General features: G+C 39.0%; 3 protein-coding genes and 1 long non-coding RNA gene across 5 annotated transcripts; 1 reads left to right on the top strand and 3 right to left on the bottom strand.

Annotated features, from left to right (window-relative positions):
- Positions 1-312: 312 nt before the first annotated feature.
- On the top strand, positions 313-22,399 carry RBL2 (RB transcriptional corepressor like 2). The gene is made up of 22 exons (XM_082770134.1): positions 313-576; positions 704-834; positions 2,090-2,290; positions 3,716-3,780; positions 8,449-8,577; positions 9,151-9,311; positions 9,414-9,478; positions 10,181-10,367; positions 11,288-11,454; positions 12,138-12,247; positions 13,224-13,327; positions 13,684-13,821; positions 14,359-14,523; positions 14,779-14,890; positions 15,464-15,736; positions 16,206-16,480; positions 17,022-17,198; positions 17,361-17,432; positions 17,818-17,932; positions 18,973-19,175; positions 19,606-19,770; positions 20,446-22,399. The coding sequence occupies exons 1-22, from the start codon at positions 337-339 to the stop codon at positions 20,614-20,616; spliced, it is 3,426 nt and encodes a 1,141-aa protein (XP_082626260.1). The 5' UTR covers positions 313-336; the 3' UTR covers positions 20,617-22,399.
- On the bottom strand, positions 16,414-17,044 carry LOC309882757. Its single transcript, XR_014318355.1, has 3 exons — positions 16,919-17,044; positions 16,627-16,813; positions 16,414-16,538 (listed from the first exon to the last, which is right to left on the bottom strand). It is a non-coding gene; the product is annotated as an uncharacterized lncRNA (long non-coding RNA).
- Positions 22,334-25,710, bottom strand: LOC309882756 (uncharacterized protein; the record flags this gene model as incomplete). Its single annotated transcript, XM_082770137.1, has 4 exons — positions 25,580-25,710; positions 23,551-23,625; positions 22,636-22,889; positions 22,334-22,550 (listed from the first exon to the last, which is right to left on the bottom strand). Exons 2-4 carry the CDS (start codon positions 23,587-23,589, stop codon positions 22,334-22,336), a joined length of 510 nt encoding a protein of 169 aa, XP_082626263.1. The 5' UTR covers positions 23,590-23,625; positions 25,580-25,710.
- A 1,251-nt stretch (positions 25,711-26,961) lies between these two features.
- On the bottom strand, positions 26,962-39,173 carry AKTIP (AKT interacting protein). Of its 2 annotated transcripts, none has more exons than XM_082770136.1 (10): positions 39,129-39,173; positions 35,560-35,673; positions 34,127-34,332; positions 32,109-32,173; positions 31,921-32,021; positions 30,513-30,601; positions 30,341-30,439; positions 30,018-30,125; positions 29,561-29,621; positions 26,962-27,890 (listed from the first exon to the last, which is right to left on the bottom strand). In XM_082770136.1, exons 2-10 carry the CDS (start codon positions 35,599-35,601, stop codon positions 27,783-27,785), a joined length of 879 nt encoding a protein of 292 aa, XP_082626262.1. In that variant the 5' UTR covers positions 35,602-35,673; positions 39,129-39,173; the 3' UTR covers positions 26,962-27,782. The 2 variants fall into 2 exon arrangements, with proteins under 2 accessions (XP_082626262.1, XP_082626261.1); XM_082770135.1 differs by having other exon boundaries at positions 26,962-27,893.
- Between the last annotated feature and the right edge of the window lie 32,916 nt (positions 39,174-72,089).

Raw genomic sequence — 72,089 nt, forward strand, 5'->3', positions numbered from 1 at the left:
TCGTGGAGGAGTCCTTTCTCCCTCAAGGCGTTGGAAAAGGGGCAGGGTCCCCATAGGCAGCACCGCCCTGCCCTCACTACCAGCCCCCGGGCCCCTCCCTGCGCCATGGCAGCGCCACCGCCTGATGACGCCACAGGGCCCGCGCTGCCCGCCGGGAGCCATTCCCCCCCTCCCTCCCTCCCCACCGCGCCTGCGCACGGCCCCTCCTCGCCGCCAGCCAATGAGCGGCGGGGCTGGTGGCGGCGGCGGCCCGTCGGGAGCGGGCGGCGCTGAGGGGCGGCGGCGCGTGCGCGGGGCGGGGCGGGGCGGCGCTGCCCCCTAGCGCCGGGGCGCGGCATGGCGGGCGGCGGGGGGGAGCCCGAGGGACGGGCGGCGGCGGCGGCGGCCGGGGGGGGCGGCGGCCCCGGGCCCTGCCCCTGCCCCCCCGGCGGGCCCCGCGGGCCGTCCCCGCCGGCCGAGGAGGGCGAGACGCGGCAGCGCTACGAGGAGCTGTGCAGCAGCCTCAACATGGACGAGAGAGCCCGCTCCGAGGCCTGGCTCAGCTTCCAGAGCATGAGGCGCAACTACACGCTGGAGGTGGGGCCGCGGCCGCGGGGCGCCTCAGGGGGCTGAGGGGGGGCCGGGCCCGGGCCGTGCTCGCCCGCGGCCCTCGGCAGGTTCCCTTCCCCTGACAGCCGCTACACCGCCGCCTTTTGCTTGGCAGGGGAACGACCTGCACTGGCTGGCCTGCGCCCTGTACGTGGCTTGCCGAAAGGCGATCCCGACCATGGGCAGGGGGACGGTGGAGGGAAACTTCGTGTCCTTAACCAGGATTTTGCGCTGCTCGGAGCAAAGGTAACTCTTCTTCTGGCCAGGTGCAAAACACGAAGTCTCAAGGGCTGCTTGTCAGCTTGAAAAACTTAGAAACTGTGGATAAATGATAGATGTCATTCTTGCTTCCTGCTGTCACAGATCAAATTTATACAGTGGGAAACTGTGCGCTGGAGCTCGTTGCCCCACGAGTAGGACAGTTCCATTTGGGTCATCAGTGTGTCATAAGAACGCTGCTTTTTAAAATTAGCGATTAACTTCCTCTGCTCAAAAGGGGAAGAAACCAACCTGTGAGGAGCAGTTTTTTGAACACTGAACGAAGTGCGAGCTTCCCACAAGAGTAACCGTTTTCATTGCTTGTGACAACATCAATACCTTTTCACTTTTTTTTCTTTTTGTCAAGACTTTCACTTTTCATCTGTTCTTGCTTTCCGATGCGAAAGCAATGTCAGGTTCTGACAAACTTTGCTCGGGTGTTTTTGTCTATAGCGTAACGAAGAACTTCCTGAAACAAATGATGTTATTTATCAGCAATGGGGTTGTTTTGTAGCAATTTAGTAGATTGGCAAAAAAAGAAAGCTTATATGACTGTTCATTATGCATTTTTTCTCCCTGTGTCCTTTACTGTTGGAGCACTATTATTTGTTTAAACAATACAGAAGAGTTCCTTCAAAAGCGTTTTTTTCCAAATTAGCCATTCAAGGAACTGAATACAGACAAAAAGTTCCTGTGATTTGGACTATGCAAGACTAATAACGTTGAAAAAGCGTGCTTAGAAAAAGGAGTGAAAGTGAATGGAAGCCAAATTCATGAATTGAAATGTACCTATGTAAAAGTGGTACACTGTATTTTTTCCTACTTTGTAGAGCTTTTTAGTGTTCAGTAGAGGTCAGATTTTATTTTATTTCATTAGACAGATTATTCAGAAAAAATGACAGCAATATGCTTTTATAGTAAGCTGTCTGCTGGAGCTGATGGTATCTTTGTGAGGAAAAGCCAAGAACCTTGAACATGTAATTAACAGGGTCATCAGCAGAGGGTATCAACAACATGCCACGAGCTACCCAAAAGCCCGTCCGTGTGTGTAGGTGAAGGACTGGCTCTGAACACTTTGCACTACAGCTGTCATATTTGCAATACTGCTATTTTATCAGTAGTTAGGAAAGTAGCAATTGCTCTTTTGTTGTAAATAAATAAAAATGTATGGTATATTTCTGGGAAAACAAAACAAAACAAAACCACAACAACCTCCGAGATCTAACCTGTTCCATATTTTCAGCCTGATTGAGTTTTTTAACAAGATGAAAAAATGGGAAGACATGGCAAATCTACCCCCCCAGTTCAGAGAACGAACCGAGAGACTGGAGAGAAACTTCACAGTTTCTGCAGTAATTTTTAAGAAGTATGAGCCCATTTTTCAGGACATCTTCAGATATCCTCAAGAAGATCAACCTCGTCAACAGAGAGGAAGAAAACAGAGGTACCTTTCTGTAATTTCCAGACTGACTTTTGAGCATCACTGTCACAACAATATCCTGAAATTGCTTGGTGGTCGTAAATGTGCTTTAACTGTGTTTTTGTAGTAGTTCTTTCCGATATCACAGGTGGTCTGTTTGTCCTCGCTTCCCGAAGTTTTAGAATCTTTTTTTCCAGCTTGTCAGATCTGACAGGATGCGTGAAGTCCCAAAGCTGTTAAGTTTCTGTGATTTAGGGGTAGGGAAAAAGATGAAAAATGAAAACCAGCCTGTAGGCAAGAAAGTACTGGTATTTGTAAGGTGAGGAAGGCTGGAAGAATTTGATCATTTTATGGTCCGACAGCCTCAGTAGCTCACAGAACGACTCAGTCTGTTTCACTTCACATTAATTCCTGTAGTTTTCTCCATAGAGGCAGATCTTCTGCATGTTTTAATTTATAGTGGAAGCTTTGGTTCTTTGTTACTGTTGATATTATAAGAGCAGTAAAGTTATGCACTAGCCTTCTTCTCTGGTTATTTTGATCTTATCAAGATTTTATTGGTTTATGCTAGCACTTAAGCACAGCTTGTGCTACATAAACTGTAAATGTTAGGAAAAAATCAATTTCTTTGCTTTCTTCTTTTTTTCCTTTATAATTTTTGTGAGAATAACTTATTGTTATTTCTAACCAATAGTGAGTTACAAATGTATTGAGATGTATTAAGATGACACAAAATGTTGAACCTACAATATGCTGTGTGTATAATTCTACAGTTAGAGGAGGAGCCCTGCTAGTTGGCTAGCTTGGGTGGTGAGGTGTGAACTAATTTTGAAAATCAAGTCAGAAGATGATACTTCTGATTTTTGTGTGAAATACATAGTTCTGACATTCCTTATGTAACCTGATGTAACCAAATAAATTATTTAAGGCTGACCAGACAACTGCAAAAATGGAGAATATGGCCTCACCCTGAATTAATTTACCCTGTATTTTGTATACCCTGTAAAGTTACATACAAAAATGCTTTACCTAAGTACATAGGTGACACTTGTGAACAAACAGTATGTTAACATCAACACTCTGCGTAATGCATTCCTCCAAGAACACGTAGGTATACGTGGTTATATCGCTTAGAATACTCCTGAAGAAGGCATTTCAGCTCCAGCTCTCAATTCATGTTGGACTGCCATGGTGACATTCAAATCATTGTGTGCAGACTGAGACCAGGGTTCCAGTTGCGTCTGCAGTAAAGCACCGTGCAGCCTTTTTATTACCTCTGTCAGGTTTTTGTGTGTTTTGTTTGGTTTGGGGGGAGAGGGCATAGTTAAGGCTTTGGCTACTCCATGGTAAAGCCTAATTTTCTTTCATAATGATTGACTGTTGTGTGATGTTCTGTCAGCCTCAATTCACTGAGCTTACTCTGTGTCTTGCTCTATTTTTCCCCAAAAGACGACAACCGTGCACAGTGACCGAAGTGTTCCACTTTTGTTGGGTGCTCTTTGTTCATGCAAAAGGTAAGAGATTTGAATGGGATTAAACGCTGCAGACCTGGCTTTGTTGTCTTTGTCTCATATCAATCCCCAAACATTGGGCAGTTACAGGCCTTTTGCAGAAGGGCTCATCTGGTCTTAATTTCCCCAGCTGTATGTTTTACTGCACTTCTGAGGTAAGCTGTATGTCAACAGTAGCTTTTATGTGAAATATCGCTGTGATGTTTCCAACGTTTTGGCAATTTAAGCTGTAATTGCAAGGTAAAATTAGCTGAGAGTTTTAGTGAATTCGTATTTAGAGACGGTTATAATTAATATGAAATATAGATATATATTCACTAGGAATAAAGAATAATTTAAATTCCTCGTAAATTTCCAACAATGGTTATAATATTTAATGGATTTTTTTTTCTGTAAAGCAGTAAGAATGTATCATAAAACTCTAGGTGTAATTACTTTCATGCTGTTATCACAGATAGCGTTCTAATTCTTCTGATAACCTGTCCCTCACACTTTTTAAAAAGTGTGCACACAGTAACTATATCAAATGATAACGTGCATTACTAAGTAGGTCTGCATATGTTTTTCACACAAGGGTGATTTGTCCCTTGCTTTTTGGACATAACAGTGTATATGCAACTGTCTGGTTGCCTTAAAGATTCCTTTGAAAGACACAAGGGGAAATCCTCTGTTAATAGGCTTCTATGGAAATGGTGCAGTGAAGAGGCAGTGTATTGCAATGTATGTGTAATTGTTGCAACGTATGTATACTTGCTATTGTAAAAGCACCCTTAAAGCCAGTATGAATAGCAGAGAATTGCAGCATTTTTTTCTTGATAATGACTGATGGACCATAGAAGGGAACAGGAGTAAATCCTTTTGCACAAAGGATAGTGAAGCTCCCCAAAATTTTAGCCTTAAATTGTTCAGTTATCATATAACGTATAGTCTGTTTTCATCAAATCTGGTTGTTGTTACAGTGTTTCTGCTTACCTGGGACTTCAGGTATGGCTTGGGTGAAAGTTCTCTGGGAATTCCATATAAGTCAGACACTTGGTATTAGGCAAATAAAAACAAACTTTATGCTCTGAATTGAGGGAACTTTTGAAGATTCTTATCCATTAATAATTTCCAGAGAGTTTTTATATTTTTCGTGACAACTTCTTGAAAAAAGCTAGTAGTCTCATTTCTACAAGGAAAGGGAGAAAAGAAAGACTGTGGGGTGTTTGCTTTGAATTTAAAAGTAGAATAGTGTTAAGGTTTGTGCAGTGTGCTGTGATTTCCTTAATTGGTTGCTTTTGAGGATAGGACAGAGTAGGTTGTTACAGTATTGAATTATCTGGCACTCATTTTGTCCAATACAGATTAACCTTTCCTGCTACACTGTACCACAGAGCAGGGGGTTGTCAGCAAGCTCTTTTTGGAAGAGTTACCAGCAATATCACTGGACCATCATCATCATCTCTTTGCGCAAAGATCAGGAAGGCTGTGGAATTGCACGGGTGCTGTACCAAACACCTGTGTCTGATGTAGAAGCTGCCTTTTCCAATAGGGTGCAAATTCCATGTTTCAGGGAAAGAGATTTCTCCTAAACAAGCATGTTACTTGCATCCTTGAAACACAGTGTTATTTTACATCTTTTATTTATTTATTTATTTCCCTGCACTCCAGAGTAGTGCTCTCAAGCAGTATGAAATGTCTCTGTGCACTCCCCTGAGACAAGAGCAGTCAGTACCGTACATCTTTCCAGTAGTCAGGACTTCACCTTGTTAGCATGCTTGGGCAGCTGAGAGAGTAAGTGGGTCAGTCTGAAACATCTCAGGTTTTTCTTTTCCTTGCTATGGAAACCCCACTTCTGTGGGTAGAGCGGCAAAAGCGCAAAGGGACTAATACGAGTCTTGTTCTTGCTGGATTCTTGGTTGGTATGTTTGAGTAGCTGCATCGTCAGTTAACTACGTGCTCACTGGTGAGCAGTTTCAGACATGTGGAGTAAATTTGTAGACTGGAATATTGTGCTGATAACACTGCCAGTTAAGCTGAAAAAAAAAAAAAAATTACACTATTGATGAACTATGAAATTACAAAGTGACTAGTGGTAACTTTATTAAAGTGCGGCAGTACAAAGATGTAAACTGAATGTTTACCATTTGAGGAATTAAAAATTCCTGTAAAGTTTTGTTCATTGTGTTTTGAGGGTTGGCAGTAACCCTTATCATGGCAACCACACAGCAGCGGCAAGTTGAGGCTTGTCACTGTGATATTTCTGCACACCTCAAGATCGGTGCGTTCAGTTCCACCAGTGCACAAAGTGCAGGTCTTGCTCGCACCTCCGGTACACGCTGCACATAAGATACTGACTGTTCAGCGATAGTGCTGTTCTCGCCTACTATTTTTAAGAATTTATTTTTAAACTCTATAACTTACTTACTTAAAATGTCAATTCAAAAAAGATCTTGTTTTGCTGCACCGAGATAACTGAGATTTTATCTCAGATAACTGAGATAACTGAGATTTTATTAGTTCATGCTTGGTTGTTGTGGTTTAAGCTGGCCGGCAGCTACGCACCACACAGCTCTTCGCTCACCTCCCCCCTGTCTCTGGGATGAGGGAAAGAAACAGGAAAATTAAGCCTGTGGGTTGAGGTAGAGACTTTTTATTAAGACAGGAAAATAATAATAAAATATTAATAATAGTACTACTACTAATAATGTGTATGAAACAAGTGATGCACAATGCAGTTGCTCACCACCCACTGACCGATGCCCAGCCTAACCCCGAGCAGCCGGCTTCCCCACCCCAGCTAGCCACCCTTGCTCAGCAGGATGCAATATGGTACGGAATATCCCTTTGGCCAGTTTGGGTCAGCTGTCCTGGGTCTGTCCCCTCCCAGCTCCTGCTGCACCCCCAGCCTGCCTGCTGGCAGGACAGAGAGAGGAGCTGGAAAGTCTTCCGGAGTGTAAGCACTGCTCTGCAACAATTAAAACATCAGCATGTTATCAGCACTCTTCTCATCCTAATCCAAAACATAGCACCCTACCAGCTACTAGGAGGAAAATTAACTCTATCCTAGCTAAAACCAGGACAGCTGTGAAAGAGAGTGGTGAATTATTATCTGAAATGTCACTGATTTAACAAATCACTTGTATGAACATACTGGTAACGTAAAATTAGATTTATTTTTGACTGCTGGCAGTAGCTATTGCCATGCTAGACTTTATGCTTCTGAAATTGATCCTGTCATGAAAGTTACTTTAAGATACTGATTAAAATTTTGCTTTTATATTTAGGAGTTTGATTTCTCTCTTGTGAACGTGTTCATGATTTGGAAATAACTCTGATGAAAGTGTACAGTTAACACAGATTTCATGTAGACTTTATTATTTTAAATAGTTCCAATTATCTACATTCAAAATATTTTTATCAAACATAGAATCAGAAAACTGGATATAAATTTGAACAAACTGGTACGTTACTGGTAGAAGAGTGACAATATGTGTAGGAAAATGCTTTAATCATATATATATTTTGATGTGTCCTACATGAGTTTATTACTATATGGTAGATCTCTTTTGGGAGCTGCCCCTGTTTTTCATTGTGGATTCAGCTAACTGGTTAGGACCTTACCTGAAAAAAAGAGTAAAAGACTTAATAATATTGAAAAAATGATAGAAAATCATGCTGTATATATAATTTCATGGAACTGTGATTTATGATATGAATTAACAGCACAGTTGATTTTAGAACTGTTTTTAGCTCTGACCATTCCTCTCAAGGAATATCATAAAACTAAATGAGTTTAGTAAAGAGTTAGGAATCTGAATATAACCTCTGTGAAAGGTGATAAAAGAATATAAGTATTCTTTTCTAAAGAAAGATGATGAACAAAAATTATATTAGAGGTATGTAAAAGAAAAGTACATTGTAAACCAGATTAAAGATGCACATTTGTAAAGCTAGACTTTTGTAAAGCATAAGAGAAATAAAGTTCAATGTATGTTTGTAATGAGCATGCCCCTAACAGAATTAGATTTGTTTTGAGGAATGGGGGGCTGTTGGACGGGTGGGGGGCTGCTGTTCCCAGGACATCTGAACACTTGACTCTATCCTAGCAGAAGTTAAAGTTTTTTGCAACATTCCATAGCAATGCAAAATTGGGGAAAAGGATAGTCTCAGTCAAAACCCATTCTTCCCCTTACACGACTTCAGAACAACATTCCGCCTCAGAGAGGTGGAGGAAGACTCTGTTGAAGAAGTAACACTGCCAGGCACTGAGGCTTGTGTTCCCAGAGTTAGGGTAACAAAGTTTTGTCCTTAGGGCAGTTTACATTAGTTCATGCTGCTTCAGGTTACTTAGGTACTGATTGATCAGGTTACTGCGAAAGAGGGAGCCTGCAGTATGCTTAGCAGTATCTCCGTAAGGTTTGTTTTCAAAACAGCACAATGTATTTGAGTTCCTGTATGATTGCTGCTGTTCCTGAAAATGTATTTATCATTATATTTGCTATATGCTAGTGTGTGTCCGTTTTACTCCCTCTATTTCTATCTAGATATTTCCAGTCTTAGTCACCCAAATATGTGCTTCAAAGATTCCATTATTGATTGCAATACAAATCTCAGTATTTTTTTGTAAAATAATTTTAAGTTTGTGCTAATTAATTTTAACTAATTTCATGTGTCTTTCTGAAATTGAAGGTAATTTTCCGATGATCAGTGATGACTTGGTCAATTCCTACCATCTCTTGTTATGTGCTTTGGATCTAGTATATGGAAATGCTCTGCAGTGTCCAAACCGTAAAGAACTCCTGAATCCTAATTTTAAAGGTACGTTGGAAAAAAAAAGTCTTTATCCGAAGTCTGCAGGAATTTCTTAAGCTGCTGAAATGAGCATGAACATACATAGTACAGAATAAATTGAGTAATACTCATATGAAATATGGGGGAATTATTATTGTCTCTGTCTGGCCACACAGTTGTATTCCTACTAATGTCATCTGTGATAACAGACTACTGAATTCTGTAAATAGTACATTAAGTCAAGAACTTAATATACTATGGAAATACCACTGAAGGAGTTTCCAATCTAAACACTTCTGTTAATGACACGTTAACATCAGTGAAAGGGTTCATAATGACAAGGTCGTTGTTGGGCACAGTCAGACCAGAGGGCTTTCAGGAGGCAGCTGTTTGGAAAGCTCCACTGCCCAAAAACAAGGCTGGCACCTTGATTGTTTACATTGAGTGGGCACTGTACAATTAGTTATTCTTTCAAGGGAACTGATTAGTTTACCATTTTAATTTCACACTACCTGGGACCACGCAGCACATAATTTTAGTTTAGTAAGAATGCAGGGTACGAATTTGCAGGATCAAATAATACACTGTTCTTAATTGTAGGTCTACCTGAAGACTTTCACAGTAAGGATTATAAAGTGTCATCTGATCCTCCCTGCATCATTGAAGAACTGTGTTCATTACATTATGGATTAGTTTTAGAAGCAAAAGGCATAAAGGAACATTTTTGGAAGCCATACATTCGGAAACTTTTTGACAAAAAGGTTGGTCAATACATTTCTGATGCAGAAAAAAATCTCCTTAGTCATTATCTTCAGGACTTTAAGAACTGAAATGTCCATCTTTTGCTCTTAACTCTCTTACAGCTTTTAAAAGGAAAAGAGGAAAATCTGACTGGATTTCTAGATCCTGGAAACTTTGGCGATAGCTTGTGAGTCAACTTTATTTGTGGTTTGGATTGTGTTTGTATCCCCTTGAATTGTAACACAATCGCACTTGCGTTACTCTTGTGCCTTAGCATTAATGCTAGCTGGTTGATTTGCATATTTCTGTCTATGTATTACATTGAATTGTGTTTCAGTTCCTTTTCTTTGAGGTGGTATGGCCTGAGGCATAAGAGGAATGATTCCTTACTATAGCGTTACTTAATGTCTGCTTTTATTCTGGTTTCTTTGTGTCCTTGATTTTTTTGTACATAATTGTAAATGTTGGGAAGAAAAAGCTGTGGTGGCACACTGAGTGGGGCTCAAGCCTGAGGGAAAAATCAGGTTTGGTGTTTATTCCTTTTTAAACCTAGAGATGCTATGAGTAGGACTTACTCTTTTCTTTTAAATGGTATGAAAATGGCAGCTGCAGGTTATGGTGCTGTGATGAGTAAGGTTGGAGGAGTTTCCAGCCAAACACCAGCTCTCAGTATTATGTTCCTCCCATGGTCATACCAAATGGCAAGCCAGCAGATATAATGGAAAAATAATGTTCTTGCCGCTGTTGTGTTTTAGATATTGTTGGTTTTAAATGGTCAAGGTAGTCTGAGGTAGACTTCTGACAGGCCAGAAGTGTGCTTATTCACTAAAGAGGTAAACAAAGCACTAAATAAAGGGGTTATATGTTTGTCTTTTCCTTTCTGTTGTAGCAAAGCCATCAACAAGGCCTATGAGGAGTACGTCTTGTCAGTAGGAAATCTGGATGAGCGAATCTTTCTTGGGGAGGATGCAGATGAAGAAATAGGAACTCTCACAAGGTGCTTAAATACAACTTCAGGAATGGAAACAGCCGAACGAGTGCAAGTGAAGCATAATCTGCAGCAACACTTTGACAGGGTGAGTCTGACATGGTCTCTTGCTGTTTTTATGGAGAAGACATTGAGTTAGTCTGCATCTGGTTGTAGCAGATGCTAAAAAGAAAAATTACCATCTTTATTGGAGAAGCTGTTCTGGGAGTGCACACAGCATAATTGAGTTACATTTTGCAACTGCTTAGATGTATTGTGTAATTTTGTGAGGGTTTTGGGGCAATATTTCTCCGTGCAGAAAGCAGACATATTTACCTGTGATTACAGAACACCAAAATGTTCTTGAAGATGGAAAAATATCTTAAAGGAGAAGGGATATGAGGCAGGCAACGGAAGGATGTGAGCTCTATCAGTACAGTTAGATCAGAGAGTACAAAAGGGTAACGCAGGCTGGAGCGCTGAAATGTGATCTTTTTCCAGTGTGACAGTTGGTTGATGGCTTTCAACATTCAGGAGGACAAAAATAATAATAAAAAAAAAACTTTCTGCAACAGAATGGAAGTCCTAATTGTTTATGCTACATTCAGGAGGACTTCTTTTTTTATCTAAGAGTCACACTTGCTGACAGGAAACCCTGGCTCAGTACAGTTTCCCTACAAGCTTCTGCTGCCTTTGGTACTCAGAGGATGTGAGGGGACTGCTGACATTTTTTAGTTAGGCCTCTTTTGTGCTTCACTCCAGTATCTGTATTTCAGTGTGAGGTCATTGAATGTCTCTGTTCGTGCATTCGCCCACCAGCATTTGATACCAAGATCCAGGTGACAGAGGGAAGTCGTTGCTGGTGACTATCTGAGACATAACTCGTTTGGGCTGTTTGATTCCTTGGCTTTTTCCCCAGACATGTATTGTAACAAGTTAAGAAAGAATTCTAGAGACTGACACTTCTAGGTTGTAAGCTCAGAATTTTGTAACACTGGACAGTTGTGTGCTTATTTTCTGTCTTCTTAGTCCAAATCCCTGAGGATTACAACCCCACTTACCGGCCGCAAGTACATTAAAGAGAGCAACCCGTACGTGACGCCTGTTTCCATAGCAACATACAGCTTGAGCCGCCTTCACACCATGCTGGCTGGGCTGAAAAATGCCCCCAGCGAAAATCTGGAGCAAATATTCAGGTAAGTTTGATGTTTATGTTATATGATGTTTGATAACCAAAAAAAAAAAGTTTAAAACGTAGGGTTATAATAACAAATGTTATTGTGAGATAGTGTAATTTAAAAATGCAAAATCATGAAAGGTTCTGTAGTAATGTAAGAGCCAGAGGGATACTAAGCTTTCGAAACACTCTTTTCTTTATTTCTCTGCCTTTTGTCCTTGAGATTGACAGCTGTGAGAAAACATAATATTTTAAACCCAACTTTCTGAGCTTCTTGAACAGCAAACTGCTAATAGATTTTCTTCAAGACTTTTCTTCTTACTTAGCAAACCTCACTACCTAGCAAGTCACTTCATACTGTAGGAATTAAAAATATTTTTTTCTCCATGCAGATAAATTTTTACCTTAGGTACTATGTATTTTAACCCACTTTTTATATCATGTGGAAAATGCTGTTTAAGTATTAAACCCTTATGATGAAAAGATGTGCATATTTACTACAATATGCACAATAATATTACTATGCTGTGGGTGTTTTACAGCTACACACATATGCGTGTATTTGCAGTGCTGTCTGAGATATTTCCAGCTTTATGCTTTAATCATATTATCCAAATGGTAGATTTTGGTTTTGTTTTGTTTTGGTTTTTTTTTTTGGTCTTAGTAGGAATAGGACTTTGAAAATTTAATTTGTATTTTCAGGGCATGTTCCAGAGATCCTTCTCAATCTATTGCAAATAGAGTAAAAGAAATGTGTGAACTCTATTGCCAGAGTATGCAGTCTGAAGGAGAATTCAGTAATTTTTCTAAAGGTAGGAAACATTTCAGTTGCACTTTAATCTCTATTCATGTATTTAAAAATGCTTATCCCTTTTAAGTAAACTGTGTTTTTATAGAGGCTCTGCTTTAGCACAAGAATATTTTTTCTATTACTTCTGTCTTTTCCTGGTATTCTTAAGACAAGGCAACATTCAACCCTGTATAAACTTTCATAATTAAACTTGGCTTAAATCATTGGAATTTGATACTTACAAGTTCTGCAGAAGGGAAAGAAAAAGCACTCTCAAGGGTTGAATGGCTTGTGTTGGAAGGGACCTTAAAGATCGTCAAGTTCCAAGCCCCATTGTGAGAGGGTACTATTTTTCATCTCAAGCATGGGTTTTTGTAATAGTAATGAAAAACCTGACTCATTATATTCTTCAAAATTCCTACAGGAAATTTGGCTTAAATACAAGGTTTAGTTAGCAAGATTTTAATTAATATCTGTACTAGTATAAACACAAAGTATTGTTTGCAAAGCTGTCAAGATTTGTGAAGTAAGCAAAGACGGATTGGAAATTATGAAGATGCTCTTTGTGTCTGTTCCTGTCACCACAGTTGCTTCAGTGTTTTCTGTTGCACAGTGCAAGTTGGATCCATATAGATCATTTCCAAACTGTATTTTCTGAATTTGAAATATGTGCATTATATTATAGCAATATATAACTGCTAGAATACATGGTGTATTATACACCATGTACATGGTGTACTTGGTTCTTGTACATGGTGTTTTTACCAAATTGTAGGTTCAGTCGTAAGTTGTTCTGTTCTGCAACCACAAATCTATGCAGGATAGGGAAGAGATACCACAGTTAGTGTTAAGTTTTTAACGTTAGTCAGATTTAGTTCTGCAAGTATTGCAGCCCCTGCCGCACAGAAATCCAAGTAAATTGTCTTAAGCTATAGAGATAAAACAAATCAAGATTTTTGAATTGTGTTTCATGATATTTCTATTTAAAATTCCTGCAGATGTGGCCAGTAAGCATTTTCGTCGTGCTGAGGTACTGTACTACAAGGTTTTGGAGTCAGTTATTGAGCAAGAGAGGAGGAGACTGGGAGACACTGACTTATCTGTAAGGAAAACTAATCATATTGTGCCTCATTTTAAAGTTGGATATGCAATAAGGAAATCAGTTGTAGAGCATGACAAACTACTTTTTTAAATGAGGGTAAATTTCTGAAAAGTAGCCTGAAAGTGTACCTGAATTAAAGAAAAACTGTACAAGAAATCATTTGTGTTTGCAAACACAAAGGATATGTAACATTTTTAAAGAGTAAAAGATGTCTCATTTTGGATTATGTTCTGCCACGTACACATGCAGGTATTTTTTTAAACGCCTGATACTCTTGCTGTTGAGACGGAATAGAAAGCATTTTACTGTTCTGTTGCACTGTAAATTAAGCACTAAAACTTGCAATTCTCTTGCAGGCAATACTGGAGCAAGATGTGTTTCACCGGTCCCTGCTGGCGTGTTGCCTTGAGATCATTACCTTTACCTATAAGCCACCTGGAAACTTCCCCTTCATCATTGAAATATTTGACATTCCAGTTTATCATTTTTATAAGGTAAAGCGTTTAACAGTTAAAAAATGCTGATCAAGTCATGCATACTCTTGCCTTGTATTAAGTAATCTCCTCACCTAGATGTTAATTTGTACTTTGACTCTTCATTCTCAATTTTTACCCTTTTTGTGGTGAAAGACTTTTTTTTTTTTTTTTTATAGCTGGCTGTCATTCTGGGGTGTAGCTTGGGCATTTAAAAATCAAAATACTGTTTCTCAGTTTCACCCAGGAGCAGCGTACCCAAATAGTAACTAACAGATTATCATTTCATCTTGAACCAGCTAATGAGCTGTTCTGAACCAGTGCGTGACATCTTTTATTGTTCGTTTAGAAAAATACCAATACCTCTCTTCTGATAAACCAGCAGGACAACAGCTGATTGACCCACAGTGATGCAGCCTGATACTTCTACTAGTCTCTTCCCTGAAAATTAGGAATTAGATCTTTCTGTAAGAAGAAACACATGAAAACAAGTATATTACACTTATCACTCACTGTTTATTTAGCGTTATGTGGAGTTCATAATTCTTTGCTTTACAGGTAATCGAGGTTTTTATTAGAGCAGAAGATGGCCTCTGCCGGGAAGTAGTAAAACACCTTAATCATATTGAAGAACAGATCCTGGAAAGCATGGCATGGAAGCAGGAATCCATATTGTGGGACAGAATCAGAGATAATGAAAACAAAGTTCCTAGTTGTGAAGAGGTAAGCACTTCTTTACATTACATAGCTTCACATAGTTTTCCTACTCAGACAGAATAATTGAGAGTGGACATGACATCCTGTACAATTGTTACACTGGTTTTAAGTTAGACTTGGAGTAGTTTTTCAGTGCTCTTCAGTGTTTCATTTTCTTCTGTATACTTTGCCATTCAACTGTCTTAGGTTAGAAGCTTTTAAAAACTTGTTATGCAGTGAATCTGTGATAGAGACATTTTAATAAAAGCACAATTATTTTAGGTAATGCCACCTCAGTATTTTGAGAGATCTGCTGGGAACAGTGTTGTAGGTTCTCCACTGACGCCAAGACGAATAAACGAGGTTCGTGCTGAAAGTGGAGGACTTGGAAAAGGTGAGATTTTTAAAGCATAACACAGTTATTGTTCTTAGACCACATCTTTAGCTTACAAACCTAAATGGTGTTACAGAAGGAAGCTACTCCGGCAATGCAGGATTAGTTGCAAAACTTGTAAATGGTATTTCTATTGCAACTCATGTAGTTAAGTCTGATATTTAAGATACATTCATTATTTCAAATCAAAATAGTGTTTCGTTAGGGTGGTTTCAGGGTTTTATGTGTATGAAGAGTCTATATGTATGTGTATAGACAAATATATAAATACATATATTCTAATCAGTAGCCCCTAAACGGTTTGTTTTATTGTTACACCAGAATAGAAGCTCTGCTATATATTTACTTCTGTGAAGCCTGTTAGTTTAGAAAAACATTGAACACTGCATTATGTGAGATCAAGTCATCTGTAACAGTGATTTGTAAGCCATAAACATAGACAACTTTTAAAAAATGATTCCAGAAGAATTTTGGTTCTTAATAGATTTCTTTCATGTATTTGTATAATAAGAGATTATACAAGAATTAAATGTGTATATATATATAAATATATATATTTTTTTAAATCTTCAGGCCTCTCATCTTCTCCCACGACCCTGTATGACAGATACAGTTCTCCTACAGCCAATCCCACCAGGAGAAGACTGTTTGTTGATAACGATAATACCTCTGACAACGGAACTCCAGTAAGAGTTCCCCAGCAGCCCGTGGTAAATACGGTGCCTGTGCAGAACATGAATCCCGAAGCCATGTCCGTAACTCCTGTGCCTGGCCAGACGCTGGTCACAGTGGCAACTGCCACTGTAACAGCCAATAACGGGCAAACCGTTACAATACCTGTACAAGGTAAGGGAAAAGCAACAGTAGGATTAGGCTGGTTCTCAGAGTATTTGTACACAGACGAGTACATTAGGGAGAACAGCATGCCAGTGGTGAAAGAGCAGGTTTAAGAATTAATAATTGGGGAAAATCATATGCATAGGGGATATGAATTTAGAGACAGAACACTGACAGCACAAAGATCTTCTGACTGCCAGCAGCTGTTTATTGAACTTAGATATTTCAATAACCATTCCTTCCTCGACTGGCAGGGCAAGAAAGTAGCATTATTATTAAAAATTAGTTCAATTCCATTATATTCCTGTCTTCTTATGATAAGAATTCCAAAGCATTTTGATGAAACAATTTCCTATCTATAATACGCTATATATTATAAGCAACAAATAAAAGAATTACTTAATTATTACAACAAACAAAATACCATTCATACCACCAAAACCTGCTCTCATTTCAGACTGTTTTTCTTAAATTACAGGTATTGCCAATGAAAACGGGGGAATAACTTTCTTCCCAGTCCAGGTAAATGTAGGAACCCAGCCTCAAGCTGTCTCTGGCTCCATTCAGCCCCTCAGCGCCCAGACTCTTGCTGGTACCCTGAACACTCAGATGACTGGGGCAACGTTACAGCTACCAGGCCAGGTAACTGTGCAGCAGATCTCTCCTGGAGAGCAAAGACAAACCCAGCAACTTGCCACTGCCGCGTCTGCCAGGCCCCGGAAGATGGGCTCGCTTTCGCTCTTCTTTAGAAAGGTACTTTTCAGTCAGATTTGTTCTTTGTTTAGTTTGTATTGCGGTAGGTCCTCTAGGGCTTAAAAATATTTACTTATTTTTAATAATGGTAAGAGAATATTCAGTTTAAAAGTTAATGTATACCTTAAGTCTATTCGGATACATACCTTAAGAGCATGCAGACCATTTCGCACTGGCAGGGGAGTAGAGTAACTGCTCTAGTTCTGGAGTAGATAACAGATGTGGCCAGCAGCCGCTTAAAGGTATCCATTTTCTTTAAGGCTCTTTACAAGAAAGAGATTCACCTTTGAGTTGTTCTTATTTGTTCAATACAGCGGTTATGTGGTGCTGTTCCTGCACTCCAAATAATTCCAGAATTTAAGCTTCAAACAAATGCTTTCTTACCATCAAGACCAGTAAACACAAAAGTTAAATTTAGTTATTCTTCTTTTGACTTACCATTTGCACAAGTTCTACAGGCTGTACAAGCCTGAACTGTGCTTTAGCTTGGATGAGAAAAGCAGTATTGATGTGCTCCTAAGCACAGTCTCAATGTCAACAGGTGTATCATTTAGCTAGTGTTCGTCTACGGGACCTCTGTGTCAAACTCGATATATCTGATGAGCTGCGGAAAAAGATCTGGACTTGTTTTGAGTATTCCTTGGTGCACTGCCCTGAAATCATGATGGACAGACACTTGGATCAGCTGCTCATGTGTGCCATCTATGTAATGTCTAAGGTAAGGTGAATAAAAACACCTGCTGCTTTTTTAAGGCTTAATATGCTATGACTACAAATTCCTCAAACAACCTACCCAAAAAACAACCACCCCTAAATAAATCATGGGGAAAAAAAAGGAACACAGGAACAATTTTAATCTTGTCTGTTTGTCTATCCTTAGGTTACTAAGGAAGACAGATCATTTCAGAACATTATGCGCTGCTATCGGACACAACCACAAGCCAAGAGTCATGTAAGTACAGTTAATGTTAAATGATGTGGCTTCTGGTTAATTAAATGCCTTTAGGAATGTAGAGATTTTCAAAGTAAAATAAGATTTAATGTTAAATATATGCAGTCTGTGAGCACTCTCCTTAAAGACAGAGTCAAAATCCTGCACTACCAAAAGCTTTTTATGCTGAATTATATCTATAGATGAAAATATTTTCACTTACAAGCTACAGCACCAGTGCCTAGTGGATAATCATCGTAGGAGGCTGTATTTTCCCCTGTAGGAAACAATCTGATACCACAGAGAAGTCTTCTAAAAAGCAGCTCTATCGTGCATATTGTTTCCTGACTGTGTAACTGCACATTTAATCTTACTTCCCGTGTTATGCTCCTCTTTTTCCCTGCAGGTGTATCGGAGTGTCCTGATAAAAGGCAGGAGACGACGTCGACAGTCTGGCAGCAGCGATAGCAGCCAGCAGAACTCACCTACAGACAGAAGTAAAGAGAAAAACAAAGAAAAAAGTGAGTGTTTCCAAATTGTATGTGTGTTTTTAATCCCCCTTCCAAAACATTATGCATGGAGTACAAGTTGGATTTTGTGTTGCCCCACACCAAACAGGTCTTTCTTTGGTACACTTGGGTACACCTAAGAACACACCTTTAATGAGTTGCTAACTCAAGCTCAATCCTACATTTGAATCAGGCCTGTTTGAATCAGTCACTGCACAGCTTAGCTTCAGTTTACCACAGTGGTGGCTTGAACTCCTGAAATGAGCTGGTACGCCAAGGAACACGTCTTTGTGAATCAGAGAAGACCAGTGCTGGCCCCTGTTCAGCTCCTCATTTACTTATAACCATCATGGAGCTGCAGCAGTTTCTTTTAATATTTTAGCTGAGAAGCAGCAGCTGTCTGGCTTCATAGCTAAGAACAAAGCAGCCACCCACAGCATCTATTTTAGTAGATCTGTTGTCTCTGAAGTGTAGATGAGTCTTTCCTTGACATTTGAACTAACACATTTTCCTCAAATGACCTTCTGCACAGGAAAACAGGTAACTACTGCTGTATATTCTTACCACCTGCTACTTAATAGATGACAGTATAAAAATAGATCTTAATGTTTTCTGTCAAAAAAGGTACATACTGTTTGCAACTTCCCACATTAAACCAGCAGGAAGTACTACCAAGACATCTATTCCTACCAGTGGCTGACAAAAGACTGACATTCCTTATTTGAAATTGTGCCAGCTGGCAACTAGAGCAAGCTACTGTTGAAATTATAGCAAAATTCCTGAGAAATGGAGTTTTAGCTGAGCTTAACACATGTGTCTGTTCAAGATATACCTGCTGAGTATATGTACAACATACTGCTTTTTTTAAGCAAGGATGCTAAGGCAACAAAATCACCATCTCTGTTATCGACCCTAAATTCAGGGTCACCATACTGCAATTTCACAATGTGGTGTGCAGCTCTTGTGTGCAGCTGACTGTCTGGGATCGGAATGATTGAATTGCCCAAGGCAGCTGTGACTGAATAAGGCAGAGCTTGCTCTTGTCTCCTCAGCTAGCAGAGACTCCAGCCCCGTGATGCGATCCAGCAGCACCCTGCCTGTACCTCACCCCAACAGCGCTCCCCCTACGCCGACCCGGCTGACCGGTGCCAACAGCGACACTGAGGAGGAGGAGCGAGGGGACCTTATACAATTCTATAACAACATCTATATTGAGCAGATTAAAGAGTTTGCCCTGAAGTATACTTCAAATGGGGTAAGTTAACTCTGCTTTTCATTAGTAAATAGATCTTGTTTTGTTGTACATGCAGTAAAATACACTCAGCTAACCTCATTTTCAGGGAAGGAAATTCAAGGGCTTTTCTTTAGTGACAGTAATTTCAGTTCAAGGACATACTCTGGTGCTGAAATATTAAGCACTTCTGTTAATTAATCATGTATGAAATACACAACACCAAGCCATGTCATCCACCGGCCTCGGATACAGTTAAAATAAGTAAATTACTAGTATGGCCTAGGAGTATGACCGAACTTGCCCATATTCTAAATAGGCAAGGGTATGACTTAAGTTTGGAAAAAAAATCTAAACCATGCTTAAGGTGACCAACTTACAAAAGCCTTACTGTGGGTAGCTTACTGAGAGTAGGCAGCTTGTACTGAATGCTTTTTCTTTTTCCCTTGAGCAGACAGATTCTCCTCCGCTCTCGCCCTACCCGTTTGTAAGAATCGTCTCCCCTCGCAGAATACAGCTGTCCCAGAATCACCCAGTATACATCTCACCACACAAAAATGAGCCTACTCTCTCCCCTCGAGAGAAAATATTCTATTATTTCAGCAGCAGCCCATCTAAGGTAAGACGAAAGCGCTTTAGTTTGATTTTACAAAGCTTTACTTCTACCTTTTCTTTTTGGTAGTGCAACTAGAGAAAGTTGTACAACACATCTTTCTGTTTGCATTGTTCAAGGTGTACTTTGTCACCTAACACTCTCCAAATTGACAGTTCACATATCTCAGAAGCTATAAAGCAATTAGGTGTCCAAGTTGCTTGTGTACTTGGAAAACTTACCCTTTGCAATGGCACACACGGAAGACTCAAGAGGCATGGCCATGGTGCCATTTGCTTTCAGGTAACAGGAGGGATGATTTGGCATGAAGACGCTTGGAGGAGTAGAACACTAAGTATGGTCATACCCTCTTAACTGCTTAGTAGAGGAGAAACGTCTCAATGTGGACAGACTTACCAAGTGAATTCAAAACAGGCTGAATATATCCTGTGATCTCTGGTCACCAAGAATGGAGTAGAAACCTTCCTCAGGAAGCATCTTCATTCAGGATCAGAACTGCTGCATCTGTGGTGTGAGATAAGTCCTAACCACAGGGTTAGTTTGTTACAGCAAGCACGTTGTATAATTGCTAGAAATAAGGCACGTGTAAGATCACAGTAAAGGAATTAACAATACTTCACTTTTTTGGTAGCCACAATACAGAGAGATAATTCTGCCTTTTTTTTTCCTGCTTCTCCCCAGAGGCTAAAGGAAATTAACAGCATGATTAAAACAGGAGAAACTCCAACGAAGAAGAGAGGCATTCTCTTAGAAGATGGTGCTGAAGCACCAGCTAAGCGGATCTGTCAGGAAAATCACACTGCTCTGCTAAGGCGACTACAGGATGTGGCAAATGACAGGGGCTCTCACTGAGGTCAGTGGTCCAGCACAGGAATTCCCTCTCTCCTGCTGCACGGAGCCAGGTAGCTTCACACATTGCATGGGTTCACCGAGCCTTGCAAACACCAGGCAGTCGTCTTTTGTTGTCTTTCCACCTTATGCCTGCCTCCTGCCAGACTGTGCTGAGCCTTGGGACATGGCAGGAAGCAGCAGGAGGCGTCTCCTACGATGCCTGGGACACTGAGGATGCATTTCAAACTGCAACTCAAACTTGCCCCATCATTAAGCTAATTATAAGGCAAGGGAGCTGTCTTCAGGCTCTGGCTTGAGAAAGCAGTTAAAAAGCTTTTTATTGCTTGGAGGATGCATCCCTAATACAGCTTTCTTACCTTGCAACAGGTATTTAAATCCATTTGCTCTAACCAGTCTACTTACACTGTTTTTGTCAGTGCTTTACCTTTTCAGCTTTGGACGAGGAAGTTATGTATGTATCAGACATGGGAGCTCTGTGACAAGATGCTCATATTCAAGGGGGCCTTTTTTTCTTTATAACATTAATGACCTCCACAGAAATGACGACTTACGTGATTTTCTAGCAAAGTCCAGTTGTTCCCCTTGGAAAAGGAAGATAGCTTAATTCAGGGCTCAAAAAAAAAAAAAAAAAAAAAAAAGTCCTATGTGAGTGGATACTTTTATATTCGGGATGTTCTGTGTGCCCCTGAAAATGATCACATTATTTTGCTTTAATGTTTGGGCACCTTGTATAAAAGTAGCTGATTTTGTTATGCATTGTTTTTAGCTGTGCAATGTTTTAAAGTGAACTCTTGTTCAAAAGGTGGCACTTTTGATAGGGCTGTGAAGCATCATTTTTAAGGCAGATTAGTTTTGCTGTATATTTGCAACGGCACTTTCTAAATGTGAATATTTTTTTTTAAAAGGCTGACTTCAGATATTTTTCTTTATTGAAGCAATTTGACTTTTGTATTTATTTTCAAATTGACATCCTATAGCTCCCCTCTTCAGCAAATGGCATTAACTAATTTTAACTTAATGTGCATGCAGTAATGAATGCAGGAAGCTAGGGATGTTTACAAGCATATAAAGTTCCTTGAAAAAAGCAATGTTTCTGCAGATTGCTCTTTTTGAGAGTCAGGAACTGGCCGTCTCACTTATTCAGGAGGCAGGTAGCCTCAACCTCTTAAAAATGTATACTTAGCTTTTTGTTGTTGTTTGATTTTAAAGGCCAGAGTGGTTGTGATTTTTTTTTATTTTTTTTTATGGACAAAAATCAGGCTGCCTGGGAGAGAAATCCCTCCCCTACTAATAGGATCAGCAAGCGCTGCATGTATCAATTAGACCGACTAATTGTTTCATTTAAAATAAGCATACCAACAAGCTTGGTATTTTAGAATTAAGTCCTTTCCTAATACCTGGTGCGCTATACTATAGCCATGTACTCATTTTCACTGACAACTGGGGACAGTGTTGCTGTTCAATGTAAAATTTAGCACACACTGATTCTCTAAGTTTTTATAATGAAACAATTAAAAGCTTGATGTTTTCACGCATTCCTGCTCCTTTGAATAATGGGAAAGTTTAGGACTTAATTTCACTGTAATTTCAATTAAGGTAAAATAGAAGCATCTTTCATTCTTACCTGTGTAACGAAGGCTGAAGTCAAGCAGCTGTGTAGATGTTTCTGTAAAAATATTTATGAAGTTGTCAGACAATTCTTGTTACTTCGTACCATTTACAATACTTTGTATGAAAATATTGCAAGTGTATTTTTCAATAAAGAATTTATAAACTCACAATACTGCTCATGTGAAAAAAGCTTCTTATGTGCAAAGCCAAAAATAGCACGTGTCTCCCAAAGGCTAGGTTTGACCAGTTGGCACATAAAGAAAATACCAGAACAGTGACACAGCTGAGAGCTGTAAGGTACGTGATGTGCTTCAAGAAGAACTCTGGACAAACAAACACTGTAATTAAGAGTTTCAAATAATACTAAAAAATTGCGCTTACTGGTCACACAAAGCGAAAAGGCTTTACCTTTGCCCCAGTTTAGTCACTGTCTGTTGAGTTTCCTCACGTTGCTCTGTTGTAACTTGGTGCCTGCAGGAGGGGAGGGCCCAGCCCTGCCTTACCTGGGTGTCACTGCGAGCAGTCATGGGCTGCTGGTGGCCGCATGGGCTGGTGGTGGCCGCATTCCTCTTCCTGGTGGAGGCAGCGGTGGCAGGACAGGAGCTCCGTGCGAGAAGAGGACCCCAGAATGACAGCAAGCTGGGGCTGCCTCCTTTCAGGCGCTTGTAACGTAACAGAACACATTTTAGCCCAAGGAAAGCAGAAATCTCATAAACACTAGCCTCTGCACTCATATCTGAGCTCAGTTAGGGGGCGATTCATAATCAAGTTAAGAGCTGTCTGGACCAGCAGCAGCCAGGTGCTATTTTTACAACTATGTACTGGTTTTTCCTCTGCATTTAGTTAGCTGCCCTGGCCCTGCTTCATGAGCTTCTGCTGGTTTTATCCCTTTATGAAACCGGATTGTTAAGGAACCTCAGCAATTTAGGATGCAAAGAATAATAGATGCACAATCTGTAGTGTACACTTTGAAAGAAAAGCTAAAAAAACTACTTCAGAGGTGTTCTAAAGAAAAACACACGTGAACGTTGTCTTTTTTAAAAATCTCAATCAATTACAGACAATTTGCTTCAAGACTTCATCATTATGCCAGCAGGCTAAAATTTCCATTTCTCTTTTTGAAACATTCTTTACGGAACGCAGAATTGTAAAGGCAATACTTAGAAGTGTTTTTTCAAAATGCCACTTCAGCAAAGCATTGCAAGGACAACTTTTTTCAGTTAATTTCTCATTAGTTGACATACCGGCACTAGGAGCTGTAACGGCTAACAAGGAGAAAAGGCTTTTGTATCGGCAGTACAGTTTTGGTACTTGCTTGCCTACCTTGCTCCTGGAAGAGCTCCTTTTAATACACAAGCTCATGCTAGACGACCCAGTTATTCTCTCCCCTTTTTCAACCTGAAGTAAAGGAGATTATTCAGATTATTTATTCTAAACTAAAGAAGTTCAGCATTCTTTAAATAAATGTAATTGTTTCCACATCAGCAAACTGCTGTTAATGTTTTACTGAGAGAAACCCAGTAACAGCCTACAGCTGTCCATAACAGCTCAAAGATAAAACATGCTCAAACCACCATCATTTTTACTAATTCCTTTCATCATCCTTTCTTGTCATTGCTTTTACTAATCTTTGTTTTCTAAACCCCAGCAACAACTGCACAAAACAATTGTAGCCACATCTCCAGTTGCCAGTGGGCTATGGATTTGCTCCGTATTGCTTTACCTCTGCCTCCACCCAACACTATCAGTCCACCAGTAGTTCAGGGGAAAAAATTACTTTTCTGCTTTACATAGCACTATGAATTAAGCTTTGTGTCTATCCGGCTGCAGCTGAAATAAAAGAGCAGCCCAAAATTAGAAGGGATTAAACTTCTAAGCACGTCCTTCAATTAAGTGGCTTAGGAAATTTGCAAGTCAGTGATTTATTACAGAGCCTTCTGAATAATATAATATAAATAGATAAAAACCATCACCTGCCAGTTTAGCACTGGTTCTGTCTCCCTGCCTAGCTGGCACATTGTGCTCAGCCAAAATTCCAGGCCCATGTCTCTGTTTCACTGAACCTTTCACAAACTGAGTTGGAAGTATTTAAATCTCAATTCCCCAGAAAAGCGTAAAACAAACAGCAGCAAGACACTTAATGCTCACAGTGTTTTAGCAGCTTCACTGCAGGCTGGTGCCTGGGCTCTCAAAACACGTTCCCCACGCATTTTCCGTGAAACAAAACCATACCACCACTTTCCTTGCAATACAAGCTCAGCTTTCCAATCAGTTACTCCATTTCTGTCTCCTAATCAAGTTCCAACAGAGCTGTGACAATTCCAACACACTTGCAATTCCTCAGCCCATCAGAGTCTGAGATACACAGGCTAGTAGGGGCACTGATGCCACACAGAAGCGACAGGGTCAGTGACAGAGCCATATTTTTCCTTTGCACTGAGTTACAAGGACATCCAGAGTTCCTCTCACAAGTTTCTGCAAGTCCAACACTGCCTTCAAGTCCCCTCTCAGTATGCTGGACCCATTCTAGAGCCTCCCTAGCAGAAAAGCTGCAGCCACGCTTCACTGGATAAACACATTTTGTAAAGGGTAACAACTGACAGCACACACCATGAGCAGAGCATGGGGTGAAAAAGAACAAATGCCTGTTTAGTGTTATCAGGTATTGCTACCCTAGAATGCAAATAACAGCCAGAAAAGCTTATGAAGGATTTTTTTCCCCCCACAGCAGATCAGCTGCACGGGAACCAAGAGAAAGGTACCAGAGCAACAAGAAAAAACATTCTCTGAGTATTAAGACAGTTGTCAGGCACCTGGCAGACTGCTGCACTCTGTGCCATGCGCAGGGCTGAGAGCAGCCCATGCCCCGGGCACAGAAGTGCTGGGGAAGGTGCAAGCTGCACGTGAGCTCCTTCCTGCAGCCCCACTTCTAACAACATCCATTGCCAAACACAGCGTTAAATAAGAGACACCAGGAAAGAGAGAGAAAGGCCCTTCCCCCTGTGCACTGCCTTCAGGTTCCTAAAATTGCTAGTACAAAAAAAAATAAAGAAAAATAATAAAAAAAAGAAAGCAAAACGTGCCCAACCACCAAAGCAGTCTCTCGCAAAACAGGGACTTTGGACAGTCACCTTCTTTGACCCCAGTCCACGTGTACAACCACTCGCAGCAGCTCAGCAGCCTTTCCACTCAACATTTCAGAAGTACTCGTGGCAACAAACAAGTGAAGTCCCACGCTACAGTCCCAGCTACAGCCCAGTCCCGTGCCACCTGCACGCTCTTCCCTGGCAGAAGAGGCAGGCGGCCGAGCAGGAGGCTGCCTGCCCCTTGCTGCCTCGCGGCGCTCACTCACCCTTTTCTGTGAGGGACAGACGCGGCCTCCAGCCTCTCCAGCGAAGATCCCGGGGACACAGGCGCAGGAGACAGGCGCAGGGCTGTGCCTGGTGGGGAAGCCAGGAGCCCCCGGGGGCTGCCAGGGGCCAGCCTGGCCCAGGAGACGCCAGGGGTGCCATCAGTGCCCCTGAGGGGGAGCACTCGCAGGGTTTCCAGCACGCTTGGAACACCACTTTCAATAGTTTGTAACAACAGAAAACCAAAGGCAGAACGCAGTGCATTTGAAGCCAATAAGTATGTGTCAGTTGGCTGCCCTCATTTACATAGATCTGCACCTCATGCAAAGGGGCACCAACAGCTTTCAGAGCCGCATCCAAGTTCAGTTGCACGTACCTTTTTCAGAAGCACCTGGCTGGTAACTCAGACTTTGAGTTCTTCTTACTTTAACCTCAAATTTGTTTAGCAAAGAAACACAATTTAGAGTGGCTCTCTTACTACGAGTACCAATGGAAGTACTAAATTTCAGAAAGAACCTAGGCCCTGTAACAGACCCTCTTTATGATTGAAAATTATGGAAATTGAAGGAAGAGCAGCCCCATAGAATGCACCTTTGGATACGCTTTGTTGCCTTAAGAGGCCTGCTGTTCTCCACATACCCCCTGCACTCTTCATCTGAACAGGAATTCCAGCACTCCTGGCATCACTCCAGGCAGCCCCAGAAAACCACTGCATCCCAAAGGCAGAAACTTGAAAAGGCATAAAGCACCGTCATGCATTAAGGCTTCAGCATTACCTGGAGGAGAATAATTACTTAATTCATATAACACTATAGAAACCACACAAGTCACCCTTACCAGCACATTAAGTTAATCGTTTGGTATATTGTAACATATCACTTGTGAGTTCATCATACCTTTCCTTAAAAACTAAGGATTTGTTCTCAAAAATTAGAAAGCCTGTTATAGGACATGTGGATGTAGCTTCTGTCAGACAAAAACAACAAAGAAAAACAAAAGCTTGCATCGTATTTATACATGAAGTCACCAGTAACACGTTTGTTGCACTACTGCCATCAGTACAGGTATGAGGAGTTAAAGGAAAAGCACGGCAGCTGTAAGAGGCTGGCATCACAAGTACTGAAGCTATAGGAAAATCCTGTTAGACAAGAATAAGACATTTTGCTGGGTTATGACGCTAGGAAGACTTGTGGAAACAAAAAGACTCTGTCCTAAGCTTACAGCAGCTTTAAAATGTTTTCCTAGACGTGGAACCAAACTGTTCAACCAGTCTCTGCAGAACGTAACAGGGTGCCTGCAAGTACTTGTGCAGCCAGGTGCTTCCACTCCAGTGCCAGTCTTTGCTAAGTGTCTAGAGTACAGATGAACAGAGGGACAAAAGCAAGATCATCATTTCTTTTTATTTTCTTAAGGTGTCACTATTAACACACATTAGTCGAGCTATCCTAGTAATTCCTTCAGTGTGGCCACCTAGGGAATCTAAAATCATCTAAGATTTTATTAGCTCAAGAGACCACCGTTAAAAGCTTGGATTTTAGTGTTTATGGAATAAAAGTCTACTAAGCCTGACATTCTGCTTTCACCCTGTCAGACTAATGTGTGCTTTAGTGACAACATCCATTTACAAATCAATAATACATCATACACTGAGTGTCATCCTCAGTTTTACCTCTGGAAAGTGCTAAATGGAGTCATTGAACCACCTATTTACAATTTCAAATTCTAACATATTTACAATAGAAACCGAAGTATTTAAAACCATTAAATATAGTGTTTAACTCTGCTATATTAGTTTACATGAACACAGCTTACCTCTGGCATCATATTTCCTGCTAATATTTCTGCCAGCAATTTAAGATTTAGAAAAAAAATTGCTATTCCTGGAGGGAAAAAATAAAAGCTTAAAAACCAACCCAAAACCTCCAGGCATTTCAGAGCCCTGAGGAATTACCCACCCTAGACAGTCTTCAGGTAGAAGTACTGCAGTGTTCAGAGATGCTTCCAAACTCCAGGCAAGCCTTTAAAACCTAATGCATATGTAAAACGTTGAGTCAGCAATCCATCAAGCAGGTTTACTGGAGTCACTGCTACCGTTCAGTTTTTGCTAATCCATAGTCAAGAAGGAAACTGCTGCTTTGCTGTTTCTCCCTCCATTACATTCCCTCCACCCGCAGAAAGTGTTGCGTGCACCACAGTCCAAAAGAGCTAGGTAGGCATTGTCTTCTCTTCTTTGCTGAAAGGCTGAACTGAGCCAGGCTTGACCCATGAGAGGCCAGAAACATGCATGCTTTTGCAGTGCTGATCTTCTGGCTTCTTCTAGGTAGAAGAAAATTAAAGTCAGAATTATTTGGTACCCCAAACTCTCTTGTCCTCTCCCACCCATTTTAAGTTTGGCAAATACAAGCTGAAAAGTGGTATTGTTTGCTCTCCTCAAAGAGGAACAGAATTAAGTCTATTGCTTTAATTTCTCTGGATGCGCGTGGCTTCTGTAGAACTACTCTGACACCACAGGAGAGTTTTAATGTCTTAGTTCACATATTACCACCCCATTATACTGTAAAGATTAAGAGATACTCTTTGGATGGAGCACTTTGATTGGAAACCGTAACCCAGCACCACTGCACTGCTATTTGCCAAATTTTTTGGTTCTACAGAAAGAAGAGGCAATCCAAATCAAAACATGTCAGCCATTAGCTCGACACTAACAGCTCCAGCGTGGCTCCTGAGGTACAGGAATTACAACAACAATAACCAAATGAGCCAGGATTGCAGCAGAAGGGAGAGAGAGAACTCAGGACTTGGGAACTTCCTTTTACAGGGAAGGCAAAGAAGATTCTCAGCTACACTGATGTTTTGGAACAAGTCTCCTAAGCCATGGAAATCAGGCTGGTCTTGCTATCAACAAACTACTCCAACAACTGAAGTGCCATACGTGCACTAACTAACACATTCAGAGTGCACCTCCCTGCCAGCCCAACAAGGCCACCAGGCACCATTTCACAATCCTGAGGCACAGTGAATGCAATGACTTGTCACGCCACTCCGGGCAGACCCAGAACTGCTGTTTGCCAGCTCTTGTTTAGTGCAAAGAATCATTTGAAAAATAAAAATAATAAATTGATTGACAGGGACACTATGTTTTCAGAGAATATTTTTAAAGCCTTAAGTTTTTCAGAATGCAGGCTTATTCCATTTGGCTTTATTTCCAAGAAAGACAAGAAAACCTCTTCTACCCTCTGGTCCTGTGTGCGTTTATATGCTCAAAAGCCATTAGATAGTTACCATCACTACTTCAGCTCCAGCATAGATAAAGGGCCATTGTTTGAATGTTACTGCCCCTTGGCATTACAAATATCAAAGGTATTGCTCAGGTGAAAGCTGTCATAAACTGTAACATTCTTGCCCTATCAGAGTGCTTTGTGATAGATGCAACTGTAAGCAGCCTTTGATTAGCAGACAGTGCCTTACTAGGAAACAGCAGCATCAGAAACGTTAGCAAGGTACTCTGCTTGTGCTGCTTGAAAGGGTTTAAATGAGAAAAAAGCCTTCAAGTTTTGATTAAATAATTAAACATCTTTCCACAACAGAGAAGAACAAAGGTGGGGACTGTCAGGTTATGCAGCACTACTGACCATGACAAATGCAGGACAAGCTAAACAGGCAGTCAGCAAATCTCTCCTTTCTCCTTCTTCCCTCCCCTTCCATCTCCAAACAAAAAATCTGCCAAATTTGCCAACAATTGTACTCAGCCCAACAAAGCTTTCTAGCTGGCCGAACAATTCATTGCTTAACACACTGAAGTTAGAACAGTGACATAACTGCTCAGTTAGGACTCCAATTCAGTTTCCTCACGACTGCAGATACAGAAAAGGAGTGGGGTGAGGTCTGCCTGGTACGTGCTCATCTCAAAGAGATGCGGAACCTTCCTTGCCTTTTCAAGCAACAAGCCCTTTTGACAGTCAGAATTGGGACTTTGTGCATACCTTCTGAGTCAACATCTTCTCTCTGGCTTCATCGTGCACAGCTGGATTCCAAGGAGAAAAACTATGGAGAAAGTACAGTTCTCTCTTACCTCACAGTTTTGGAAACTAAAGCACAAAGCAGCAGTACAGCAAAACACAGCAGTTTTCCTTGGTCTAGTTTGATGAATTTCAAGTCGGCTACAAATCTGAGTTTTCAGTGTTAAAACATGCATTTCTTGAGAACTTAACTCACAGTGGCATGGATCTTTTCAGCATTAAATACATTGTTTCACTATTTAAGATTTACTCAATATTACACAGAAGGAAACGAGCACAGGAATAATTAAGGTACTTACAAACATACAAGACAAAAGGACAACCTACTTTAATCTGTTTGCAGGGAAAGGCTTCAATAAAAATTATACCAAAACTTGTTCTCAAAAAATTAAGATGTGGTGAATTTGCTCACAGTACTTACACGATTGCATAGGGATCCTCTATTTTGGGCTGATCAAATAAGTGACTGCTGCATAGTTTGACGCTGTCCACCACTTTACTTTTGAACAGCTGAATATCTTTTTCATACCTACAACAGAGAAATAAGCGATGTCACTTAACTGCAAAGAAGCACAAGTTTGCTCCGGAAGCACAGACAGATTTGGCAAAGCCTCAAATTAAGTTTCTAATGCAACCATCTCCAAAGGTAAAGACCATGAATTGATTGTACAGATCTCGTTTCTACACTTCTGTGCAAAAAAAATCTCTTAAGAGACTATGTCTATAAACACAGAAGATACTTACAGCACTGCAGCCTCAGGGTTCAGAGGACTAGTTGTGTCAATCTTGTAGAAGACTCTGCGAGCATACATTAGTACTTGCCATATGTGATTATGATTTCGCCTAAAAGGAACAAACCATGGTGAAGAAGGGAAAGAGCCTCTTTCAAGCTACCCATCAAAATGTTACCACTAACCTCCATTTTGCAAACGCTCTTTTCACATCCAGTTCACCAGACATGGGATCTACTAGCGGATGGAAGACAGGCAGATCAAAAACCAAGCGCTGAGTTAGAAAAAAGAAGAATCCTAACGTTAAAACTATTGGGTGAAGGTTTTTTGGTGGTTGTTTGTTTGTTTTGGTCAGTCAGATGTTGCTTCCAAATACTAATCAACTAGTACTAGATAACAGGAAAACACCCTAAAGTGATTTATAGCAACTGTGAAACTGTAACCCAACATACCCAGGCTACGTGCAGGGTCTTGTCCTCTTTCATGCTCACTACCAAATCAGGAAACTAATCCTGTGTGCCAACACAGGTAATATCAGATAAGATCAGATTAAAGCCAAAAACAACCCTCAGCTATTAATGACTGAAAGCTTTTTAAATACTTGAACTACAAGCAATATTTTTTTTTATCCTACACATTTTTAAGTAAACTGTGATGTCACCATGGTGTCTTCAGCTGTGCACAGTTAGTTTCCTCTTGCATTTGTGTGCTGCTCCAAAAGAAAAATACTTCAACAAGGTTTGAAAGCCCCGCGCTAGTAAAAAAAAATATGGATATATGAGAGGCATATGAGTTTCTTTAAAATCTTTTCAAGATACTGATTCCTACTAATTCTGTCCTTTTAAAGGTGACAGCTTCACACAAAACTTGACACCAAGCAGACAGCTTCCTGACATAGCAACTCCTTCTCAGCTACAGCAGTTCCATACACCCACCCCTGATCCTCCTGTTAAAGAAATCTGGCCAAGAGGGCCGGATGCTCCGCTCTGGAAAGAGTCCGATTGCCACATGTGTGTTTTTGTTTTGATGGGGATTTTTTTTTTTTTTTTTTTTAACAGGAATGTAATAACTTGTATTCTTTTCCCTAGAGAAGAAAAAGGGACAGCAGACTATCTATTCCCTTTCCCTCTATTTTACCAACTTTCAACTCAAGTTCTTAGTTCTTTGTTTCAATGCATTTTAAAACAGACACAGGCAAGAAATCCTGCAGCATTGTAGCAAGCACAGCACAAGAGCCTGCATTTTATGTTCCATTATAGGCTACTCAGAATTTGTACACTAAGTGCTTCAACTTCAAGTTCCTTGCCAAGGAAGTAGCAGATCAAACGTTGTGGTAAAGAACTGGTTGATTACTTGAATACTCTAATTAATCTAAGCTCATAGAATTCTCTCTACACCAATCTCAGTAATCAGAGCAACAACTTCCTTCCACAGACATTAGGAAATATATACAAGATGGCTCACAAACATGCCCAGCCAACTGAACAAAACTAGTTCAATGAAATGAGAAGCTACCTGGTGCATTAGCTTTAACGGGAAGCCGGACTTAGAGCACCAGAAAACCCCAAGACACACACAACCATGTCCACTTACCGGGCAGTCTCCATCTGGGTAGTTATCAGGAATATAGACAGTAAATTTAAACACACCATCCTGGTAGAGCCCATGTCTTATGAATATTACTCCAAACCACACTGCAAGTGAGAAAGTTTTCTTGAGAAATTTGAAGAATTTAAAAACAAGCATGTATTGCAATTTTAAAAGTTAAAGTTTAAACTTACTTAATGCTGATCTGTAAGATGGCTGCACGTAGACACCTGGCAATTTCTGCTTAACAACCAAGGTACTGCAATTAGAATCAGTATTTAGAATAGCTCCACAACTGCGTTAAACCTACAGCAAGCTGACAGCAGTAAAGCCAGAACATACGGCCAGTAGTTTAACAGGAGACTTCTTCCACAAACTTATACTCAATTCCCAAGGGCTGATTGCTCAGAGGAGGAGGCAGATAACTAGCAAAACCATATACTTTCACTCTGCTTTTCCTAGCTCTCCACTTAAGAAGCTACTAAGAGGAAGTATTATTTCTCCTGAGAAATAATTTCTCTCTGTAAGCAGAGAAACGGAAATAACTTATTTCCCCAGAAGATGCATTTAATGCTTCTCAGCACTGTGTGATTTCCACTTTTCTACCGAATTCCCAGTTTCAAAGTAAAGAGTAAAAAAAGGATTGCAACTAAATTTCTTTGAACAGAGGCTTGCACTCAATTCCAGTTAATTCTGAAAGTGTACCAAACCTTTAATTTTAAACAAATTTTCAGTTTTAGATAAGACTATGTGGCAGGTCAACCAAGAATCCTACTGGCAAGAGACCAAACAAAGTAACAGAGAACAGAAAAGACAGGCTGGGTATATTAGAGATCTACATCAAGTGATTACAGCATCTCATTAACAGTAGGGACCAACACATTTTTGTAAACTTGCACTTATTTGTTAATTCATTTCTTGTGAAGATGATCAAATTATCTTCAGTTACTTCAGCCATCAATGATCCTTGAATTAAGGAAAGGTTTTCTCCCTCTTCCTTTATCCTTTAGGAAGCTCCATTTGATAAACAACAGCACTGCAGAGAAAAATCATGCTACTTTTTCCATTTTTCTAATTATTGAACACAATAAGTTCCTTCTAAATCTAATCAGCTACAGTTATAAGGTATGCAGATTCTACTGAATACCATAAATGATAATCTGAAATACTCACTTCATACATTTTCCAGTTAGTTGCCATACTGGCCCATTAAATTAAACTCAGCACACTTGCACTAGTAAACAGTGATCTTATAGAAAAGCACTAACACATCTCTCTGCTAACTATTTCCATACTGTACGTGAAATTGTTAAACAAGAGGAATACAAAGTATTCTTGCATGCTGCAGAAGAAAGACATTTTTCTTGAATTAAGTCAGAATCAGTTGCCTGAACACCACGTTTTACATTTAGAGAGTTCTCACTTTCAACTTAATGGTTAAATGCAAGATCTGAAGCTCAGTATTGCATCAGGACTCCAGGGATTTCATTCCAAAAGGCACTGCATACTTGAGAATCCAATACGTCTACTACTGACAAAGTCTCTCCAGCTTTATGGCATAAAACAGTTTAAGTAACCCCATATAACTGGTAAGTTTTGCAGACATACAGCTTTGTGTGTGTGCTCCCACAGCACTCTGCACATCACTACACCGGATCAAATGCAACTGATCAAACTGATCCAACAACAACTCTTTAAATTGCAGTGACTCCTCCCTCTCAAGTACCATTAAAGACAGGAAGACACACAGCCCTCCTAATATCCACTTAATAAGCACTTTCAAGTGTTCCACATCCTAATTCCATTATACAGTGCCCTACCTTCATAACCATCTTCCTACTAAACATCTGCTGGCTTCTGTATTATTGATTGTTTAACAAATGAGGTATTTCTGACCAAAATGCTATGAGGGTACGTGGTCAGGTAGACCAGCTTTGGTAGACCCAAAATGTTTTTACTTGAAGACTGAGAAATACTAAAATTCAGAAAATCACATCTAAACACAGCCCTTAAAATTTCATCCCTTTTTCTCCCCTGCCACCTCAAGAGGTGGAGGTTGCTGCTCCGGAAGAATTTGGTGTAGCACAGAGTTTTACTGCATTCTTTAGGGGCTGTGGCAGACACCACACAAGCACTAGACCCCTACAAGTTATTTTTTCACTGAAGCATACACCCAGTAACCTATAACAGAAAAAAAATAGCGAAAACCCACAATTCTGCTAGGAGGGAATACTCCAAATAAAAAGGCCCGTAAGAAGCATGTGTTCCATTTGTCGATTGGGACGACGCGGCAGGGGAGGCAGGCTTGGTTATTGGCACAGCGTTCTTTGGGATAGAAGGTAACTGTTTCTTCGTAGAGGTTCGTGGAGGACTGGTTCTCAGCTCTCCAGTCAAAGTTTTCTCTTCAGCTTCGGGTCTCTGTTATATTAAAACAGAACCAGGGCATTAGAGGTTGGAATTCAAAGTATTTAACATAGGAACATATTTTAACACAGGCTTAAACCCGCCCTTAGTAATTACAAGTTTGGCCGATGAGATTTTTATTTTTATTTTTTTTAGTGATCTTGAGTTTGTTTTGTTTTTATATAAATTTTTATTCAATCAAACCCAGACTGTAAGTGCAAAAGCAATCAAGGCTAAGTTGGAAATCTGCAGATTAGGACACGGAGGTTTGTACTTATTTAGGAACTAGAAGCAGGTAATATATACCATCAGCTTAAAGTCAGGCTATTTCCAGCACATCAAGGTAAGTCACTTCCACTGACGCGCATCCTCACATTCATAGACTTCAAAGTCTATGACTTTGAAGAGTCTCTCAGAATTACCGTAGTAAAGCTGAGAAGAAATCAGAGCTTTCTATGGAAAACTTAGCACAGGTGGGAAGTGACATACGTGAAGACAAACATCCCACTTGGCACTGATTGTGCAGCCTGCTCCCGCTGTGGGAGAATCACTGGCTGACAGTGACATCGAGCCCAGGTTAAGTAATTTTGCTCTAACAACCTTTTCATGCCTATGTCGCTTCACATATGTACATATATACACACACACACAGACTGTTCTACGTAGTGGGTCACTGCTACGCTGCTAGAGATCGCTATTAGGTACAGACCTCAAAATCATTCCGCAGGCTGCCAGGACACACCTGCAGGTTACAGACCCGTGACTAGGCTGTGCTGCTCACCATTTAGGGGATAGCGTTTCGAAATGCTTGAGACTTGGGCCAGTAGCAATACCTATGCCTTGAGCACCATCAACCAAGTTATAGAATTTTCTCTAGTAATGAAAACCTGAGAAGCAAATAACCTTCAAAGTGCTGTGCTTTTAGACAAAGTCTCATGTAGCAAGTAATAGCATTAGAAATGCAGTTTTGCCAGTGCTCACTGCACATGCAATACCTGACTAAAGTCTACTTAAGACGGTAAAAAATGTCATAAGCAGCAAGTCCTTAAACTATTTGCACGTATTTGTCTTTCCTACTTGAAAATGCTTCAGATAAGACAAGTCATTGCAGTGAGTTCTGGAGAAGGCTCCGTTCACAGGCACATTCCAATTCCTGCAAGTCACAGCCAGCTGACCCTTTTATTGAAGGCAATCCCAGCCCTCAGGATTTAACACCTTAGAGCACCCACTCATTATATCTACCTTGCGCACAGAACTTGTAGACATGCTCCAGAAAGGGTTCATAACGTGTATTCCAAATAAAGGACTGCAATTTTTCAGTGTCTTCCGTTTCGTCAGGCTTCTCTGGTTTACACCCTGAAAATACACAGAATGAGTGTGCATCCTTACAGATAAACAGGACTCAATATATAAATAGGATTCAGATCTAATTTTGCACCCAGCTTTATGTTGCTGTAAAAGAAGAGAGCTTCTTGAAGTTAAGACCAACGGTAGATAAAATCACCAGAGCTCTATTATTGATTAGACTCCAGGACAGTACTATAGCTGCCTACACAGTATTTTTGCACTTGAACGCCTCCCTTCTTCCTGCTAAAACAATATTCTGAGAAAGACTGCAGCATATTCTTTGTCTTGCCAACTGCCAAAGACCATCTATTGGCTCAGCACAGTCAATACAGATCCTCTGCACACACAAATGCTGAAAGTTATCACTTCAGCGTTCACACCCAGCATCGGACAGCTCTACAACAGCTCACTCTCACAGCATGGCCAAGGGCTGTCCCTCGCACACACTGCACACTCTGCAGGTTTCAGAGGCACTCCAGCCTGAAAAATCACTGCCATTCCCAGGGCACGAGATGATCCTCCCATGGAGCCTGCATTACGTATGTGTCATTCTGCTTTCATCTGCATTGGTGCCCTGCCAGGAACAGACAAAGCCACAGAACACAGAAGATTTTCTGTAGCTATTTAATGGGCTCATTATGAGCACTAAGCTTAATGCTCATTAGATCAGCAGTTCAATTACAAGGACTTCAGCAGTATTTGGAGTTTCGGTGTTTCGTCTGTTCAAGCCATTCGCACAGCTCCCCTTTGGGTATAAACTCCAGAAGTCTTTTTTTTTCCCCCCTCTTAAAAAAAATGTCTTGTTATTGTTTGTGCAAGAGCTCTCTCGCCTACACCACCTCATCTGGCACTGCCTGTTTCCTCTACTCCTCTTTTTTTTTTTTTTTTTTTTTTTATTCCAGTCCTCCTGGTTTCCAATATTCCACCTCCCACCCCACCCTTTCTCACTACAGTAAGTTTTGAGACAGTACATTTTGCTTGATTTCTTTAATATGGAATCATAAAAACACTAACCAAGACAATTCAGAGGATGAGAGAGACAAAGACAGGACAGCACAAGTTATATTGAGGTCAACACCAAGTGTTTTCTACAGCACACAAGTCACCACCACCTGTTCACGCATTGCTTTGAACAGTTTATAGAAAAAAATGATAACGTTAAGATCCAGACTCTTCCTAAGACAATCAAAGCTAACCTTGTTAAAAGAAAAAAAAGAATTAAGCCAGACTATTTGTCAGAAAAAAAAAATAAATCCTAGCTGTGCAAATGTTTAAAAGAAACTGATATCAAATGCAGTTATCTAACTACAGCCATCTAGATACTGAGCAGCCCAGCAGTAAAAAATTGCAAGCACCATTCAGGAAAGCGATAAAAATTAATTCAGTCTCCCAGCCCCAAAGCATCTGAGGCAAACATTCCAGGACACGATTCCTCCAGATATTTTTCCTCTTCAGCAGCCAGAGAGACGCATCGCTCCGAGCCAGCAAAAACAGAGGGGCAGAACAGGGGCACGCTCTGGGACAGCGGTGGGACAGCAGATGTTTTCACCTTTCCCCATCCCCTGTCTGGAAGGCAGAGCCCTGCCAGAGGGCCATGCCACAGGCCCTTCCTCTTACCCAAAACCCAGCCAGACTACAAGAGCGAGATGCTCGGCTACCAAAAGACAAGAGATTTCCTTGGGGACCTTCAGCGTGACCTGAGGGTGGAGGAACTGACGCACAGAGGGCCCGGCTCTGACACGAGCAAACTGCTGGGAGCTGAGGTGCAGGTCTGAAAACAATTAGCTGGAACCTGGAGTGATTACTTTATGGGTTTGGGGGAATTTTTTTTTTTCTTTGAGGACTAACACAAACTGCCCTATTCCAGAACAAGAGCTGAGACACAGGAGCCAAAAAGGACACGGAACAAGGTATGTACATAAAGACCAGCCCAACCTACTACCAGCAAGACAGGAATTGATCTGGAAGCGTGATAACTGCTGGATGCAGTTCCGTCACTGACTCCACCTTGCAGAAAGCAGCCATACGTGCTCAGTACGCTCCCAGCTCTGCTGAAACGCTTTGCATTACAGAGATGCCTATTTACAAGCTATTAAGAACCAGTTTCATCTCCAAATAAAGCGTTACTTTAGCCCTAGTTAGAATACAGAATAACTTCCAGAGAGGATCCTGCACAGAGCTCCTTCAGCCAGCTGCCCCCCAGTAACAAGCGATACACAGCATTTCCCTTAACATGTTGCATTGCCCTCAGCCTCTCCTGTTAGGATCCTATGGATGATGGCGAACTGGTGGCCTTGGAGTGCCAGTCTCCCACGCAGTCACTGAAAAAGCCATTCAAGGTGTTTCAAAGTTGGTTTCTTTTGAATCATGCTCACTCTTTCTAGGTACGCTATACAGGAGCTGAGCACGGTATCAGCACAAGAAACGTGGCCTGTAACTGCTAGGTCCTGCACCTAAAAATTTACTACCCTAGATTAATTACAAGTCATTACAGATAAAAATTAAAATAATGGACTATTGGTGTGTTTCAGTTGGCCTGGTGATCCTACTTCCCAGCAAGGAGAAGGCTTACAGCTGCCACGGGAGTGAAATCCCAGCATCATCCAGGGGTGGTTCCAGGCAGCGCAGTCACCCAGCGTCACCCTGGCTACAGCGCCTTCCACAGGGGTACCTGCTGCTAAGGCACTCTGTGGGGCTGCACCTACCGGCAGCAGCAGCCTCCCAGCAGAGCCCAACACACTGGCTTTGCTCATTTTACACGGAAGGCACGAACACCTTCAGAACGATCACCCGGGCTCCTCTCATCACCCACAGAGGCTGAGCACCGCGCTGCCCAGCATTGCCTTTACAGATTTCTGCTGCTTCAGGAGCCGAGCGCCACAGCCGCGCTGCTGAGCTGCCCTCCTCACACGGGCCTTGTATCAGTCTGCACCTTTTCCTCTAGTATTTGCCTCCTGCTACAACAATTGAAAACACGAATAAGGTGAAGAGATACCACTTCAAGTGCTGCTTCTTGGTAAGGCTTCCTGGCTTTTATAGTGCACTCGCACTGTGGAAGCCCTCCCGTGGCTGCCCAGGCCACCTGCCGCCCCCAGCACACCCCGCAGCGGCACCGCCAGCACCACACGGGGTGACCGCGCTGAGGGCCGGCAGCAGCTGGGCTGTACGCACGTCCCCTTTGCTGCCCCGGGCAGCTGTGAGGGACCCCGGTGCCTGCGGGGCACGGAGCCGTTGGGGATCAAACCCTCTCCCCCCCCCCCAACCGCCACCCCACTGCCAGCGGTTCCCTGTGAGGAGCGCCCGGCCCCAGCGGCGGGGCCCGCCCCGAGCCCCCCGGCCCCCCCGCCCACAACGCCGAGGCCGCGGGGAGCCCCACCCCGCTCTCCGCCCCTCCCTCCCGTGGCAAAAACGGGGTGAAAAAGAAGGAAATTGGTTAAAAGCCGCGCTCCCCACCGGGCCCTCACCGCGCTCCGGCCGCTCCCCGCCGCCCAGGCCCCGCCGCCGCCACCGCCCCCCTTTAAGCCCGCCCCTCGGCCTCGCACAGCCGGGCCCGGCCTCGCGCTCAGCCAATCGTAGCCCCTCCCGTGCCGTGGCGTCACCGGGGGGCGGGGAGAAGAGGGGGAAAGCGGCCAATGGGGGCCGCCGGGCGCTGCGTGAGGTAATGAGGGCGGCTTCGCTCCCCTCAGCGGGTGGGGACGGAGGGTGCTGCGGGGAACGCCCTTCGGAAGGGGATTGGTCCGCGCGGCTGTCCGTCTAGAGCGGGCGGACCAATGGGAGGGGGGTGACGCACCTGTCAGGCCGCAGGAAGAGAGCGGCGGGGCGGGGGCTGGGAAACGCGAGCCTCTCCCATTGGGCGGCGGGGCGGAGCGGGGAGAGATGCGATTGGCGGGTTGGGGCGGCCCTGCCTGAGGGACTGTGCGGGCCCCAAAATGGCGGCCGGGGGCGGGCGGGCAGCGGGGCCGGCCCCTCACGGGCACCTGAGTGGGCGGTGTAAGAAAGTGATCCCTGCTGCGCTTCTGAAACACTCACCCAAACACATTTTCTGGAGCTTGACGCCTCCAGCAAACTACGTGAAAACATAACACAGGCACGGCTATGGCACTAACACCAGAACAGCGCTAAATAACAGTGCACGGGGCATCAAATACCTCAAATAAACTTAAGACTGAATGGGTCCTGCAAGATGAGCTAAAGTACACAATCACATGGGGGTCAGGATTCCCTTCTTAGTCACACCAGATCTGTATGAATTCTACTTAAGAAAATCTTAACTGATTTTCATACTACATGTATATTGGTATTTTAACAGACTAGCCTAAAGTGCTATTTGTATACCTTAGAAAAAAAGTTTCTTTTTCTAGGGATTAGTGCCTGTTGAAAATAAGTTTAATAAAAGTCCTATTCCTTTTTACTTTGTATCCAAAGTTAGGAAAAATCATCTCAGAAAACATTTTTTTTTCCATTTCCATATCTCATTATCTGTTGAAGAAAACATATAAACATTTGTTAGGTCCGAAGTGCACAATCTTGAAGGTTTGTTGGATCAGCTTGAAATAGCATTACAGGTTCATTACTGTGTAAGCACGCCAAGAATGTCTTGGAAAATGACAAATATAAGAGACGGACTCATTTGAAATTCATCAGCTTCAATTTTAAATCTTTCAGGAGACTGAAGAGAGAAGCTGTAAAATACAGAGAACCAAATTATTATACATTCATATTTAAATCCATTTTTTTCTAGGCATACTTGCATATCTGTTTCACCCAGAAGGCTAAATGCAGGGAGGAATTTAATTTAAAACAATGTCTTCAGGCTAGCATAGGAAAAAGGTGTTGGCCAAGATTTTCCACAATACATAGAATCATACCCCAAAAGCACATATCCTCATAACCCCAAACCTAAAATTGCCAAGCACCTACCTGTAGCTCTGCTGCTGAAGGGGGGCCACGATGGCTGCATCCTGTAAGGCATATTCACTATTATGTTTAATTGCCCAGCGTGCAAAGACCCTGATAGTTCTGACTGGGCCAGAATTTCCCCTTGTGGTGGCTGCAGTTTTTAGAAATAAACTGAATGGAAGAGACACGAAGGAAGTTCCATGTATTTAATTAGCTGGAGGGAGTGCTTAGCACCACTAGGTGGTGTTCTGCAGCTGCTGTAGTCGCGTAAAGTGATCCATAAGACAGCTGAAGGATGAAAATACTTTACTGACTGAAAGCCTGTATATGCTGTATGACAAGAAGTGATCAGGGCTTTTGCTGCCAGCTGCAGATAAATATGCATGCTTCTCTCCTACTGCCATCCCCAGCAGTTCTATGGGGACACTGACAAAAGAATTTTGAAAAAATACCATATATAGTTACACGAAACATCACCTTACTTGATAACTATCAGTATTAACATGCCTTTTTTTCCTCCTCCAAAACAAAAGGTGAAATAATATATTTTCTTTTTTTCAAAGCTAACAAGCAGAATTATAGTCACTGTTAAAAACTCAAAGCCTTGAACACCTTTTCAAATGCAATTAATTCCTTTGTGATTTAGATACTACAAGAAACACTATCGTCACTTTATGGAACAATATAATTACAAATGAAAACAGTGAAGTAGTTAGGAGAAACTATTAGGCTCCTAAAATATGATGGCAAGCGTACAAGAATACTTTAAAACAGGTATTTTCATTTTAAAGGCATTTACAAAGAAGCCAGTGGGTAAGAGCTTATTTCACAACGCACAGGGGTGGTTTTCTATGGGGAGGAATACATCATGCCACAGTTCTCTCATCATTCTGAAGGGCAATAACACAAACAAGATCTAGGTAAACTGGAACCGATATGTGCAGGTAAGGCTAGAGCTATTGAACGTCTCAGCCCTTCTTGCTAGGTAATGACAGGTATCTCACAGAACCACGGAATGGTCTGGATTGGAAGGGATCCATAAGGATCTCCTAGTTTCAAATCCCTTGCCATGGGCAGGGACACCTTCCACTAGACCAGCTTGCAGAAAGTTATTTGGTTTGTGAATGCCTTCCCAAAACTTATTACCCAGAATGGTAGTTCCCATACAGGGCTTCATAGCTTGACAGAAAATGTTGTCCAGACCCATAATTCTCGTAACATGCCCTGGGTTTGGGGTCTCTTGAGCTGCTTTGGCATACTGCTCCATGCAGATTTCAAAGCATTTCTCTCAGTTCCACTTAGATTTATTTTAGTGCAACACAAGCCTGGTAACATAGTACAACAAAGGAAACATCAAATTAGTAAAAACTAATTAGAAGTAAAGGCTCTTAGTGACAAGATTGGAAACAAGTCAAATACAACCCGCTCCTAGCTTACACTTCATGTGGTATTTCTCTGGTCAGTTCAGCTCTTCTGCCTCTAAGGTGGGTCAGTGCTGGGATCCAGTGTTCAGAAGCATCAGAAACCCCACAGCATCATCTAATGATACAGTGCCCATTCATCCCTTGCCTCCTCACTAACCTTACTCCTGGCATATGTCATCAAAACCATCCCTCTTATTTTCATATCTTTTCATAAGGTTGAGATAAAGACTGTCTAACAGGACAGAAAAGGAAGGGGAAATAACAAGGATTATTCTCATCCTAAATCCAAAAGGCAGCACCATACCAGCCACTAGGAAGAAAATCAACTCCATCCCAGCCGAAACCAGAACAACAGTATATTTATTTTCCTTGGGGAAGAGATAAGAAGAAACAGCCCAAACTGCATCATCAAAATCTGTTATGTAGTTCTTGGGGTCTCTGCTCTGTCAGCAACACTGTAAAACTTCAACTACAAACTCACTTCTTTAACAGAGAATCAGAATTATTAAATATATTTATTCCCTATAGGAAGACTTTCATCTTGCTAGATTCACTTCATATAAAAGTACATATGTATATAATATCCCGACACTTTTAGATTTGCATGGCTGCTGATATATTCAGCTACGTGAGAGCTTGGCTGTTCCTGAACAGCAGAAGCTAACAATGACAAACTACTTAGGGATCACACCACAGCCTTCAAACTATGCTTTCCTCAGTATGTCTCATCATGGACATTCATACCTAAATTTGTCTACTGATGAATAGAAATTCCTCATTTTAGATTTTTCCAACCATTTTTGATGGTTTTGAATAAGGCGTTAATTAGACTTGCAGCTGTAATTACTATTTACTTACCGATAAGGGTTTCGTTTGTTTTAAATACATTCCTTTCATGGAATATTTTGATTCATAATCATGTAAAACATACTTCCAAGCAAATATGCATGTAAACTCACTCTCAGGAATAACTAAGGATTACAGAGTAATCAGATTAAAGAATCTTTTTGAAAAATCAGTTTTGCAGAGAATAGTCATTAGAGCGCATCTGTATGAGACAACCGTGGCAAATCAGTGAACACAGCCCACGTAAACAACCTTTGATCAGCAGTTTCCACAATATCATTATGAACTCCAGTTTCTGCTTTAACGGTATGATATGATGAGTGAAAAGCAGACCAAAACCAATTCATAACTGTGATTTTCCAGCTGAAAATTAATTTGTTGACTGAAAAATACCTACATAATTTCAGAGAAGATAAGACATAATAAAGTAGGACCATTTTTTTCTCCACTCACACCTGGAGCCAGATTTTTACACAAAAGTCACTTCCCTCCTTTCATCTTCTTATTACTTTCCTAGTAAAGTGACATATTAAGCAGGTGTGTAAGTGGTTGGTTATTTAAAAAAGCTGCATATTAAAGAATTTAGTGTATAGCTGATCAAAGAAGTGGATATGAAGAGTAAAGGCTGTGAGGTGAATATGCAAAGGAAGCTATCACATTCAATGAGAAACAGCTATGAACAGCTACCCAAGATTGTGTCTGTGTAGCCCAACTAATCCAAGTCTAAATTGAGATGGCTTGTTGCTCTTTTGTCCAGAGCACATCATTAAAAATTGGCAAGCTCTAATATTTAGCCATATAATTGGAACAGGCTCCCCAGGGCAGTGGTCATGGTGCCGAGCCTTCTGGAGTTCAAGAAGCGTATGGAAAACGCACTCAGATGTAGGGTCTGATTTTTGGGTGGTCCTGTGTGGAGCCAGGAGTTGAATTCCATGAAACTTGTGGGTCCCTTCCAGCTCAGGATATTCTGTGATAATGCTGAACGTCCACTACATGAAGAAAGAGCATCTATCACAATAGACCAATTCAACCTCACAGCTCAAATTTGAGAATTTGAAAGTTTACACCCATCTTTCCCTTCAGCTAGAAAAACGTTTCAGCCATACAAAACAGTACTGGGCTCCTTGCTTCAAAAGGAGTAAGAAAAGGCAGGATATGAACATGACACCTAGTAAACCTTCATGCAGAAAGAGACATGCTTAATTAAATAGAATGCCAGTTAGCACCACTGTCATCGGTAGGGCTCACCTCACCTTTCCATGAGCCAGTCTTGGTCACTAACAGCCCTGTCATGCAGACTGCTACAGGAGGCTGGGAACCTCAGTATTCAAAAGATTCAAAAGACTCAGTAAATAAAAGATTTGTAAGAAAGATTGCTTCTCTCCTCTCCAGGTAAAAGCGACATCCGGCACTATCTGCTCAGAGCTCATAGCTCAGGGCACAGACGCTGTACTTGCATATGGAAACAACTGAATTAAAACTCAGAAACACCCCTCTCACTCCTCATTTGTTTGCTGCTGTTTGTCTTTAACTATCTGTATTCATATTTATGGCTTAAAGTAAGCAGAAATACCACAGTCAGTATATACAGACAACATTTACTACATTTAGCACTTTCTAAAGCTAGACTAGGAATTGGTCTGAACATTTACATGAAAGGAAATCAAAGACTAACAGCCTCACAACCAAGGTACAGAAACTTCAGTCTGCCTGCCCAGTTCTGACTTGTCAAAACTAATTGTGACTAGTCACAAATTTATGTTTAAAGGACATTACAGACCAATTAAAAGTATTGAAAAACTTCCTATTAACTTCAATACGACTTCAGTTTAGATGCTTCATCTATGAATAAGAACTTAAGTTGCCCAGGAAATCCTCAACGGAACATCTCCATCCACATCTGTTTCATTGGCTTTATTTTTTATCTGAACTTTTGTATTTTTTTCTATGCCATCTGCAACCCTTTTTTTGTAGATTAGTTGAAGTTTCTACCTCCCATTCGGTTATTTCTATTTCCCAAAGCTACAGTGATTCTCAGTTAATTCAGTCCTATCTTCTATCTCTTTGACAGTTACCAGAAGCACAAAATGTTGGGAAATCTAATTTTTCTTCTCTTTTAAGTGAACAAGTTGTGCCTCTGCAGTTTTGAAACATAGTTTGGCTGTTTGTGGTTTCTCTTTATTACAAATTTCATTCTAAAAAAATGTAAGTGTGAATTGAGATTAGATTTAAACTGAGCATGCATGTCCAAACATCATGAGAATTCCTCTATCAAATAAAACTTTCATCTTAATTATCCTTAATAATTTCCACTTTGCTAATATAAGGTCCCTTAATACCTTTGGAAAATGAAGATTATGAAAAAGAGACTATATGAAGATAATTATGTCTCATTTTGCAGAATTTTAAACACCTTCTTCCAGATAATAAATCTAATGTTAATTAATAGTGGGGTATAATATTAGATCTGTCTCTCTTATGAAAATCCCTGATAGAATGTTCCCTTATGAAGCAGTGTCTGTGTTATTTTATATATTAGTTCCAATTTATAGCAAAGCATACTGCTGAAAAATGTTAAGTAGCCAAGCAAAGAGCTACCATCACAATTGAATTAATTTTCATTATTTCATTTCAAACTGTGTAATTACAAATAAACTTTCTCTTTCAAGGCCTTTAAAAGTCCTGCCCACTAAAGTTTTGAACACAGACAGGTGCTCTGGGTATTTGGGCTAGAAGGAATTTCTCCATTTGCTATAAATTTACGAGCACATCTGTCTGTATGTGTTTGCATGTAGGTGTTTGCACAAGTCTGTGTCTACAAAAGCAGCCAACCAACCTACCAACCAAAACAGTGCAATACCCTAGCTAGGTCATCAAGGCAGCTGCACACCAATCTGAGCACTGTATTTTGAGATAAACTGATATTATTTTCATTTTCTATATGTTTGTATGTTCTATATGTATGTTTGAAAAGCCTATCAACTTCTAAAAATGATTTGTCTGGAACTAAGATATCTCTACAAAAAAAAATATAGGCAACAGTTGCTTTTAAAGGCTGTTGCTACTTCCCATCATGAATTGTATAATCATGCTCTTAAAAAGGAACGTGAAATTAGAACTGACTATAGTACTGCCTTAGTATTTTAGTCTGATCTATTTGCAAGGGTTTCTTTTTTTTTTTGTTTGTTTGTTTGTTTGTTTGTTTGTTTTTGTTTTTTCTTTTGCTTTAAAACAGTTATATCTCAATCTTTAAACTAAAATGTAAAACGTTTGGCAATGATTTTATTTATAAGCATCAGTAAACTGGTATTAAACATATATTAGCATTTAAAATACTTTTTTTTTTTGTTCCTGTTTTTATCTTTAACCCAACTTCAAGGGGCTTTGTGAGTCAGAAAAAAAAAAAAAAAAAAAAAAAAAAAAAAAAAAAAAAGGATGTTGAACTGGCATCTGGTTTAAAATCTGTGCTGAATATTTTGTTAGAAATTATTAGGCAATATGAGATTTTAATGCTAGTCTATTTATTAATGACTTTTTCTATTTGTATATATACACAAAACAGAAATATATAGTGTATGTCGTATCTGTATGTAATTCTGCCTGTAAAATATGCAGGAATTACAGTTTGTCAAGCTGTGTCTTTTCTGGTGATCATGACCGGGCACAAGTTTCTGTCACTACAGAACGATTTTTTTCTTAGAAGCATATAATGCACAAACGCTTTTACAAGGTTTGTTTTGTCCCCCCTAGCTTATCAACCAGGAAACTATATAGGAACATAATAATAATATCTAGACAGTATAAAAAAGGAGAAAGTGAGCCAACACTAAAACAATAGTAACACAACAGCTGCACTTCTGTGTGAGCAAACCATTACGCACACAATAGTTAATAATTCTTCCAAGTGCTCATTGTATCTCCTAGAGCCAAATCAGCCACCATGACAAAATAAGCACATTTAGAACTGAAATCATCTTAATATCAGAGATTAGAAAGGATCAAAACCACCATGAAGATAGGAAAATGAAACCCTCCATCCTTCCTCTCTTAGTGGTACTTGTGATTAATCTGAAGTAAAGATATTTTTTTTCCAAGCATACTTAGGGGGTTGGCATTCAAATTTTCTGTGATCATCCTCTCTGGAAATTTGGTTTAAAACTTAGTGTTTACTAGATGAAAATATTTCAGTCTGCTCCTGTTGACTAAAATAGAATAGAATCAGTCAGGCCTAAAATTAGCTAAATAGATCCATATTTTGTGAACAATAAACAAACAACAAGCAAGCAAAACAAAACTCTTTCCCACTGGTAATGCAGATTAAGATTACAGTCATACAGCACTTCTGCATCCTTGGATTACAGAATCACAGAAAGGATCAGGTGGGAAGGGAGCTCTTGAGATTGTCTACTCCACCGCCCTGCTGAGAAAAGGATCAACTGAAGCAGATTGCTCAGGACCGCATCCAGCTGGGTTTTGATTATCTCCAAGGATGGAGTCTCCACAGCCTTTCGGGCGACCTGCTCCAGTGCCTGATCACCCTTGTGTAGCAAACAGCTTTTTGGCTTAGAACAAAAAGCTGAAAGCAAAGGTAAGTTATGAAAGAGGACAGGAGGAGAAACAGCATTCTACAGAAAAATTGCCATGTAAGCTGTAGCAGCCATGCAGACAAGTGAAAAGATGTTTAGAAGTCTCAGATTTGAGAGAGAGAGAATTAATTTCCTTTTCCAACTCACTATCTCCATCTAAAACTACCTGAAGGAAATTGATATGCCCTTACCAATCTCCTTTGATGAACATTTTGTTATTCAGGAAGGACAATGTGAGTTAGAACAAATCTATACAGTGTCACAGGGCAAGGAAGTGATGTACTTCGTTTGCAAGAGAGAAGCAGCAATATGTTACCTGATATAGTGATTTAACAAAGTTTGTTTGTAAATAAGACAGTGACTTCAGATTTGGTGGCAAGGTATGTGCAGTTATTTACAAGATAGAGGGTTAAATATTTACAGGATAGAGGGTTAAATCCAGTCATTCAGGAGATCCTCCCTTGCTTTCTAAACTCCTTGAACACCTCGTTGTGTGTTAGCCATCTCTCCTGAAAGCACACTGAGCCAGTTGCAGCCACCAGGACCACACACATCTATCACAACTGCCACTGGTGGTTATCACTTGACCAGGGTTTTGGGTGAAAGGCCAGGTTGTGGGGTGAGGGGAGCACACCATCACACACTGCTCTGGGTAACGTAGAATAGGAGTATCCAAGATTATTCCTGAAGCAGTAACAGCCTGGCCAAATAACACTGTGGCGTCTCGCTGGAGCATGCTTCTGACACCTGTGCTCATGTCTGGGTATCTCTTCCATCCTGCCACACATAGTTCAGTTGATGTCTTTTGCACAGGGTCAGATTTAGAATGCTTTATGCCATAACAACAGACTCCAGGGGAGCGCTGATAACAGACCTAATGCAGTTTTCCCTAGGAAATTAAAGTTACAAGCCACAGCGTACTTGGATAATATAATTTTTGATTCATTCCACAGTAGTAAATAATGACTGAGATACCTAGTCAAAGGGTGATCCCAGCTGCTCTCTAGGTATGATCATTCAAACAAAACACAAGCTAAATACCAAATGCTATACCAAAGAAAAAATGGAAACACAGTCCTACCTTGTATCTCCAAACACAAAATTTTTAAAAAAGCGCAGAGTCAGCTGCCCATTACAACTGCTATGCCTCCATGCCCCCCAAAGTAAATATTAATGTTATACCAAACACCGCCCAGGTATCTGATGTCATTACTTGTATTAAAAAAAAAAAAAAAGACAAAGAGCCATGTATGCATAAAAAACTGGTGAAATTCCTCATCAATTTTGAAAAAAAAAAAAAAAAAAAAAAAAAAACAAACAAAAAAACAACAAACAAACTTGGAGAGAACTCAGTTACCAGGGAAAATAAAATAGAGAGAAAATGCTGGGAGATAAACATCTTTTTAGTCTAGTGCCGAAAGCTGTAACAAGAACCAATTTCAAAGAGATATTAAGTAAATATTTTAATAGTGAGAGTGATTAACCACTTAATCTAACTACCAGAAGGAGTTGGTTTTACATCCCTTCTTAGATGTAGATTTATTGGAATATCTTAGAGGAGATTTATTTTGTTTAGCTACTGGGTTCACTTTAACATCGACTGGATGAAGTGGAACAGCCTGGAGGTGACTTAATGGTCCTTTTGTGGACTTCTCTGAATTCATGGGCTCCTCTGTTTGAATGTGGGCTTTCTGAGTTTGAGCAGTGAAATAAACTATTCCCATGTTAGTATTGCTACAAATCACCATCTCTTTGTGTATCTGAGAACTGTTAGATCAAATTTATACAAATAGAAAAGATGTCCTCAGGTTCAAGTGCCTTAAAATATCAGCACTTCCTCTGACACACCGACAGGGCTCCACGCAGGACTGAATTAAAAGAGGCAAGCTGAACACTGATGCATTCTCTTATAGGCAGTTTTAGCTTGGTTTTTCACTTTCTTTAAAACAAACCATCAGGTACTTGGTGTTTGAAATACATTCCAAGCTACGAGTACTTCAGGCTCCTCATGATTAGACCACTGAGATGGAATCACCCCCAAAATGTGGGCTCATTACTATCATCGCATGGCAGGTACTGCTATATTAACTGTGCAGTGAAGGAGCTAAGGCTTACGTTACACACACAGATCCCTCATTTTTACTCCCACCATCCATCACAGCAGAATCTATGGGAAAATGGAGTACAAATCATTCAGGAATTTACAACAGTAAGTTGAGCTAGTTCTGTGCTATGTCATTTCTAGAAGCGGATGCCTTTGTTTTGCACCCTAAGGGCTGCTCATATGCATAAATAGCTGCCTTTTTTCTGCTTCTGAATCACAGTGTCCAGCCAATACAAAAAAGATTATGAAGTATGAAAACTGCACATATTTCCACCACAGAACAATAACAAGATCTATACTTTGATTTCCTGGGAAATAAAAATTGTAGCTATACTTCCTGTCAGCCCATTCCTTTGAACATGTTCTCTTCATAATTTGGGTTTTGAATCTAGTTTAAATGGCAGTTAAAAATTGTATGTGGCAGTACACAATGAAATTTAGCTTGACAGCTTGGACATCAAAACTAAAAATAAATGACTTCACATCCAAATAATAAGTAATAACAATGTTAGCCTGCATAAGAATAGCAGGACTGGATTCAAATACAATATTAATTTTAGGGATATGAGTGACTAGGGAGAGACAGAGGCAAAGAAACAAATCCTTCATATAGCAATAGTCTCTTCTTATCCCCCAGGCAACTGGCTGCCTTTCACCTCAGCGGCAGAGCAATTATGTGGCATAATGACTGCAGTGCAAATAAGCAGAGAGATTTTATTAAACCAAATGAGCAAATCATCTGCGTATTATTGCGATTTGATTGACAGTGACAAGTGTCGAGCAGACACGGATGTGAATATGATAAAGAAGCTTGCAGGAAAGCTCTTGATAATGTTACTCTTGATAAAGTTGCTCGGCAAACCTCTCTAAGTAAATAAAGGAGAAAGAATATGATGCATATTAATTCACATAGTTTGCAACCTGCCACAGGACTAGAGGAAAAGTTGCAATAGGTTCAGCACATGGCATTTCATATGAATTCTAAAATTGCATTTATGAGTCTCATAGACTTTACAATAATATATTAATATTAAAAGTAAAGGTCATTCCACATAACAGTTAAGCTGCCTGAGCTTCAACCTTTATATCAATAACAGGCTTGGGCTGGGGGCAAGAGGAGGGAGAAAACAAGTGGGAATGATCTGAATAATGTAAAATGTTACCTTAAAAGATTGCTGCCTTTTGCTGGGATGTCCATTTACACACTTGTACTTTCAGTGGACAATTACATTTCTGACAGGCCTGCTGTCAGAATGATTAAATCGATACCTTTCATGCAGAGGTATTTGGGCATGTGATGAATTGACACGGACCTTCAGGCCTCTACAGAAGCTGCTCTTACATTAATGGCTCCCTGATGACATCATAGGTGCACGGATTCCAAAGTTTCAGTCGTTGCAGTCGGCACAGAACTCAGGATAATTACTTTTGGCACATGGAGTGGATTAACCAAGGTGGCTGGGAAGCTTTGACAGCACACCCATGGAAAAAAAGCAGCAGGAATAAAATCACCTGTGCTCTAATGGTATTAAGATCATGAATAAATGTGGGCCTACAAGTTTAAATTGTTTGACCGGGTAAGACATGATAAATAGCTCTCTTTCCTTCACTCCATTTTTTTTAAAATTATTATTATTTTAAATTTGAATGTGAACAAGCAACAGCTTTATACCCTACTTTGGTTAACACTCTTTTGCCATCAAGTACCATCAAGTTGAAGATTTTCAGTCTTTGAAAAAGAACTGTATCTGAAAGGAAATATTCTTGTCACATGAAGTACGCTGCATAATGTAGAAAGCATTTCTGATTCATGTTGTAATACTGATTTGAATATCTATTTGGACATTTTTCAAACAGAGCAATTTTGGAAGGTTCTGTATTACTCTGAGCTGTTTCCTACAAATTTTGTGCCTTACTTTAACTATGCAAGTAAACTTCAACAGAGGCATCAAGAGCTGACGTGCTCAGAATAACTGAGGCTTGATAAAAAAACACTTAATCCTTCTATTACTGACTTACATGAAAGATATCACAGATACATTTACCATGATGCGAGCCTTCTGATGAACAGTCCACGGGGTATGAACTAAAAATAATAATAAAAAAATACAGTAAAAGATTTAAAACAAAATCCATTTGCTATTATAGACATGTAAGTTGTATAATCTGTTACAATAAGTATTGTATTTACTCAAATATTATAATTTATCTTTTAAAAATGAGATGATATTGATTCCACCAAAAGACAAACAAACAAAAACAAAAACAAACAAACAAACAAAAAATACACTAGAAAATTCAGTAAAGCACATTAATGTACTAAGCTAACTATAACCATACCAAGTCCCACTGTAGGAAATGAATTAGCAATTTGTGGATTATATGAAAATCAGAATGCGGGTATGTGTTTTTCATCATTTTAATTGGAGTAAAATGTAACAAAAGTATAGAAACCACTATCTAGACACCAGGATAAAACCATCAGAATTTACTATGCATTAAAATTGTTTATGGTGGTTTTTTGTTGTTGTTTTTAAATATAATTTGAATATTATTCATTCATTCCTTTCTTTCAAGGTAGATAGACTTAAGAAGAAGTACAAACTAGAAATTTTTAGCATGCCTAAAATGCTTCTTTAAAGCATATCCAAGTTGATGCACTCTCTGGTCATTAAATATAAGAGTAAACTCAGGTTAACAGATTCTGATCATCTTCAAAACTGAATCACTACTCAGTATTTTTAATCATAAAGCAGTTAAATATCTACATAAGTCAATAAGAAGCCCAAACAAGCTTATTTTTAAAATTAATTTTCCTCTAGGAAGATGTCTTAGATTTTACAATGAAATTCATCTTTAAGTTTTAAGATTTAAACATGAAGTAGATAATTTTGAAATTTAAGTTAAGTACTAATTGATTAAAACAATTATATGAGTTTTCTTAAAATCTGTGTGAGCCTTCTACCATAAACCACACCATTACTGCCAGGTTAAAACCAGTGTATATTGTGATCTAAAATGCAAAATTTCTTTTAAGAGATAGTTTACAACCAGTAACCATTAAAAACAAAAATATTAATCACATATTCAAAGTTAACTGATACAGCAATGTTTTCTAAGACTACAGAAAGTTGATTTGAGAAAATATTGTTAATCTTTGTTCATTTTACTGAGACGCTGTTAACTGTTCTCTGAAAAAAATATTTAAAATTATTGTAGGAAATTAATGAAACATGGCAATTTAGTAAAACATCATACTAACGTGTTCACTTCTTGCCATCAGTGTGCGGATGGAGATTTAGCTGATTACTAGAAAGTTTCAAGATTTTGCCAACCATTGCAAAAAGGAGAAATAAAAAAATCAAATACTTCATATTTGTTGTTGTCACTTCTATGACACTTAAATAGAATTGAAAATAAATTCTTCTTCCAAGAAGTGAATTTGTTAAGAGTGGTGAAAGACTACTTTCCACTTTTAGTGTATGAGTAGAACTTCACATATCTTTCCTCAATCTTCAGGTTCATTTACCAGTGACAATGATATGGTAGGTGCATCCATCCTCAGTTTAAGTTCTATGTAATGCACACCCACAAAGTTGTTATTTTTTCAAAAATTTAGAAAACAAAACAATACCCCAAAGTTGTTACAAGTGGGGAAACAGGACTGAGATGGAGAATGAATGCTATAGAAGTCTTATTTCTTTGTATTATACTCTTAAAATTGTATTATTATGCCCTTAAAAATAACTAAATAAAAAATAGATTCTTTTCACTTAGATTGGAAACCTGAAAATTTTGCAGCACATAACATGCATCTGTTCTCTGTAAGGAAGAAATTCAATTTTATTAAAAAAATAATAATAAATAAATAAATATATATATATATATATATATATATATATATATATGTCTGTATATTCTATGAAAGGTATGGATATGCAAGTTGAGCAAAACCAGGCATTAGCCTACTGATTACTGGGTAGATTATCAAGTTGACTCACTTTGTAACATTTCTTTTCCAAGTGTGCAAATTACAAACTTTATTCCTTGCAACTGGGGAATCAGGATTCTAAGCTATAGTAAGGTTGGCCTTCATGGAAAGAAAAAGGGGGAAAAAAAAAGTATCAGTAGACAGATTTTAGACCCTAATCTAACGGACCTGAGGTTTAGAAATCAAGTGTGCAGCAAGTAGTATTCACTGACCCAACCTTTTTCACATCATCAAAATCTTATCTCTCTTACTATTTTAACACAATATTTATGGTTCACAATAAAATGCTAATAGTCCAGTACTGGAAAAGAAATATTTCCAGAACTAAAATATAAATAAGAAATATGTTTTACATTTATTTTCTGAAATATTACTATTTAATTATTTTCAGGGATGCTTTGAGGGAGATAACCAGATGTTAGGATAGCCAGTGTCATGAAATTTGTCTAAAATAAAACTTCAAACCAGAACTGCAACCTAAGGAATGTCTTACCAATCACACCAAGCCTAATTTATTTTTTGTTAAATATCAGAGAAAAGCATCTTCATATACTCTGTTATTTCTCAGAAAAATTAAACTGATATGCTTAAGAACCAATAATAATTAAGGATCTACCTTAAGAAAACAGTAAAATTGGTTGCAAAAAGATGAAAATGGAAATGTACTTCAATTCATTTTGGTATCATACTGTCCCCAAAGTTAGGATTACATGCTATCAGCTGTAACCTGCAGTACATATGACAATCTTAATTTTTTCAATGATCACGGCAAGACAAGAAAGCATACAATATATATAACGATAAGTGTCAAATAATAATTTACCACTTAAATTCATATAGAACCTTTCAATCTGAACAGTTACCCTGCACTTCAGAAAAAAAAAATACATATGGAGAAGGAACTGATATGAATCCCTCTTTGGGGAGGATGACAGCATTTGTTAAATTGGGAAATACTTTAGAATTACAAAAAAAATAAAAATAAAATAAAAAAGACCGTTTATTACAGGACACTTTAGGCAGGTATTGTTCATCTACTCTGTGAGCTGTAACTCCACCTCACTTCCAGGTAATGAAGATGAGAAATGATGAGAAGTTGTGATTAGTTTCTGTTTTACATGAAAAAGTGAAAACCTGTAAGCAAAGCACTAGGTCTGTGGTCCCCTGCTAGCTCAGGGTACAGAGTGACACCTCCTGAGAGGTGTCCAGCTCACCATCCATCTAGTCCCACCTGTTAGTGTTTGAACTCCAACAAGATGCCTGCCCAAGGAAAGGCGGGACAGCTGATACGTGAACAGTAGGGGCATTGCTGGCAGGCTACACAGTTATTGAGTCCAGAAGAGTAGCTTTCTGAAACAGCTCATGCAGACGTCACAGATAATTTGTAAACTTAATCAAATTAGAAGAAACCCTGTACAAAACAGAACAGTTTGTAAAAACTAAAGGCAATCACAAAACAGACAATCAAGTTTTGTACCAATCCTTTAATCCTTTCCACTTAAATACATCTTTGATGTAGGAATCATCATCAAAAACAAATAAAAGTGAACTAAGCCCAAATACATGAGTTGCTCTACTAGAACCTATCAGTTATTTTGGTACTTTCAGTGATACTGACACTAATAAACTATAACAAAGATAAGAGTTTGTGTTGTTGTTTTAGAAAAGACAAGGTTATTGCACAGAGTGTAGGAACGCTAAGAACCCATACTGCACAACATACAAACCTCAGCCACTTATTTATTGAACAAATTAAGTTTATAAACACTTAGAGAAAACCTAGAGAAATGAGAGGATGAAGATGGGGCTCAAGATTGCATTAAAAAAGTACATAGAGTCACACAGCACACATTCATTATCAATATTCTACCTCAGGAAAAAAAAAATGGCAGGGAGGGAATGTTCAATGTTCTGAGAGAGGAGAAAGCAACATGGGTAAAATGTTCGAGTATAAATCTCAGCCTTGACCTGCAAAGTGGTGCACTCTCCTGTGCCTCTCAGTCCTGCCATGCCTCCGTGTATCCCATGCCCGCCCTCCAAGTCACCCAGGCTGAGGGATGACTTCCCAGACAAGTTAATCCTATTTATGGACCTGATAATTTCATGTCAGTGTATTAGACTTGTGTTCTACACCAAACACCTGAACCGTTACCCAGAACATCTCGAAAGGTCTGAAGTAGGAGGTTGGCAATAACAGTGGATTTTTTTTCTTTCTTTAATTCAAACACTCAGAGGAAGAAAAACATGCCTCTAAACCAATGAACATGCAATTCTACTAAAACCAGCATATGCTTAGCCAGTGGATGCATTTCTGTTGCTCAGGGTGGCACCAGAAGTTACATGTTATATTTTTCATTTTCTCCAGTGGTAATTTCCTGGTCATTTACCTCCTCAATAATAATGTTTAGCTGAGTAAAATAATGCTTTAGGCTTTAAGTCTTAAAGGTTCTTCCCCCTTTGCCCCCCTCAGTAGGATGACTGATTTCAGCCCTTTAGAAAAATAAGCTTACTTATGAGACATTAGAGGCATTATTGCCTCCTTTAATATTCGTGACAGTCTCCCACAAATGTATCACAAGTTGGCATTTATTAGTGCTAGGCACAAGTAAGGGGCATGTTATTTGATTTGAATAACAGCTTGGAGCTACAGTTTGAGTCCAGAAATATATTAGTCAGAAACAATCTCATTTAATAACACAGAAACTAATAAAAGAAAAGTATTCCAACTGATTCAAAATTGAATTTATGAATATTGCTTAGCAGGATTAATGATCAAAAACTGAACCTGTTTGTCATGTTATAACAGACTTTTCGATTTAAATGCAAAACTAGAAGTCAATGAGACCAATGGATTGTATATTGCTTTGAAGAAAACCAGTTCATTTTACACATAAGCTTTGAAATTGGCAATAAACTTTAATTACAGGGTCAGATAATCAAATTATAATCAAATAGCCTCACATAAAATCTATGTTTGAAATTAATGAGATACAATTCTACCAGTCTCTAATATTGTACCTCTGAAACTTACTAAAAGACATTTCATTTTCATTTAAAAGTCACCTTAAGGACTTTTCCCTCAATTTCTTCTGCATAGCACAATTTTATTTGGAAATGTCTCATTTCTAGACCACACAGTTCTAAAGATTTTTGCATATGGAAAAATCATTTGTTATTCCAGAGATTTTTTTTTTATTGATCATAAGAATTTTAATATAGTAATATTAGAAATCTTTCAAGTAGATGCATATTTATGCATTTTTAGAGAAAGCCACAGTTCAAATAATAAAGCTGTATAGTTGTTCAAATGCACATACTTATTAAAATTTTCATTTAAGATGAAATTTTTCATGACTGATCTTAACTTGCAAGCGCAAACATATGCTAATGTACACTACTGCATAATCTGTTTATTTTCTGGGGTATGTAACCATTATAATTTCTCCCTAAATGTCTTGCCTTACTTGGAAGAAGAAATATCTTACATTTAACACAAAAGATAGAAAGAATAAATCCAAATCTGCTCTGGCTTTCTTAAAGACTTGCTGCGTGGCTTCAGGCAAGTTGCATTACATTTTATAGCTGAGCTTTCTCAAGAGTGAAATGGCAGCTTAGTACAACTTCTGTACAACTTCATGGGGTTTATCATGGGATCTTATTAAAGGGACTATTGTTCTCTAATGAAGATGCAACATTTTAGGATGGATAATATCAGACTTTCTTAAGCATGCAACTTAAAAGTATAAAAAATGCCAAGTAATTATAAAGCAACCACTCTGCTTAGCAGCAACAAGTGCTAGATAGCACTCAAAGTAACTTTTAAAAACTTATGCCAAAATTAGAAAACATTATACCAAAAGTAGAATTATAAGATTTTACTACTAAGAAAAATATATTTTTAAACAAATTAACTTATTTCAAGTTTAAAAAAATAACAATTGTAAAAAATAATTATTTAACCTTAAATTTTCAAGAACAAAAATTAGATCCATTGCAGAAGACAATCGGTCCTCAGTAAACTTGGGTGTGAATTTACAGAACAGTAGCTATGTAACACGTCTCAGCCAAGCCCCAGCAGGGCACTGCAGTCCCTCTAATCTGTGAGATAATCCACAGGGAGAGCGGTTCCTCCAGAACTCTTCTGGGGAAAAAGTAACTCCAGAGCAACTAAGACATATGCACAAAATATCCTGAAGTAAGCTAAAGTGTGAATGAGAAGTTCACAGGTGCTCCCTGGTACCTTCCCATATTAATGACCCAAGGAGAGCAATAACTGGAGGTGCAGAGGAAACTGATTGACAGATCTATAGGTGTGGTGTAGCTTAGATGTCTTTAAATAAGTAACAAATTACTTCCACAGCAATATCCCTGATTATTACACACAGAGATATATTATGACCATATTGAGAAATATTAAGGACTGAGATGGGGTAGGAGGCTTTGTAATTCATAGTGCAGCCTTCGTGCCTGTTCCAGATTATTGCTGGGAGCATGCATCACATTTGGAATAGCTTTACAAAATCTTCAGCAATGGGGATTCCCTAACCTCACTTGTGAAACTTATCTAGAACATCACACATCTCACCATTATGAAGTTTATTGTCTTTCCTAAGCGTGATCTACTTTCTGCTAGTCTCATCACTTTGGAGTTGCATAAATAAACACCATCTTTGATGCTTACACAATTCAAATATTCGCTCCCTTCTACTCTACCACATACAGCTATTGTTTGGGCAAGTTATGCCAGCTAACATATTCAAGTCAACCATGAATCAACCACAAAACAGACAATACGTATTGCTAAAAGCAGAATTTTTGTCTGTTTGCTGATAAGCAAGATCGAAAATTTTCACATTTCACATCAAAACTGTGCCTGCCACATACACAAACGTCTCATGATTTCAGTCATAACAAACCCATGTTTTGTTCTCTTAGCTTTCTGTATGTAAATTTATCCAGCAAAGATAAACTACAACTGATTACTGATTGAATTCTGTACATCATAACTTTTTTTTCCTTCCTCTTATAATGTTTGAAAGCTACATATGCTTCCCCCATCTCAATCAGTTTCTCAGTGTTTTATTTCCTTGCAGAGGACAAAAGCCCTAAGGACAAAAACAATTTATCTAGTAAACTTCTAGAAAGCTGCAACCAACTTCAATTGAACTTGACACATTAGCACTTTCTAGGTCACAAAAGAAGAGACAAAGTCAGTAACCGACCTTGCTTATGAGACTTTTATAAATCCATTTGTACAGCAGCAGTTCACTGGATGCTTTACAGAGTGGAGAGAAAGTCCAGCCCAATATGTTACATGTCAAGACCTTAAGTATCCTCTTCAGACAGATGTTTTTTATCCTGCTGGTGAAAAGGTAAATTAATTTGAATCACACTGGTTAAAAGGCAATCAGCAAGATATCTCAAGAAATAGTTGCTTCCCTACTTTTTCAGCTCCAACCTCTCAATTTGCAGTAATCATTAACTAATTTGGTGGCATTGTTTAGCATTAAAATCAGTTATCACAAGCAGATTAAGGTATAACAACAGGATAGGGTATGTAGAATTTTTACAGAAATAATGCCGGAGGAGAAGGGAATTGTGAACATCTCACCTGCATCATCGTGATCAGATGAAGGTACAGCTCTGTGCAGTGACTGACACAGTGTAAAACAGCTTGGAGGTTACAGGCAACCCACTGTTTGCCAGTAGAAACATATTAATGTGTTCATTTTGTACAAAATTTATCTTCTGAAGTTTGGCCTTTCACCCCCTCCCCCTCCACCCCTTCTGACTTTTCCAAAAAGCTGAACTCTTTCCCCTATGAATGCAACACCAAGTTGTTACTATTGGGTATATCATTACCCCATTTTTGACCTGAATTTTGAAAACTAACAAACAAAACCCCACCACAACAGCAAAAAGCTTACTAACCTTCAGTTTGCTTCCATTGGGAGAAAAAAAAAAAAAAAAAAAAAAAGAACAACAAAACACATGTTGAAATCAGGTGTTTGTTTCCGTTCATCCTGGGCATTTATAAGGAATGAAAAGAAATACTTGAACAAACAGATGGAAATTGTTTCTTCGCTTCTTGCTTCAAAGTCTTCATTAGCCGTCATATCATACAATCATTATGCTGAAGTAATTTTACTGAAATACTTGTTATCACATCATATACTCATTATGAACAATGCAGAATAAAATCTTGGGAACCAACGTATTCTATTCTTTACTTCTTATATGTATATTTACTTCTACATATGTATTAGTATTTTGTTGGATACTGTGAAAGTCCTGCTTTTCTTTCTCCTTGGGTTGTAAAATCATGGATGGAGACATTGTGACATGTACACCTAGGTATCCTAGGTGTCTACCTGCTAGACTGTTTAAGTTTTTGCAGATTTATTTCCACCAGTTTAAAAAACATGATGTTATCTCCTTTTTCTCAAAAAAATACGTACCCTCTGATGTTACGGGTCATTCATACTGACCAGCATAAATAAAATGAGCCTCACCTAGAGGGGCCATATTCTGTTCATTTTCCATGTACCCTGTGACCTGACATATCAACTAAATTTATCTTTGCACACCAATGCCCCATCTTTGCCTAACACCCCCCTTGCCATCATGAATTATTTTTCATCTCATGTAGAATCCTTTAAGAAGCTTTTACTGTGATAGATCCAAAACCCCACAACTTTCTCACATAACTGCTTTATCAACTGCTTGCACAGATTTCAAGATTCAACTCTCAGCAAGTCACAAGACCAGAACAGAAAAGAAAGGCCATTTTTCCAAGTTCACTCATTCCTTTGAGCAACCAATTCCCTACCGTCCTGTTTATGGAAATACTTGCAACTAGCAATCAAAATGCCATACGAATGCAACAGTAGCTTTACCCTGATTACGTTCATGTCTGTGGCACACTGTGGTAGATCTGTAACTGCCTGGCAAGTTTCCCTCAGGATACCTAAATCTATAGAATCACTGAATGAGATGCATGGTCTGTCCTGATCATAAATTTCCAACTACGAAAATAGTCTCTAACCATAGCCATGAGTTACTTTTGCAATGATTTGTCTTTGAAAAACTTCTACCCCCCCCATGCCCTCCCCCTGACCTCCCACCCTGGTAATAAGCTAGCAATATCTCAAACCCTTTGTGTTCCTGTGTCAACACTATCCCCAAACTGTAAGTGTTAGCAGCTGTGCACAATATGAAAGGGTTTTTGAAACACAGGGAGACTAAAACAGGAGCAATCACAAGAGCCTCTTTGACTCTCAAAATGCTAAATCACACACTGCTGATCACTGAAATGGTTTCCTTTCCTTACCCAACTTATGTAGTGGTTTTGCTGTTTTGGCCAACCTACAAATGAACCTTTTGTAATAGGAGGCCTAAAAACTCTGAACATATGTGAGCATCCAAAGAGTTGGCAAGTTTTTGGACAGCCTCAGCTTTCTTTTCATTGTGAAAGTTTCTCCTCGCTGATTGTATACTCAAAATAATTTACTTATTTAAAAAAACTATTCACATTTCTTTGGATTAAATTTTAAAATCATGCTATAAAGTTACTGTGTTTATAAATGCATTGGTTCCTCCTCATCCAGATTGTGCATACAACAAAACACAATTTAGCTGGGCTGAAAGAGAATGCAATAATATTCTGTAAGCCTGTAAAACACAGTGACACAAACACAAGACAAAAAGTCATCACTTTAAATGACCACAGACCTTGTCTGCTCTTTAACCAGTCTCTTCCTCGTCTTCCCCATCTCCTTCAGTTTGCCAATACAATCTACTCTATAAGAACAGCAGAAACCTGCTACAGTGTTAAGGGTTATATATATGTTCTAATATACATTCATATGTTCTTATATATATCATATATATATATATCTTTTATATATACATCATATATAAAATATATATATGTATTCATATGTTCTTATATATATAATCGTATGTTCTTATATATATTCATGATCTATATAAGAACAAACAAACAAAAACTCTACACCTTCAAAATAGTTTTCAGGAATTTCCTATAGTTCACCAACTGTCTAGTACTGCAATCTTTTTATTTAGTTAAGCTGTATGCCAGGCTGGGAACTTTTTATGCCTCTCGGATTTATCTGCTCTACAAATTGTAAAGAAATTTCCCTTCACCCTACTGGTAACTGGTAAGTGCATTAGCAACATTTTCCTATATTTTCCATTTTCTGTTAGATCAGTCTTGTTGATTTGGAGCACTACTCCTGACTTTTAATTGCACAATTTTTTGATAAGTTTGCTATTCTTCATTTAAGTGGGAAGGAGCACTGCAATGAAATTAGTTCAGAGATGTAATTTTTGTGCTCACCTCCAACTCCCTTTTCTTGACATTTTCCTATAGCAGCAACTGGAAGACTGTGATTTTTTGTGTGCCATTTAATAACCATTTGCAAACTACTGAAGAAAAAAAAAAAAAAAAAAAAAAAAAAGAACTATTTGTTTATTCATTATTCTAATTACCGAGTCTTCCTTTTCCAGTGAGAAAGTCCAGTGTTCAGGATTAGTTACTAGACAGTTGTCCCACAAAATTCTTTTTAGATTCTTATCAGCTTTTAACGTTCTTGCGCATGCTTAAACAAGCAGCCAGTATCCTATACACTTCTTAGCCACCATTTTGCAATCAGTATCTAAACTTTCATTAGTATCAATGAATTGTTCATATACAATAATTGTGGGAATCATCTTTGCACCTCCAAGCTTTATCCTCTCAACTGCAATTGTCTATTTGCTGAAGTGCAAGAATTTCAGAAAACCATGCCAATGCTTTCTATCTTCCCATGATTAGTGCTACTTTTTATTGCCATTTTTCATATTTAACGTTTTTTGCCTTCTTTTTGTATTATGTATTTTTTGTATTATGTATTTTTTTTTTGTATTATACTTCTCCTTGTTCTGTAAAATAAGGATTTTTTTGGTTAACCTACACACGATTAATTATTAGCTAGACTAGCATACAAACAGTAGTAGAAAAAATAAAAATAGTTGCAATTAGATATTGCTCAGCTTCCATTTTCCTCATGAGCAGCTGTTTTCTCTTCTGGTTGACTATTCCAAAAAAAAGGAAAGCCTAAGTCAAATTCCAATTCATATTTGGATGGCAAAAAATGCCAAAGGAAATAGCACTATGTCAGTCATTTAGTTACACAAGTACTGTAACAGTTTCTAAACTTCATCTTAAATTGAGTGTGCAGATCATATCCAATTTGTTTGAAATCAAGGTCAATGGCACCATAAAATCAGGAGGATACAAGAAGCCTATTAAGACATTTACATATAAAGTATGAGAATGGTGCTCATCATCTGAGGAACAATGTTCTTAAAGAGCCTCTCAAACAAGAAATAGTGAGGGGAAAAAAAAACTAAATTTTTTGAAAATGGAACTTGATAAGCGTGTGAGAAACAATAAGAAATTCCTGTGCCTGTTGGCCTTTTATTAATAAAATGGCTTCAAATTTAAGCCAACCACACCACAATACTGACATATAAAGAAATGGTAAATACAACCTTATTTTCTGGAAATAATTAGAGATCAGACACTAAATTTGGCTGCAAACCAGTCTGAAGTATATTTCCCAAATTAAAGGAGAGTGTTTATGATGTTAGGCATGGTGAATCGATGAAGACCCAGAAGCAGATAGCTGCCATCAATGGTAAGATTTTCTTCCTCATGACTGTAGATGGAGCCATAACATAAGTAAATACCCTCTTGGCAATACAAGTTTGGAATTTTGTAGAATATACTTCGAAGCTTTTCAGCATTTTTACATTATTGAGGTTTTAATTTTCAGTACAAACAATGTGAGAAGCCCACTGTTTTCCTGGTTTCTCAATCTGCTGAGCTGATTCATTTCTCCTCACAAGTCCGGAAAGAAAGAAAAACAAGTTGTCCAACTTCTCTACTGTCCAGCAATTATCACCTAATCTAACCTTCTCTAACAATTTCTCTGCTTAAGGGCACCTCTAGGGCTGTCAGTCCAGCTGAATCCATTTAGAAAATTAAATCCAAACCTGACTATTCTTACCCATCCTCTACACCCATTATTCCGTTCATAATTTTACGCTACTGTACTAAAAGGTAAGGCAACAGCACGTTTTGTGGGTTTTATTGCAGTACATATAAAACATACTGCTGAAATATAGATTGTAGGAGTCTTAGTGAGGAAGGAGGGATCGTAGCACCATCTGACTGAAAGATGTGAGATAAAAGAGGAGCTATTTATAGGAATGAGCAAAATATGTCTGCAGTTGTCACTGTGGCTAACAACATTGGGTTCATGAGTATAATTAATCTTTTCCTTTACTAAAAACAATCGAACGAACAAACAAACAAATACACAAAAAAAGTATTGATTCCTTGCAATAACATAAGCAAAAACCTCCACAAAGCCAAGTGGAAATATTGAAACACTATATTCTTTCATAATTCAAGATTTATTTTTTTTTTCTGCTGCATGCTTTAAGAAGCAACACGTATCACTGAAGTGTCACTTCATGGTGATCACTGAAGGACTCAAAATATATGCAGACTGATAGTAATGGATTCAGAATCACAGTCTGAACATGGAGAGCTCTAACTATCAGACACTTTTAAAATTATTATTTTACAATGTTAAGGGAAACCCTAACTTTAGATCACATTTGGCAAATCTGCCTGGGTCTAAACACTGAGCACCAAAAAGTTCACATGGCCAAAAGTCACTCTAAAAAGAGCCAGAGATAAAAAGGAAGGAAAACCACAGCTTACATGCAAAAAGCACAAATAAGGACCCTGTACCGCACGCTGGGAGGGGTTGGGTCACTTCACTCCCTTTTCAAGTCTGCAGTTCGAGGAAGCTACAAGCCCCTGTGTTGCCTTCCATAGTCAGAAGACAATTTCTTAATCCACACTCAAATTCATACAAACTGCAGGTGATACAAAAACTATCAGTTGATCCCAAATACTTTATATCCCTAAATGTGATGTGAAACAGAAAGTTACATAAATTTATTTTTAGATTGAGTTCAGTCTAAAAATAAATTTATTTTATATTATAGTCTAGCTTCTGGTAAATATCTGTGAAACCCCTGGTTTTAAAAGCTCTAATTATCCCCAAATAGTATTTTTTTGTTGTTGTTTTTTGTTTTTTTTTCATGCTCGTGAAAATGAATTTGATTGTCCAATAAAGCTGAACCATTGTCAGTTCAAGTTACAGTACTTAATGATGGAGCAGATAGCACCCTGTGAAGTAGCCAGTACTTCTACGTTCAACATATTTACATCGATTATAGACTCAGAAGTCAAACAAACTGGAATTCAAAGTACTGATTAGACAAGTCAATTACAGACCCTATACATTTAATACATTTTATATTTAATGTTAGTAATTGCCAAGAAGATGATTTTCTGATTTGTTTAACGTGTTATGCCGACAACAAAAGCACTTGGGAATATCCAGACTTACTGCATGGTAATGGATTTTCAGAAGAAAAATACGATGAATCCTATTTATTGTAAATTGTTTCCTTCAGTTGGTCTTGAACTATTTAGTTTAAGAACATACTGTACTGAGTTGCAGCCTAATTTTGTTAATTTCTCTCATTTTGGAATAAATTATTTTGCAGTCATTTACAAAATGTGAAATTGTTTATAATGAAATGATTTTTTTTAAAACAAATGGTTATCTTCCTATCACTCAGAAAATTTTCCTAAATGAATGATATTAACCCTTGTCAAGTACTTCAATTTCTTTTTTTCAGTCATAAGACAGAGATATCTGGTAATTTTTGCACATTTTTTTAATGCAATGGAAAGTAGTCTGCAGATGAATTATATTAAATTTAGCTTATCCAGATGCTGAGATGTGCTCCAAATTATATTGTACAAAAATCATAGATGTCTCTGTGCTCTATTTAAATACTAATTATCATATTCTGCCCAAATAATTAAAAGTAAGATTAAATTGCTTTTAAAGGCTGTCCTGTCCAAAAGATGCTCAATAAATTCATGCGAGCTATTTATTATTTTAATCTTTAATCACATACACAATACAACCTAATAGATCTAGGCACTGTAGAAAGTCAAGAGATCCATTTCTCTCTCTCTCTGTATAAAGATAAATAAAGGAGCGAGCAGTGAGGAAACAAAAAGTCAGTTCTATACTGAAACTAGCCACAGGAAGAGAGTTGCCAGTTTCCTTCACAGAGTGCTTTCAAGCATATATCCTAAATATTTGGCACATAGTCTAACTTGTGTACGTCTTTAAAAACAGCTAGATAAATCAAAATTAGGGTCAACTTAGGTGACTGGGAGTTTTGGTATCATTTACAATGGTGACAGATATATTTAAAATAACACAATCAAGTTCAGAGATCCCTCCTTACAGCTCAGGTGTTTGAAAGCACTTATTTCAGCCCCTGCTTCATGACTTGGGTCACACGTGAAAAGTTAAGAAATCCAATTTACCTGGGCAGCATACCTTCAGGTGCCTGGCAGCCCACAGAGTGAATCACGTATCTGCAGCTTCTACACCCTGCAGCAAAGGTGGTATATAATTAGGTGTAACAAGAGCATCTCCTATTTCAAGAAATTCATTAGTCAAAAGAATCTACTTAGCTAAAACAGTTACAGCAATTTATTTTATTAAGGTCAACATTTCACTTTATTTATTTATTGTCTGTGCTAAGGCCTTTCTTTAATATATGACATTAGAATTTGTTTTCTGCTGTTCTGGCTTACATTAGATAACCATTTTTGGATTTTATGCAAGACATATGGAAAAATTCATCACTGATTTACTGCACATTTCCACGCATGGTCAAACTAATATCTGATCACTATTGAAGTAGTACAACCCTACTTGGCAGTGAATATATAAGCAAATTTCCCAACACATGGATGTATGCAGCTTTGTGCAAGAAAGCCTCTGTAAGGCAAAATATTTAACAATACACTGCAGCATTTACTGGGAAAAATTATTAGGAAAATTCAATTTGGGATTTCGCTTCAGAAATTACTGCAACTGAAGCAGGTTTTGCAATAAATAAACAAACAAACAAACTAAAAAAGCAATATCTATCTCCAATAATCCATGTACTTTTTTTTGTTTGTTTGTTTTGCTTTGACTTTTTCATGCTTTTGAGTTTTATAACTGATATGATAACACTTTGGGAACTTCTGCTTCTTTTAAATAACTACAGAGGATGGCATTCATAATCTTACTATCAAAAAGAACTCTTTGGTTATCAATTAAATATTTTAAATTCCATTATTGGGTGACAATTTACCTATACCACTGCTTCTAAGAATAAAAGGTATTCACTGTGCCTCAGTATTGTTTACAACTTTCTGTCCTAAGCTACTTTTTTGTGAATTTCAGTTAGGCCGACAAGGCCAGTTTTAGTACCTTCACAGCAGGTGGAACGACCTTCACCTCATCCCTATTTTACAATGTGTTTTGTGAAGCTCTTGTCAAGTTACTTCAGAGCTCATAGTGACAATACATTACAGAAGTTAGTCTCTTCTAAAAATAAGATTTAATTACTTTCACATTTTGTTACAGACAAGCTAATAATTAGAAGGTGTCATTTCACTTAATCAGAAACCCATCCTCTGCTTGAGGACTCATGCAGTTTTTTTTCCCCTGGGGAGGCGGGGAACAAAAAAAAAAACAGAAACAAAACAGTTACTGCTAATGCTGACTTGGGAAGTGTTTAACTACAGGGCATGGTTCACAGATGTTTTTGCATCCTCAATAGCTTCACGGGCAAGATAGTTAACTTTGATGATATGAAAATGTCAAGAAGAATTATCGGGGAGAAAGAAAAAAACTCAAGAAGTTTTCTGAGGTTATATGGCCATAAGGAATCATCTTTCTTCAAGAAGCAGTAGTAAGGATAGCCCATTTTTGATGAGCAGATGGTCCCCTCGAGTAAAAGGACTCCACTGGTAGAAAATAGAGTATTTGAAAAGCAAAATCATACCTCTTCCTAGATATTCTGTCATGTGTACAGAGTAGTTAATCCATCTTTTAGCAAGATTAGCTGTCAGATTAACACATTATCCATGTGAGTCACTGTTAGTCTAAAGCAAGGATGTGCTTGAAGAATGATGTGCACCCACATGAAGGAAGGTTTACAGAGCCTGACTTACACCACCACTATGGAATGCAAAGCCAGCCTTTTTATTTATTTATTTTTTTTTATTATTATTATTTTTTTTTTTCTAATGCTGGCCAGAGTTCTGCAAACAGCCACTCTCAATCGCTGTAGCATGCTGAGCTGCTACAAGCCTTGATGTGGATTTGAACATCCATATGCAGGCCTTGCATCTGCCACACACATCCATGCATTAACTCCAGGACATACATGCCTCTATTGTTCTAGAGGTTATACATTAAGACAATAAAGAATTTACTTACTCAAAATGCTCTTTAATACATTATTTTTAGCCACTCAAGAGCATTCAACTTCTGGAAAGTCAAGTTTAAGTCAAATCGATTTCATAATAGAACAGGATGCAATATGTGAACAGAATGCTTTCTTTTATAAATCAAAGTACAGATGAAAGTTATCAGAAGCAACTGGTGGATGTCAACATCCTATTTGAAAACCACACCCTGAGCATACCTGCCTATTGCACATTTCTCAGACATCAGGTAAAGAAACAAAGAGTAAGCTCACCTCAATGCAATGGTGGTCCATTTCGAAAAACTGGCTTCTGGAAACATCCTCATATGAAAGATTGCACCATAGCATGCAACTGCAGCTCAGAGTTAAAGATCTCCTCCCCACACCGTTTTGTTTCAGCTTTATTTTACTCTCCACTCTTACTCAGCGTGGCTTTATTTTTCACTCTGCAGCAGGCCAATAAAGCCCCTTTCTTGCACAGCCTATATCTGTACCTTTTTATAATCTTCCAAAATTAACAATCGAGCTAAATGAAGACAAAGCCAGCTTTGAAACAAGCTTTGTTTGAATACACGAAGATTTGGCAAGAGAAGGAAGCCTTCTTAGGGAAGCTCCTTAGAAGACAAGTCACAGCCAAACATTCCGAGTGGTTTCTGAAGCAGCTGGGGCTTTTGTGCCTAGTCAGTGTTCGCTGTCTATGGCAGCAGCTAAAAGCAAATAAAACTTCCTCATTTTCTTTCCTTTGTCTCTCTTTTTTCGGTCATGAGCGATCTAAAGAGTCCTGGCTTTCTCTGCAGACACATGGGACAGCTGGTCTCTATGGGCAACCCCCCATATGCAATACAATAAGAACATTACATGTTTATCATCTAAGGACACTCAGCTGCTATTTGAGTACAGTCCATAACCACCTGTAGTTAGAAAATCTGTAAAAGTCACCAAATTCCACTAAACAACAAGAAAACAAACAAACAACACTTCGTATGTACAACTATTAACAAATTGGATTCACTCAGAAATAAGCAAGTGTCAGATCTCAGACCAAAGGCACGAGACACAGAACAGCTGTTTTAATGCAGCCCTTTCTATCAAAACCAGCTTAGGACAATTTACTGGTTCAAGTCAGAAAAGATTCTAAAATACAGTATCTTAAAGAGCAATCTGATGAACACAAGTATTTAAAGGTGGCACAAATGGTCTTGTTTTTTAAAGCCAAGGACACAGTATAAACCCAACATGTAATATTTGTTGTAACAACAACGCAACTTCTGGTTGCACGAGAGTTTGCATCAAGTCTCTTCAATGTCATTAATAAACACTATAGGAAAAAGCAAGCATAATTCCACCCAAGCATTACTCTAATCATTCACATCCAGTATATCATAATAAGAAAACGGGGATAACTCAGAAGCTGTGTACTTACAATCTTACTGAGCATCCAATGTATTCAGCTAATTAATACATTAATTATTGTCTTCTGTCCAACTCCAAGTAACAGCAATCCATAGCCAACACATTCAGAAGCAGTAAGACAGGCAGCAAACAGGGACACAGTTTATGTCTGAAGACTTCCTGAGATAACCAGGAACCTAAAACCATTCTAAATCTATGTTCAAGGTGATATTCAGTATCACCCTGTAACTTAAGATATTCAGCTTACTGGTAGCTGCTGCTTCAAACATGAATCCACAGAAAAAAACAGTAATTTATTTATTTTTTTTTTTAGTGAATTACTGACATAAATATTATTGCAGTACAAAAGATGATGCTATTTCACTTTGATAAATGAAGGTAATTCTTGTCTCCATATTTTATCTTCAAAGCACCAGTGTAGAGGTGGAAAATAATGTGATTTAATGTAGATGATAATGAAATAGCAGAACAACAGGTGAGCAATGAAAAAAATACAGTTTTTGTATGTGTTTGAGGCAAGGGATTTTCCCGCCCCTCTGGTAGAGACATTGAGTTGTTTCCCCTTCTTTCATTTTACATTTCAAAACAGCATTCTTTTCTAAGTAGACAACAGGAACCAAGGCAAGAAACTGCATTAAATAAATCTCTAAAATCTTTCTAAACAGGCTTCAGGCAATGCTGTACTTTTTCTTTCAAATATTTCCATGTAAAATCAGATGTTAACTCTCTGAGTGAACCCATGTGCGAACGCTTTATTCATCAGATTAATGGCTGTGGAGCAACAGGCAACTGAACGCATTTCCACTCACATAAGGTATTCATGACTTTCCAGAAAACTTCACATTATTGCAACTACTTTTCAGTCAAATATGTGGCATCTAGTGAAGAAAGAAAGAAATTGCAACAGCATTTAATGGGAAACTACAGTAGATGTATTGACACAAGCAGGAATTTGTTTCTCTAACCAGCACCTTATTATTAATTTGACAGATTGATTTTTGGCTTGCTCTACATTTGAAAACAAAACAAAAAAACAGTCTTTGCCCTGGGATACTTTAGATTGGCCGGTGTAATCTCTCTTTGGTGTTGCTTTTATGCAGATCCAGAACACAATCAATAGAATTCAGTCAGCTGCAGTGCTTCATCAGCTAAGGAATATGTTACGATAACCTACAGGGTGTAATGACAACCTGTAGGGTAAAAATATATAGGAAAATAAAAAAAGTCAACATTCTATGTCACATTTACAGTCATACTACATATTATATGTGCACCAAAATTTATACAATGACTCAAATTTACACAACCATATACACAAATTAATGGTAAGGTGTCAGTTCTGGTCACCTTGATCGGTGGGAATATGGTAGATCTAGACAAGACAAAACATGCAGCTATGACGCTCATGCCACAAGAGCAGCAATGAACTCAGTAATATTTGATGTGAAGTTGGCAATATAAAAGTGAAATTAAGAAGTGATTTAACATTGATACATACAAAGAAACCTGAACTACAACTGTAAATGTCAAAAAGCAAAACCCTGGAAGTTTGGTAAAGTCTCCTCCTTGAAGACCCTTTCAACCTTTATTTTTTTTTAAGGATTTAAATACTTTTTATTTTTTATTCTCCACTCATTTTTTCCCTTTCTCTCCTCTGAAATATTGCCTGATACCTGCTTTTGGGGTTGATCATCCTACATTTTTTTCCAAAATACTGAATCAGATCTGTTGCTAGGTCTGACCCTGTTTGTGAACGCTTACAAATATCTTTGTCATCTTGCTCTTTTTGTTTTTAATTTAATGCAGACAAATTTACAGTGGATGTTTGGGTTACAGTGAAACCTTGTTAAACTGAACGTTTTGGGACCACATCACAGTTCAGATGAGAGGAAGTTCATACTTGTGCAACACAGTGTTTGCTTGTTCAAGTATGTATTTTCACATATACTAATAACTTCAAAGCATATGCACTAAACCCTACATTCTTGAAATTATAACAGTGGATGGAACAACACAGATAGTGGCAAGTCAGCAAACCACAGAGTGATAATTTGATCACTGGGTTACAGAATAGTCAAGTTCCCCTTGTGACCCCAAACTTAAAACTGTACAGTTCACAGCCTCCGGCATGCAAGGAATTTGAGAAAAAACCTAAGTAATTAGAATACACAGTCTGTATAGTGCTTCAGCTTTCATAATGCTATTTCCCCTACTTTTTATTTTTTATTTTTCCAGTTTAAAAGCATCTGCTATACTGCTGTCCCAAACAGGATTATATTGGATGTGCTATATTGTTGAAGAGTTCCTTTGGGCGTCAATGTAGAAAGCCTAACAATGAAGAAGCTTAAATATATGGCTTAATTTCATGTTTCATAAATAATATGAGTATTATAAATACTCATAATTATAAATACTCGTATTATACATAAATGAGTCACAATTTATATTGAGAAGCCAGGCCAAAGGTCCATCTAACTGATTATCCTGATTGATGCAATGTCTAAGAACACCTAAAGAATAATAGGGCAAGAATATATGGCCCATTCTCCTAACATTTTCTCACCCTCTACCTATTTTCAGCTCATGGCATTTCTGAGCCACAAGTGGCACAGTATTTAGTGAGTATTTATGCATTTCTCTTCCTTAAACTTGTCCTGTTGTCCCCTGCAGACATGCAAAGCTTAGCCCTTATAGCAACACTGTAGGAAGAGCTGCCACCTCCTTAA

The sequence above is a fragment of the Aythya marila genome (assembly GCF_965140915.1).
Source record: "Aythya marila genome assembly, chromosome: 12".
In the NCBI taxonomy this organism is placed as follows: Eukaryota; Metazoa; Chordata; class Aves; order Anseriformes; family Anatidae; genus Aythya; species Aythya marila.

Bases quoted from the DNA above. Each gene is read 5' to 3' on its own strand.
- RBL2 (XM_082770134.1), top strand. From the start codon at position 337: ATGGCGGGCGGCGGGGGGGAGCCCGAGGGACGGGCGGCGGCGGCGGCG. The intron at 8,578-9,150 runs GTACGTTGGAAA...TCTTAATTGTAG, and splicing joins CCTGAATCCTAATTTTAAAG to GTCTACCTGAAGACTTTCAC. The intron at 11,455-12,137 runs GTAAGTTTGATG...TTGTATTTTCAG, and splicing joins AATCTGGAGCAAATATTCAG to GGCATGTTCCAGAGATCCTT.
- AKTIP (XM_082770135.1), bottom strand. From the start codon at position 35,601: ATGAACCCTTTCTGGAGCATGTCTACAAGTTCTGTGCGCAAG. The intron at 34,333-35,559 runs GTAGATATAATG...TTAATATAACAG, and splicing joins CTACAAGTTCTGTGCGCAAG to AGACCCGAAGCTGAAGAGAA. The intron at 30,440-30,512 runs GTTAGTGGTAAC...TGTTCCTTTTAG, and splicing joins AGAGCGTTTGCAAAATGGAG to GCGAAATCATAATCACATAT.